General features: G+C 36.1%; 3 protein-coding genes and 1 long non-coding RNA gene across 7 annotated transcripts; all 4 read left to right on the top strand.

Moving 5' to 3' along the window:
- Positions 1–3980: 3980 nt before the first annotated feature.
- LOC110724824 lies at positions 3981–8552 on the top strand. Of its 2 annotated transcripts, none has more exons than XR_002512068.1 (9): positions 3981–4450; positions 4551–4677; positions 5191–5316; positions 5491–5583; positions 5962–6021; positions 6107–6184; positions 6300–6356; positions 6987–7140; positions 7441–8552. It is a non-coding gene; the product is annotated as an uncharacterized LOC110724824 (long non-coding RNA). The 2 variants fall into 2 exon arrangements; XR_002512069.1 differs by having other exon boundaries at positions 6987–7157.
- Positions 8553–12586: 4034 nt separating this feature from the next.
- On the top strand, positions 12587–16736 carry LOC110724823 (uncharacterized protein DDB_G0275933-like). The gene is made up of 3 exons (XM_021904299.1): positions 12587–12799; positions 13635–13782; positions 16233–16736. The coding sequence occupies exons 1-3, from the start codon at positions 12745–12747 to the stop codon at positions 16309–16311; spliced, it is 282 nt and encodes a 93-aa protein (XP_021759991.1). The 5' UTR covers positions 12587–12744; the 3' UTR covers positions 16312–16736.
- Positions 16737–20635: 3899 nt separating this feature from the next.
- On the top strand, positions 20636–22003 carry LOC110724551 (probable carboxylesterase 17). The gene has a single exon (XM_021903966.1). It carries the CDS (start codon positions 20739–20741, stop codon positions 21810–21812), a length of 1074 nt encoding a protein of 357 aa, XP_021759658.1. The 5' UTR covers positions 20636–20738; the 3' UTR covers positions 21813–22003.
- A 1196-nt stretch (positions 22004–23199) lies between these two features.
- LOC110724821 (protein SWEETIE-like) lies at positions 23200–61891 on the top strand. Of its 3 annotated transcripts, XM_021904296.1 has the most exons (48): positions 23200–23530; positions 23799–24006; positions 25237–25343; positions 26471–26707; positions 26781–26870; positions 26959–27046; positions 28057–28121; positions 28896–29000; positions 29810–29899; positions 29993–30073; positions 30704–30772; positions 31770–31895; positions 32051–32154; positions 32673–32805; positions 32882–32988; positions 34042–34152; positions 34259–34426; positions 34564–34650; positions 34816–34909; positions 42565–42633; positions 42741–42863; positions 42951–43019; positions 43114–43218; positions 43375–43463; positions 44787–44943; positions 45962–46111; positions 46686–46735; positions 46935–47034; positions 47158–47214; positions 47673–47740; positions 49006–49099; positions 50318–50541; positions 50886–51027; positions 51117–51185; positions 52256–52312; positions 52726–52812; positions 52899–53027; positions 53156–53359; positions 53466–53921; positions 56246–56311; positions 57221–57318; positions 57398–57494; positions 57589–57724; positions 58893–59197; positions 59291–59425; positions 59509–59673; positions 59783–59908; positions 60588–61891. In XM_021904296.1, the coding sequence occupies exons 1-48, from the start codon at positions 23360–23362 to the stop codon at positions 61671–61673; spliced, it is 6954 nt and encodes a 2317-aa protein (XP_021759988.1). In that variant the 5' UTR covers positions 23200–23359; the 3' UTR covers positions 61674–61891. The 3 variants fall into 3 exon arrangements, with proteins under 3 accessions (XP_021759988.1, XP_021759989.1, XP_021759990.1); XM_021904297.1 differs by lacking the exon at positions 23200–23530 and having other exon boundaries at positions 23924–24006; positions 25185–25343; XM_021904298.1 differs by lacking the exons at positions 23200–23530; positions 23799–24006; positions 25237–25343; ... (1 more) ...; positions 26781–26870; positions 26959–27046 and having other exon boundaries at positions 29833–29899.
- Positions 61892–64482: the final 2591 nt, after the last annotated feature.

Genomic DNA, 64482 nt, shown 5'->3' with positions numbered 1-64482 from the left:
TTTGGTGATTTCTTTCTTCACCACCTCCCCCATTTGAGGATTGAGTTTCCTTTGCCTCTCAATGGAAGGCTTAGCACCCTCCTCAAGTGTTATGTGGTGCATACATAAAGCGGGGCTAATACCTTTGAGGTTATTTATGGTATAGCCTAAAGCACCTTGGTGGTCTCTCAAAACACCACATAACATTTGAGTTTGGCACTCGTTCAAAGAAGAATTCACAATAACCGGAAAAGTTGAATTGGGGCCCAAAAACTCATACCTTAGGTGTGATGGTAGAGGTTTCAACTCTACCATTGGAACACCCTTACCTTCTCTTGAGGTAGCTACTTCTAATGCATCATGTGTTGTGATTCCCATGCACACTTGCTCATCGCTTGATTCCGTACTTCCTTCAAGCATCTCTTCATACAATGCCATCTCTTTGCTTTGGTCACCTATCTTTTCCTTGTTCAAAAGGACATTCTCAAGGGCATCGTTAGTAGTGAGAAAGTGCTCATGCATAGAAGTTACAATAGAATCAATAGTATCAATCATCATGCAATTATCAAGACTAGAGCTTGGATATTTCACGCTCTCATTCAAATCAAATTCTATCACCTCATCTCCTACTTTTAGTGAAATTTTAGCACTTTTAACATCTATTAAAGCACCCGAAGTAGCAAGAAAAGGTCTTCCTAGAATTATTGGAATGTTAACATCTTCATCCATCTCTAACACAACAAAATCCACCGGGATTACAAACTTCCCCACCCTTAGAGGAACATCCTCTACCTTACCCTTTGGGAATTTAATAGAGCGATCGGCCAATTGTAGGGTGATGTTGGTGGGTAGAAGTTCCCCTATCCCAAGTCTTTGGTATTCCGAGTATGGAATTAGGCTAACACTAGCCCCTAGGTCACACAAAGCATTATCAATTTGCATCTTGTATATTGCACATGGGATAGAAAAGTTACCGGGGTCTTTTAATTTGGGTGGCATCTTGTTCATGATAATTGCACTACAATTTTCGGTGAGACTCAGCGTTTCAACCAATTCACACTTTCTCCTTCCACTCAAAATATCTTTCAAAAACCTAGCATAGTTAGGCATTTGTTTGATAGCATCGGTAAAAGGAATTGAAAGGTGAATTTGTTTCAATGTTTCAAGAAATTTTCCAAATTGCACATCTAATTTGTTTCTAACAAATTTGTGAGGATATGGTAGTTTTTGTAATTGTTTTGTTTCTCTCTCTTTTTCTCATCTCTCTTCACTCTCTTTTTCAAAATCTTTCTCTTTCTCAAATTCTTTTTCTTTCTCACATTCTTTCTCCTTTTCATTCTCATGGTTTTGCTCTCTCTCTTGTTCAAAATCACTTTTAAAGGGAGGCTCACTCATGTTCATTTTCTCGTTGCTTTTTTTAGGAACACTTTCTTCCAACACTTTACCACTCCTTGTTGATATAACATTTACGGGCCTCTTAGGATCTAGTCCTTGGGGTGGTAGTTTAGAAGTGCTAGTCCCTTCCTTCAAAGCATTGGCCAATTGTGAAATTTGTGTCTCTAGCATTTTATTATGGGTCATCACTTCACTAAATTTCTTTTCACTAGAGGCCATGAAAGTATTGAACATTTTAGTTTGATTTTCCATCATTTCCTCCAAGCTAGACCTACTATGTGGTGCTTGTGCATAGTAGTTGTCTTGGGAAGCCCTATTACCTCTAACATTCGAATTGGACGCATTTTGATTAGAAGAACCTCTATTATTATTGTTGTTCCAATTGTTCCGATTATTAGAGTTTCCCCCTTGGTGAAATTTCCCTTGATTCCCATAGTTTCCTTGATTATTATGATTATGGTTACCATAACCACCTTGTTGGTTGTAGTTACCTTGGGGATTTTGGTCCCTTTGGTTCCTATTTCCCCATTGATTTTGATTATGGTAATCGTAATCATTTCCTTTTTGGTTATAGGAATTCCCCCCTTGTTCTCTTCTATTTGGTGGTAAGTATCTTTGATTGTCATTCCTATGTCTATTATCATAAGACAAGGCATTGACTTGTTCATTTTCATTTTCATTACCATCTTCGTATTGGGGTTGGGGTTGGAAATCATAATTACAAGAAGAGGTATCATGGTCATATGACCCATAATTTTCACAAAACAAACATCCATGAGGCATGTTATTAGAAGTAGAGGGAGAAGAGTTATAATTCATACCTCTCCCCTTAGATTGGGAGGGATGCTCTTGTGTTGAACTAGAGGTCTCTAGTTTTGCCTTAATGGACGTCATCTCCTTTCCAAGGTTGGCGATTTGGGAAGTCAAATTGTTGATGGCATTAAGGTGATCAACGGAGTAAACCGCATTTCCTCCCTTGTTTAGAGAATCTCTCTCTCCTTCTTGCCAATCCATGTGGTGCCTCACCACATCCTCAATTATCTCTATGACTTGCTCCTCCGTCTTGTTCATAATCGGGCCACCCGCTCCTGCATCCAAGCTAGTCTTTCCTTGTGGGCTCAAGCCCCCATAGAAAATTTGAAGCACTTGATATGACGGAATTCCATGATGAGGGCACTCCCTTTGATATTCCTTGTATCGTTCCCATGCTTCATAAATGGTTTCACTAGCTTTTTGACGGAAACCTTGGATCAAAGCTCTTGCCTCAGTCGTCTTCTTTTGGGAATAGAATCTTCCTAAGAAAGCCGTGGTGACCTCGTCCCAAGTTCTCAAGGAGTTAGGCCTCACCTCCTTCTCAAGCCATTCAAGAGCCCTTCCTATCAAAGAAAAAGGAAATAACTTTAGTCTCACAAACTCTTGAGTTACCCCATTTACCTTGACCGTGTTGCAATATTATTTGAACTTGTTCAAGTGTGCAAGAGGGCTCTCATGTTTTGCTCCACTATATTGCCTCCTTTCAATCAAATTAATCATTGCGGGCCGAATCTCGAAGTCATTGGCTTGAGTAACGGGTGGAGCAATGCCGCTTGAAGCTCTATAAGCTCCCGGAGTTCCCAACTCCTTTAAAGGTCTTTGAGGTGGTGGTTCCGCGTCACCCATTTGATCTCGATCCTCCTCGAAATTGGTCTCTCTAGCTGGGGGAGTAGTAAACGACCTAGAACCGGCTCTTTTTCTCCTTCTATAAGTTTGCTCAATCTCGGGATCGTAAGGTACCAAGATCCTGTTATGAGTTCTGCGCATACACTCTTAACAAACGCAATTAGTACCAAGGCTACAAGTGTAGCCAAAAAGAAACAATCTTTTTGAAATTTTTTTTATGGTGAACTAGACTCAAGTAATCAATTAGCAATCAACAACACCGCTCCCCGGCAACGGCGCCATTTTGATGGGCGTTCGAACGGTCGTACATTCCACACTCAATCAAACACATTTATTAACAAACACCTTACAAACCAAGCATAATGACAAGTAAGAGTTCGGTCCACAAGGAACGGGATATGGTTGCCAAAGATCTTTACACTTAAGCTAATTCGAAGTCAATTGGTGAATTGGGGTTCGTCAAGAAGACAAAAAAACTATGGTTCTAAATCAATAAATTAAAGATACTAGGGAATGAGATCCACTCAACCAAGGCAATTAGGTATACGAGGAGTAAAATAGACAAGATATAGCAAGGACTATATGTAAAATCAACCTCATGCAATTAGAAAACAACTCACACTACTAAACTTAGATTCCTCATTAGTTTAGCAATAGATGATACATAATCAAATTACAATAAGTAATGACATACTCAATTTACACTTCCATGTCAAATTAGCACTAGTGGAAAAATTGTCATTTGTAACACCCTATTTGTAACAGGCATGATAAAATCCGTTACAAAAAGAGTAATTGTAACGGGCAAAATATTTGATCGTTACAAAAAACTTATTCGTAACGGGCAAACAAATGTCCGTTACGAACAATTAATAATTGTAACGGGCAAATAAATGTCCGTTACGGATAGTTATTAGTTGTAACGGACAAATATAAAGCCCGTTACAAGTAAATAACTCTCTAGGGTTAAATGTTCGATCTGTTCCCACTTCCCCCAGCCGCATTTCTTCCTCACTCCTCTTCTCTTTCTCTCTCCTCATGCCACTCTCTCTTTCCGCATCTCTTTTCTTCCTCACTCATCTGCTCTTTCTCTCTCCTCAAATCACTCACTCTCTCTACTCAAACCAAAAATTGTCAATAGCTAAAACTCAAGAGTGATTTGATCAAGAACATTAGGGAGATCGAGGCCGACGAGACATTGTCTGCGCCTGAAAAGGCGAAGAAGCGTCGTCAACTTCTGGTTGGGGTTAGATCCGGAGCAAGCATCGATTGCCCACAACCACCGTCGCCACCGTCGTCAATTTGAACCAAATACAACAACAACAACAAACTTGAATCAATTATTGATTCAAAAATCAGAAATTTGATGATAGGGTTTCTGGGTTCTTTAGCTTTGCGTTTTGGTCCAATTATTCAGGTTAAATGCCTTGATTTTTTTGGGTTTAATTTATGTAATATTGTTCGAAAAATTACTCCATTTTTACTCACGATCCACTCTTCAAATCCTATTATTTTAGGGTTAGGGTTTTCTAAATGGACCCAGTTGCTTCGGTTGTCGATAATCTAAAATCATTTGCAAAATGCGGCCAAGATCTTATCACCGGCATCACTCGCCGCCGGCAGTATTAGTCCCGTTAAAATCCGGTACGTTTTTTTGTTTCTTACTTCTGTTTTAATTTCTGTATATTATCATTTTGTTTGGCCTTGTTAATTTCTCAAATTTGATGCTGCAATGTTGTAAAATGCTGAATTTGATCTTGTTTCCAGCTTATTATATGCTAATTTACATTATTTTTTTTTTGTAATTATTGATTTGATAGTGTCAAATTTGATCTTAATTGCTTGACTTGCTTTAGTTTCTGCCAATTTTACTCAACAATTATCATTTTAGCCAGTACAATTTGATCTTTATTTGAAGTTTTATGGAATATATATTTTTTTTTGTTTTTCTTTTGAAATTTGATTAACTGATCTTAATAAGTATAAAGTTCACTATGATGTACATATGTTCTTTACAGAGTATGTGTTCCCTTGGGGGCTAACTCCCTTTTTATTTGTATTGCCATTTGGAGTTTTTATGTGGTTTGAACTATGTGGTTTGAACTACCTTCTAATGATGTATACTGATGTATGATGTATCCATCTGGGTGTTTTCAGGGTCCAATTCTGGCTGTAAAACATTTGCGCTCATTTGTTCCAGCAGTATATGATGTTACCTTCACTGTAGCAAGAGATAATTCCCCACCTTCATTGCTAACTTTATTAAAGGGCAAATCTTCTGTGGTAAGTAGCAGTCGATCTGTCCTTATAGTAAGAGAAGCATAGTAAAATAAATCTAGCTAATATAGTAAAAATTGCTGATTTTGGTATTCCCCCTTTCTTTTGTTTGCTATGATGTGTTATTAGTGCCTTTTGAGACTTTCTTGATGCTGATGTGCTAGCTACTCTATGTTGCAGGTAAAAGTTCAAGTTAAGCGGCATTTGATGCATGAATTGCCTGAAACAAGCGATGATATTGCACAGTGGTGCACAAACTTGTTTGTGGCCAAGGTGAGAAGACTAAGCGTTATAGTTAGAACTTAGAACCTATAAAATTAGCAGCACCTTAGAATAATAATGTAAACGCTTGATTTAAGTTAATGCAAATATACTTGTGAAAAAGAGCATATACTTGATTTAAGTTGTTGCAAATTGAAACCCATATATGCACTTGGGTGCTGTTCCACATTGGGAAAAAGAGCAAAGTACCATTTTCCACTTCTAGGAAGTCACTTTATCTGTTGCCAATTGGCTTTAAGGCGAAGCCTCACTTAGTCTTATGGATTGGACACTAAAATGAGTGTTTTGCCAGACAAATGATTTTGATGCTGATGTGCATTTTCTTCTCCGGTATTATGAAAATTTCTTTGCTTGTCTACCTTTTTTTAGGTACAAAGACGTATTGCACAAAATTGTGAGGCTGCTCGCAAAAGTCGTATGCGGAAAAAGGTGGGAAGAGAAGTGTTACAAGTTTAATGAGTTATGGTACTTGTTTCTGCTGATCTAATTCTTCTTGGAACTTTGTTATTTATAGGTCTATATTCAGCAATTAGAGTTGAGCCATTCAAAATCGATGCAAATGGAGCAAGAGCTTGAACGAGTGAGATAACAGGTATGATGATAATTGACATAATTCTCATTGCCCTTCTTATCTATTATAGATGTGTTTCCTAAAGACTGCATCTTTAATCAAAATGCTAAACACATCCTTAAATGGTTGATTCTAGGGTACGCTTGTAAGCAATGATATTGACCCGCTTCCTTTCTCTGCCACTATAATTCAGGTTTGCCTTCCAATATGTCTGCTTCTAGCATTCTTCTACTTAAAATTTCTGTCTTTTGATAAACTGCTAATTCAATTAGTTGTTTGTGTAATATATAGCTGCAAATTAAGTCATTATTTTAAGAATGCACGTATTGCTCATTCAATCATTTAAAAAATTAAAAAACTGCTAAGTGGAGTAAGGTTTAATAAATTAAAACAGACCAGTCAAGAGTCTTTTGAATAAAAGCCTTCTTATTTTGAAATGTAGAATTCTACAGTTGCATAGCTTGATATATCAGCAATCTATTTACAAACAAGATCAATTTAAGTCATTTGAAAGTTGTAAGCAGAGTGCTGAGTATAGCCTTTTATTTTTAATTGATATTGAGATAGACTATGAAACTATACTGAAGTAAAGTCAGACTATATTGCTGCCAAAAAAAAAAAAAAGAAAAAAGATTCAGACTATTGGGAACTTGTGACTCCAAATTGTCTCTTGATCTCATTTCCTATCTCCGTTACTAGATCCTATGCATTCATCCGGATTTACCAATATGGAGTTATTTTTAGTGCATACCTATTAAGCTTACTTTAATTTTAAAACATGAGACTTATGCATTCTTTAATTATTGTTTTTTTTTCTTTTTAGGGATTGTTGCTTTTGAGATGGAGTATGGACATTGGGTTGAGGAGCAGAATAAACAGAATTGCGACATTGAATACCCATATAACCGATGTTGAACTTCGGATTCTGGTAGATAGTGGCATGAAGCACTATTATGATCTTTTTCAATTGAAGGCAGGTGCAGCAAAGGCCGACGTATTCTATCTCATTTACTGATGCATTGAATACCCATATAACCGATGTTAATCCTTGCACTGCATAGAAGTATAGTAGTATTATATTGAATTTTTTGGTTTGAGGAATGTTTTTAGCACTAAAGGGGTTTGATTGGCATTATTTCCTATGGGACTCGATGAATTTTAGATGTTCCTGTTCATGTAAATCAAATTTCTTGAATGCATTGATTTGCTTTTTAAAAATCTTTTTTAATTGAATTTTACCTTTTGCTGACAATCAATTGTGTTTGTTTCTATTACAGATAATGCTGGAGTAATTGTCAACCCCAAGGGTGAAATGAAAGTTATGTGATTGCACCAACTTTGAATATTATGGGGGATCTTTGTGACTATATTTGAGCCTTTGTTATTTCGGGAGTAGTTTGACATGGTAGCTTAGAATTTCATGGCATTTTGGTAGACTGTTCAATTTCCATGAAACCTGAATTTACTTGAATTTATATGGAATGTGTAACATGCATATCAGCTTATGTAATGGTTCAAAACAAAAAAAAAAATCTTAAGTAAGGGGACTGGGTAGGTAGGTGAAGTAAACTTCCCTTGTCATCAAAATTTTGTTACAAAGATTTCCCTTGCCATTTATCAATGGAACCTTTTGCACCCTACATCCCATTTCCTGCTTTGTTGATTTATGATCCAAAACACAACACAATCTTGTGAATTAATGTTGTACAAGTTGCTTCTTATAGCTTTCGACTTGTATACAATCAACCCTTTTCTGTTTTTGTTAACTGAAAAAAAGTCTATTGACTAGTGTTGCCGCAGAACATTTCTCACATGTTTTGAGACTAGCATCTGATGAGTTGATGTGTTTAGGTGTGAACTCTCTGTTATTTTGACATGGCTGCATTTCAGTGTATATGTTTATAACATTTGTCTGAGATGTAAAGCATTAGAAACTTCTTCACCTCTGTGGGTGTGTTCTGAACAAACAAAACATAAAAAGCTTATTATGCCAACAATTTTACTGTATATGAAGTTTACTTATCTGCTTATTGCTTATTACAATATAATTGTTTATATATCCCCGTCTTAATCCATATCTCTCTATGTTTCAGGATCTGCTATTACTGGTCCCATTGCAAAGGAGTATGCCGATTTGTGGCCAAGGATTGCTAGTGTTGCCAATGCCATTGTCTAAGAGATGTCGTTCTGAGTTTCCAATTTTGTTTTGCTATAATTCTGAATGTTTATAGTTGGATAAATGAACAATGCCGGTTTGGTAGGATGTGTTAAGTCAATTTGTAAGTTTGCAAGATATTAGTTGATTGTATATTAATTTATACTATATTTGTATAAAATATAAATATCTCTCATTATTAATTGATAAAATAGTGTGCAAAGCAATCCATCATTTGCTGGATTTTTTTTAATTAGATCACACACTATTTGTAACGGACAGATTTTAGGCCCGTTACAAATAAATAAGTATTCGTAACGGGCAAACTATGTTCTGTTACGAATAACGGGGTTATTCGTAACGGACATTTGGATGCCCGTTACAATAACAGGGTTATTCGTAACGGACATTTGGATGCCCGTTACAAATAACGGGGTTATTCGTAACGAGCATTTCAAATGTCCGTTACGAATAACCCCGTGATTTGTAACGGGCACTTGTTTGCCCGTTACGAATAACAACTTATTTGTAACGGATAAGTGCCCGTTACAAATAACATTTGCTATCCGTAACGGCCGCATACGTAACGGTCATTGCCCGTTACGGATGAGATGTTTTTGCCCATTACGGATAGGCTTTTTTCCACTAGTGTAGGCATATCATACTATCAAGCTCCTAAGTCAAGGGTAGCTAAACTTATCATGAGGAACTAACAAGCAATCTCATATAATCAATTTAATTGCAATACAAACATCAATGCTTCTCCCACATTTGCATAGTTAACCCAAAAGGTCGAGCTTCATCCAACCCCTAGCAAGAAGACTACTCACAACTCATGTTTATCAACATGCAATCAGGAATTAGGGTTCTAAATACTTCAATAATTGGGGAAAAGTGGTTAACAATTGAAATAACTATCATCCAATAACAAACTACCAAGAACTAAGAAGATTTAAATAACATGCAAATACCAAATAAAATCTGAAATTAAATGGAAAAAGGTTGGAGAAATTACTAATTGAAGCTTCAAATGTTGAATACAAATTGCCAAACTTTGAGAGTAATTCTTGAATTTCACTAATACAATGATTTGATTTGATGAAAACTAAGCTAAATTAATCCTAAGGAATGTTTCAAACTAAGACAGGTTTCTGAAAACTAGGCTACTGTACTCTCCCTCTAAATGAGCTAAAGGGGAAGTATTTATACTCCCCGAAACACATAGGGAAAACCGTCAAAAGAAAACGGATTCCCAGCGAGGAGCGCCCGCTCCACAATGAGGAGCCCCGCTCTTTTCGGCTGCACGCCCTCTCCGGAATGCTTCAATGAAGGATCAGATTTGAAAGAGTCAAGGAGGAGCGCCCGCTCCTCACATGATGCACGCCCGCTCCTAACATCACTTGAACTTGGGCAGAATGTAGCTAGAGTCAAGGAGCGCCCGCTCCAAGAGATGTGCACGCCCGCTCCCCTGGAGCGCCCTCTCTAATCTTCAATCCTCTTGTCTTAAACACGATTCATGCACCGAAAGCCTGCCCAATTGAGTCCATAGACCTGCAAAACATGGACAAACACAAACCAAGAGGGGGAAAGCCGAGACAAAACATTTTCATTCAAAATTGGGTTAGAAAGAGGGGAAATGAACGCAAAATCGGGTTTAAATTTACACAATAAGTGGTCAAATAAACCACTTATTAATGATCGGTGGTCTTGAGTTGCTGAATTTTTCTCTCTCTAGGTTTCTATCTCCTTGCTTAATCAAATGCTCTGACCCTTTCCTTATGAGATGAAAACAGAGAGAGGGGAGTCGGTCTAGAAGCAAGGGGCCCTCTCTCAATTACAACTATCACAAAAGGCAATTGATTAAGCAAGGGCAATTTGGGCAATTCATTAATTATAAGGGCATCTATGTAATAGCACCAGAAATTACTATTCATAAGCTACAATATTTAGTTTTTCACTTTTATAATGGTTATGAACTCGTATTGCTAAAATAAAAATAGGAAAAATTCTACCGAGTACAATGTAGGAAAAATACACTTTATTAATCTCAACTACCGATTTACTTCTAACAATCCCAACTAAGGTTTATTTTTTAACAATCCTAACTATGCCCTTAGTTTTCCTCCAACAGTCCCAACCGGTCAACAAATAATCAACAACCTCTTATAACAGGTACCATGACACGTGTCAACACGTGATTGGTCCAAATTTAAAAAAAAAAAAATTAAAAATTATAAACAAAAAAAGCCCAAAAATTCCCAACCACCTTCTCCACCGCAAAATCTTAGCTGACTGCCTAACATCGCTGGCGGAAACTCAACGACCACCACCCTTACCCACCGGACATCGCCGACCTAACCTCAACAATCCTAGCTAGCCCAATCCCGACCCCCGAAACCACCTACCCATCCACTATGATGGACTTTCGTTGGACTTGGTGGTTTTGGGAATCGGGGTGGCTGGGAAGATGGTTTTGGGGGTCGAGGATAGGTCACCAAGGGTCGTAAAGCTGAAATCGGCTGGTTTCGGTGGTTAGTGGGGAAGTGTGGCTATTTTCCAGCGAGTTTAGGTGGGTTTAGCGGTGTGGTGTTAGGGTGTTGTGGCTGGGTGGTTTTGGGGGTTGGGAGGACCTGTCGACCATTTTCGGGGTAGAGGGAGGTGGCTGGGTGGTTTTGAGGGTTGGTCGGCCTGTTTCCCGATTGGCTGGGGTTTGGTTGGCGATTTCCGGTGGGCTGGGGGTGGCTGGAATGGGTTTTGTTTATTTTTTTTAAATATTAGGTCAATCATGTGCTAACATGTGGCGTTGTAAAAAAAATAATAAAAAAATTACCCTTTTAGCAGGTAACCGGTTTTTGGGACTGTTGGAGGAAAATTAAGGGCACATATAGTTAGGATTGTTAAAAAATAAACCTTAGTTGGGATTATTAAAAGTAAATCGACAATAGTTGGGATTATTAAAGTGTTTTTTCCTACAATATAAACCCCTCAACTATTAGAAATTCTACGCCGTGCCCTAACTTAAAAAAAAAATAATAAAAAATAATAATAATAATGCTCAGGAGTTTTCGATGGAGATATTTTTGGGATCATGCTGTGTCATGTGTTGGGATGGTGGGTATTAAACATCGACATAATGTTGTTCGTGATACCCTTGTTGATATTTGTTTCCGGTTGGGGAATTATGCTCGAAAGAGGTTAACGTTGGGTTTTTTGGAGGAAACGATGGAACTCTTCGACCAGCGGATATGTTGCTTTATTCCTAGGACAGAGGCCTTAATGTATGTGTTGACTTGACGTGATCTTCTCCTTTGACACAATTAGGATTTTCTGACTTCGTTCCTGATCATGTTGTGTCGATTACGGCTCAGCGGAAGCGGGACAAGTATGGGACGCGTTGCAGGGCTATTGCTATGGGTTTCTTCCTTTCTCATTATCTTTAGTGGGGGAATTAGAGAAGAATGCGGTTGTGTTGCTAAAAAGGGTTCAGGCGTTCGCTAGGTTTCAGGATATTAGTGCTCATGCAGTTGCTCACATCTTCACAAGGATCGGACTCACTATAGCTAGATTGTTAGGGGCCCAAATTGTATCTCGGTTCCCCACTAATTATAATTTCTTGTAAATTGATTGACTTTATAGGTTTTGTTAATAATAATAATAACAATAATAATAAAATAATAATTAAAAAAGAAGATTATAATGATATCTTACCTTATTACTTAAATTTGGGCCCCTAACAATTTTAGGTAAGTGCATGCTATCATAATTTCATAAAGCCACGGGAAGACTAGTCAGGTAGGTTTATCCCCTTTTTTTTTTAATTTTTTTTTATATTTATTGAAAGAGGTAGGTTCATCCTTTATTATTAAAGGAAAAATTGTCATTTAGTTTTATTCGCTTAGGCTCTATTCACTTCAGCTTAAAAAAAATACGAAACAATATTAAGTAAAAATAATTTCAGTTCAGTAAAAATAAATTCAGTTCAATAAAATTAATTTTAGTTCAGTAAAAATAATTTTAGTTCAGTAAAAATAAGTTCAGTTCAGTAAAATTCAGTTTTCTTAAAGAAGAATTATAATAGAAAATCAGTAAAAATAATTTCAGTTCAGTTTAATTAATTTAAGTTCAGCAAATATAATTTTGTTTCAGTAAAAATAATTTCAATTTACCAAAAATAAACTGAAGTGAACGGGCCTAAATGAGGGAACCAGCCGATAGCCAAAGAGCCAGGCCCAACAGGCCAACACTACAGAAAAAATAAACACAGAAAGCAAAACGCTGTGGTTCAACCATTTTTGAGTTTCTGACTTTTACTAATCAAATTTTGGTTGCATCTCTCTTCAACAATCCATCCACAAACCCAACATCAAAACGTCATTGATTCGATCAAAAGGTTGCAATTTTTTTGCTGGAAATTTTGACCAGTCAAATGGGTATTCTCCAAGAAGCCAGAGAAAATCATGTCAAGAAGAAGGTTGAAGAAGGTGAGAGAATTGTATAAACCTTTAATTGCACTTTCTTAAACCCTAATTATCCCCTGTTTTTCCTGTTTATCCCCTTGTTTTTTGGATAATAGGTGAAAATTGTAGTGTTTTAATTGAAGATTACATTTATTATAGTTATCTGGGTGCTAAGGAATTTCATTTTTATATTTTGATTTGCTTAATTTTTGCATGTTTCTCTTAATTTCTTACTGTAAGCTATCAATTTTTATGATTCCGCATTGGGGGTTAATTGTTGGTTTAGGTTTAGGTTTAGGTTTAGGTTTAGAAGGCCGAGTTTAAAGCAGTTGGTAGATTAAGTGGGAGATAAAAAGCTGTGATTTTAGGTTTGGTAAGAAGATTGTATGATTTCAAGTTTAAAGAAATGAAATCAAAAGAAATTTCAGATTAATGTAATGAGAAATGCAGCTTGTATTTTAGAAAAATGTAGTAAAAAAGCCTGAATTAGATGTTTACCATGTGGGTATTGTCCTATAATTTGGTCGCCACAATTGCAACTGAGCAAGTAGTAGATACAGCCCCTGCAATCTGCATAGACTCAGGCAGAAATGAGAGAAACGGTTGCGTAAGCGGGGTGTCTCTCATTTAACTCTAGCCTAGATGCCCCTTGCATTAGTGACCTTGTGATATAATTTTTTGTTTTGATTTTGTTGCGTGCTTTCCTCGCACATTTGTAGTCTTTGTTCCAAGGATTAGGTACAGGTAGACATTGTATCCCTATGTCCGGTTAACTATGTAGGATTCATGGACTTATGTAATTTGTCTTCACTGTCAATTTTTTTTGACTTTGCTAATTTTATGTTAACCTAACTTCCAGCTTTACGCAGCAAAATGAAGGCAAAGGCACTAAAAGAATGTGATCTTTTTACTTCAAAGTATGCTGAATGTGCTTATGGAAGGACTCTATCCGTTGTTTGGAAGTGTAGGCAACAAGCAGAGGAATTGAATAATTGCCTTCATCAATAGTAAGTGCACTCAGTTTATGATGCTTGTCTGTTAAGTAATGGTTGTAAAGTCAAAGTTGAAGTCGGTAGTCTTAAATGTAACAAATTTTGGAGGCTTAAGTTTAGATATTTACATCCATGCCATGTGATTGAGTGTGTTAGAGGTTGACAACCCTATAGGCTAAGCATGACTGATAGCATTCTTGTAAAGAAACCTTTGTGTAAACTAATTGCACGGTTATTGAGTTATGTCATCTCGAAGGCATATGCATCACAGCTAACCTTTCTCAAGTATTCATTGCTCTTATTTTCTATTATTGCACGCTTTACGATATAATTTGAGACGGACTCTTTTTCTTTTTGGAAGCAATGTTTGGCTTGAGTTGCGAAGTTCTTAATTTCGAGACTTTGGCTGATTTATTTGGCTGCGGAGTAGACATTTTTTCATCTTCCTATGTTAGCTTTTAGTTGGGGCTCTGCTCCATCATGTAAACCTGTTTGGTTGATTAACGTTGTTGATTACATATTATGCTGTGTGCTGTTTTATTTTTTTATCCATGTATGGTATTCCGGCAAGTATGTGTTAAAGGCTTAAAGCCAAAGGATGCTAGAGTGATACTCCACTGGCTATCAAAGATTAAAATACTACGTAAATGTCTTTCATTGGGTTAGGTGGGAAGATGTGTGTCACCCCAAGCATTTTGGTCGTCTTGATCTTATGCCTTTCAGTACCATGTATATTGCTCTGAAGGCTAAGTGGCCTTGAAAGTTTGCAAAGGGAAATGGGCTTTACGTACAAATGTCAGTAAAATTTAATATGATGTAGAGAGGCTAAGGTGGAAGATGATTCCAGGGTGGGGGAGCAAGACGGTCTTTCCTTTGCAAGAGTAGGCATTTGGAAATCCATATTAGAAGGGTTTTGTCTTTTCAAGTCTTCAACTGTTTGAAATAATGAGTGGTTTGGGGTTTAATTATGTCATGAAATTTGTTCTGAAGACTCATCGTTAAATGCTCATTTATTGAAGCTGTTCAAGTGATCTTCTTAAGGAAGAAGTTTCCTTTTTCAAGATTTGTTAATGCTTGGTAAGAATATATAGTCTTAAGATCTTGAGGGTAATGATTCGATGTGCTGGTGGCTTGATAAAAGTGTTTTTATTTTATTTTATATTTTTATGATTTTTTTTTTAAAAAAATTTTATGTTCAACTTTATTAAGAAATATTTCTTGTTGGATTTCCTATCTTATCCTCCCTCCGTTTTTAAGTACTTGCTCCACTTTCCATTTGCGGCCGTTTTTAAATACTTGCTCCATTTCCTTATTTGGAAAGCTTTTACAATATTTAATCAATTTCTCTCACCTAGTGGTCCCAACATATATTCTCTCTCCTCCAATTCTCTCCACTACTTTTGCTTTCTATAATTTTTTATTCTTCCACCAACCCCACTACCTCCATATTTTATTACTATCTCTAATATCTCCTAAAACTCCGCGCATGGAGATGTGGAGCAAGTATTTAAAAACAGAGGGAGTAATACTGGAAGGCAAAGCTCCTAAAACATTTCTTGGCATGAAAAACCACAAAAGCTTAACTATTTTTTTTTTAAAAATTATTATTATTTTTTTCCAAGAAGGATTATTGTTGTTGCAAGTCATTGTAGTTTATGTCATGTAGAGTTTGGAATCATCATTTCTCTTCTGTCCTCTAATATTTTCTCATACTCTCATTGGCACTTTGTGATGAGTGGAGTGCAATGTTGTTCCACCAAAGTTATTCTTGTGGCGTTTGAAATGTAGGATTAAGGTTGAAATGTGGGGGTGGTTCCATTGGCAATCAGTTATGAGTGGCACTTGACACTATACTTATTTTTATTACTTATTCCTAAATTGAAAGGAAATAAGCACTATGAGGAATCTAGCATTACTATTTCTAGTGCCAGAAGGTACATTGTATAACAATCTAGTATGGATCATTATTTTGTTTGCAGCAGGTACCTGTATGTCACTGTACATAAGCTTAAGCTGTTTATCTTTCTCTCTTTGTAATGCTATATACTTTCAGAAAATAAGATAAATAAAAAAATAAAACAATGGTGAAGCTCAAGGTTATGATGGGCTTGTGATGTCCTACACAGTAGATTTTCATCGAAACAAATAGATTGTATTCTTAATAAGGATTGGAAAATTGTATTCACTTTTGTAAAAAAAAATAAAATAGTTAAGCTATATTTTCATGTATATTAAAAGCTGTTAATTCTGTTGTTTGAAGGTTCAGCCCCTTGCTTATGCGGAATAATCTCCCGTGCTGCTGTGTTGTATTGTTGTGGTATTGGGAACTTTTTTTTTGTAATGATTTCAAGAAGTAATTCTGGTGTCCTTTAGTTGTGTTAGTAAAAATGATCAGCAAACTATCTTTCTGATATATTATCTTAAATGACAGCTAAATATCTAACTTATTGTTACCAAATTTGCAGTACCAATGACTCTGTTCTGGAAGAAATGAAGAAAGAGTACATGATACAGGAGGAGGCCAAGAGCTCTGCTAGAATTTGAGCTTATATCATGTGTTTAATTTGAACCGAGGAGCCAGGGAAGACCTAAAGTGCAGCGTGTCTTGACATCGTGTGTTGGAATATCAATGGTATGGCAGCTACTTACATCATTTTCAAAGTCCCTTCCATAGTTGTACATCAAAATTGAGCAAGAATGTGGGCAAGTGCAAGCCCTGCTAGTAGGGTTTTACTGTAATGAAGCACTACTGTTTTTTAGGAATTTTGACAATTATGCACTGTAATTCAAATCCATTGGCGTTGAATCGATCTTGGAGTTTGGAATAGATTGATAATTGGCCCAAATTTCTTTCTGTTTAGTTTTCCTCATCATATTTGCGAGCATCTTTCAAATTCTTTATATAATAACAGATAATGGTGTTTGTAGCAACTGTGCACTGAATAAAGCTTATGTTACCTAGACTCGAACGCCCCAACCCTCCAAGTTTCTGTTTTTATTGTCACAGAGACTTGTATACTACAGGTACAATTGTATTTAACAAGTAAAGTCAAGTTTGTCAAGTATGAAAAATACACCCGTTGCATACAAGACATAGTATGTTTTTGGTTTGTGATAGCATTTGTTTGTGTAAAACTTCTGTTGACATGTTCCGACATGGACTGTAGATCTTATCTTGTGGTGATGAATTTATGTTTTGAAGGTTTTTTCTTATGATGAATACAACCAAGACACAGAACAATGGATTTGGGTTGGTTATCTCTGATCTAACACTACAGTTATAAACAGTGTTTTAGACTCTTCCTGTTTTATTGTTTTGAATCTACTGCTGCCAGGTACACACTAGGGCACTACACAGATTCAAGTTCATTTAATTTCTCTTACCCTTCAGTTTACCAAACTGATACTTCTCTGAAAGTGGAGATGTATTGGTCAAATTATATTTTTGTAACTGGCTTGTTTTCTTTTATATTTCTAATGTTGATAATGATGTTACGAAGCACCTTATGGACATATGTATGGATATTCAGCGCGTTCTCATCGTACAATAATTAAGGTTTCCTAATGTGTAATTTAAATTGCAGTCTATTTCTACGGAAAGAGTTGTATGGTTAAGACACAACGCGAACAGATCTTAGAAAATCATCTCAAGGTAATTTTTTGTGATCCTCTCTAAGCGTTTATCATCCTACTTATATTAATACAAATTTTAGTATGAAGTATGATTGTATGAATAATAAGTCCATGGCTACAAAACATGTCCCTTTTCCTCAATTTAACATCATACTCTCATTTGTCAATATTCTACTCGATCCAAAAATATGATCAGATTCCACCCGAAAATTTAGGGTCTTGAATGCAAATTTGTACATCCCGAAAAGAAACCGAATTGTGATTTGATTTACCGACTTGACCAACTGATTTGACAAGCGAGTGAAGAATGTCCAATAAAAAAAGTCGACGTGACCCTGGCATTAACTCAACAATGGTTGGACTGGAGGCACTCTTTGCTCCCACAAAAACCAAAAACCTAAAGAAAGGGCCACTGAGTTACTGAAAAGACTTGTGTTTAATCTGCTAGCATATGGATAACAGGAACATTATACTAAAGCAATCTAACTGAAGAACTAATATGCTTACATGCTGGCCATCAGTCATATAGCAAAGATGCTCAGCAGAAACTTCTTCACAAAATATGCTACAGGGTCAAGATATAGGTAGAGTAAAAAGCTACTGTAAGAGATAATATGTCTTTGTCTTGCTCTCTAATACATAGTCAAAAGGAGAACAATATGCGGGAGCATAAAGCTACAGAGATTTGCATATCCGCGGTAGCAATGAAAGATTTGTTTTTGGTGAGGAAGAAAGGATAGAAAGAATCCAATCATATATCAGACGATATGGGTATGCCAGAGGAGAAGGTATTGCTGTTAGCTCAACCTCAACAGGTCAAATCGCAATCTTATAATCCTAATGGGGGTAAATCCATTTTCTGTACTTGGAAATTCATAGTTCTGCATATCATCCTTAGAGGAATATAATCTATTTGGGACCCCTGAAAATTGTACATGCTTAAAGAGTTATAGTAAAAGACTATAAGCTGGACTTGCCTTGTCACATTCCATGAATGTTGCTTTAGCGTTTGCAAAGCAAATTTTCATGTTGACTCTAACAACTCCGTTCAGAATCTATGCATTTGATCAGAATATAACGTGCAGTCGTGCAAGCTTCCAGTCAGCTTAGCCAGAGCTTGAGGTCAGGATATCATAGATTCTACTAAAAAATTAACTTTTTCAAGCATGCTTAGAGAAATCTATGTAATATTTATTTAAGCCATCTTCTAAGTACTTCGTACCTGCATCACGAGCAAGGGAGAAAAAGTAGTTAAAAGAATTTTGAGTAAAGAATATATCTTCCAGATCTCAGACTGACTGCTAAAATTAAAAGAAGAATATCAAAAGAATATATGGCCTTTTTAACCAAGAGATTACTCTGAATTAAGCAGGATTTCCCCCTTTGCTAGAATATTCATAATCATAATTCAAAATAGATGCATGGAATTATTGTGGCTAAATTTATAAACAAATAAACATCAAGCTCAATCAGTATGAAAATGTCAGAGCCCTAGAAGAAATTGTCATGCATTGAATCATGACCAATCTATGTGCTTAGGCAAAGTATTATCCTTGGACCTCGAATATTATTTTCAAAGGTATAACTAGCACATAGTATTCTTAGGCAAAGTCAGATTTGATTGTATTACAATAATACAAGCGCTTCAGCACACAGATACTAGGATGACAGGTTTTCGTCCTGAGTCTCGTATTTGACCTGCAGCCTAAACCTAACAGTAGGAAAACAAAGTATTTCTAGAAATGTGAAAAATATGGAGTAATTTGCAAGAAAGATCAACCATCACGGAATATCTCCACAATTATTTCCAGGTCAGAAAGTCAAAAGCTAAGCCAGAAGGCGATACTGCAAACAAATGGCTTAGAAAGAATTCCAATAAGATGCTAGCAAACACCTCAAATCCAAAATGAAGGATAAATATAATTCCCTTACATTCAGTAAGCATATCTCAAGAATTTACTAAAAGCATTTCAAGAATAAGAACTTTAAGCCTTGTATGTCTGAATGCATGCACTATTAAGTTGGCTATAAGCCGAATGGGCAATTGCCCCCAGCACCATGTAGCTCCAAAAACTCATCAGATTCTGGTCAATCAGAACAAAAATAACACATCCGACTTTATAAACCATGTTTATCATACTTTCAAATGGCTATTGGTGTAGAAAGATTGATTTTGGTTTCATTCTTAAACCATTATATTCCATGTTAGAATTTGATACAGTTGAGGTTTAGGAATCATTCTTAAACAGTTTTCTAACCCCCTCCCACTATTAATCCCCAAAAATAAAAGCAAAGAACATAAAAAATCATCTTAAATAGGTTTTGTGATCAACTATATTAATTAGTATATTCATGTTGTTAATACTTTTTAGGCCAGTACAGCTTTACCATATCATAGTGAATTAATTCAAACATCTAATATATGTTTTCTTTGAAACAACTTGTTTGCAATGATTAGACATCACTAAAACAGCCTTTTTCAATAAGTAGCAAGGTTACACACATCTGATCCCATCAGTTCATACAAGGCGAGCCACTGTCGTAGTTATTGTACAGTATTATAGGCTAGAATGATTGAGATTCATATTGCCAAAATCTTACTGTACATAGGAATTTGCTAATCGATAAACATCCAATATATACGGTGCTAAAAGACAGAACTATTATCCATCAAGTTACAGCTTCCCACAGAATCTTAAAGGATGATCAACAGATTCCATTTAGTGGGCATTTGATAGACAAGTCCTAACAAGATGTGTTAGAGGTGGAATTACATTCTCTGTTCATCAACTTGTAACAGTCTCTTCCAATAAATTACTGATTAGCTTCTTAAAGTTGAGCTAGAGTTGTTTGGACCCACTGCATGAAATTATTTTCATTACTTATGATGCATATGCACCAGTTACACCAAATAACAAATCACCGGCTAAATCTCGTCTCTGTTGACAAGATTTTGGTGATTCCTTTCTAGCCATCCAAACAAACATATCAGTTAAATTCAAGTTTATCAGCAGCTAAGTATTGTTGGCTGTCAGTGCCCTGCTTGTACCATCAGATACTGTTATCATTATTCCATCATGTTGCCTAGGCTGATTAGATACTACGGAAACATCCAAATAAAGGTTTAACTACATACAAATAGCATCATCAAAAAGCTAGGTGCTGGACACCCTAGCCGAAATATCAAATTAACCTCACATTAAAACGGTGAGCCGTGAGCTCCCAATTTCCCACTTGTCAGATAAAGAGAGCATCAAGTTTCTTTCTAGTTTGAAGTATTCACATTGGTCATCTTTTTTGACCTCTTCCCCTATATAAGGACTCAATGAAATACTGACATGCATAATAACACACATTCTCTTATTTGTAAAGTCAAAAAGAGAATGGCTGCCCTCTCTCTAGATCCAAGACTGAGTCTCAATGCAAGAAAACACCACCATCACGGTGCTTTGGTGGAAGAAATAGAAGGGCTCATCAGGGTATGTAAAGATGGGCATGTTGAAAGGCCACCAATCATCCCAAATGTCCCTTGCAACATTCCTTCTGAGCTAAGGGTGACTTCAAGGGATATTGTCATGGACCGATCAACTAATCTGTGGGCACGTGTCTATGTTCCACAAGGACAAAGGAACCTGCCTCTACTCGTCTACTTCCACGGAGGAGGTTTCTGTGTAGGTTCAGCAGCGTGGATGTGTTACCATGACTTCATATCCAACCTAGCATCTAAAGCAGGTTGTGTAGTCATGTCAGTAAATTATCGTCTAGCCCCTGAAAACCGTCTTCCTGCTGCCTATGAGGATGGTTACAACACCGTCATGTGGGTGAAGGAGCAAGCTACCAATGGCTCAAGAGAGCATTCTTGGTGGCTAAGCTGCTGCAATATCTTAGGTTTCTTCCTAGCAGGTGACAGCGCAGGAGCTAACATAGCTCATAATGTCGCTCTAAGATTTGGGGCCAGCAGATCAGCAAGGTCAACCCTTCTAAGGCCACTCTCTCACCGAGGTACTATCCTAATCCAACCTTTCTTTGGAGGTGAGGCACGAACTGCATCTGAAAAGGCCCCTCAACCATACGGATCAGCACTTACTTTATCAGCAGCTGATACCTATTGGCGGTTATCCCTCCCAATGGGCTCTACCCGGGAGCACCCATGGTGCAACCCTCTAGCCAAAGGCGCAGCTAAACTGAATAGCATAGAACTTCCAGCTACAATGGTGTGTGTGTCAGACATGGATATCTTGATGGATAGGAACAAGGAGTTCTGCTCTACCATGGCTAATGCAGGTAAGAAGGTAAATATGATGGTCTACAAGGGTGTGGGTCACGCATTTCAGATCCTACATAGCTCGTCACTCTCCAAAGCTCGCACACAAGAAATGATTGGTCACTTAAAAGCTTTCATTCACAGCTGAACAGAATAACCCCTGAAAAATCTGTGATCATTACTTTTTCGAAGTTCATTCCTGCTTCAATTTAGGTCTTATAGTAGTATTTGTTATTTACCTAATTCATGAAAATGCAAATTTTGTACAGAATATGTATTGTGGAGTGATATGATTACTGATAAGAAGTATGTTTCTTATTCTAGCATAATTTACTGAATATTCCCATTGTGTTTTATATTTACATTCATTTAGATCCTAACATCAAAGTTTGAATCTTGGTGACATCAACCTAAAAATGCTTAACACAAATAATTTGAGAATCATATCAAATCCATTATTTTCCGCAATAGTTGCTTGTGTTACAACGCCTACCCTAAACAAGAGGGAAATGTATAACAGGTGATTAGCAAAAACAAGGGATCACACATCCCCCTATTACTATCCCATCAATCAATCAATCAAAGCCTTAATCCCATAAGTGGGGTCGGCTATTACTATCCCATCTCTCCCTCCGAAATTGATCAATCTTACACCTATGAACAATAAAAACAGCAAATTGAATCCTCTAATATCAGCTCACAAAACAAAGTGCTAGCTGCTAATATAAAACATCAGCAAATTCATCCAATTAACAATAATCCTGGCAATTAAAAAAATGTAACACACATGCAAACAATAATAATAAATCACAAAATTAACACAAAATAACAGTTAGATTACACACCTTTTGCTGTGTTACCAAAATATGATCAGTAATATAATTAAATTTGGTGATGAATTGCCATGCAGGACACAGTGAAAAATATCAGCAGGGAAAAAGATAAGTACTTAATTCGTACTAAGTATGAACAAATGGGACTTGTGTATGTTTTATGTAAGAAGTTTAGCTCCTTAGTCCTTACCCTGAGGAACGTTAAGAGTACTAGTCTCGATCATGGTTTTCAACTATTCAACTAAGCTATTGGTTGAGTCGGTCCTTTAACATAATATTAGATTGTCAGAGCTAATGTGATATAAAATAAAAATATAAATCAGTCATGTACTTCAACCAAAAGTTTAAATTGACATTTAAAGTCCAAACATGATGAATTATTCCAATTTTTTTTGATACTACATACTTCGTATTCATATAAAGTACTCATACGAATAAAGTTTTTAAAGTTTGACCTTACAAATTGCAATAAAGCAATTTTTTAACCAATTAATCTCAATTACATCCTTTTAACGCCACCAGAGAAAGGAGAAAGAAAACTCATTCTGGAAGGGGATGTAAGGGAAATCCCTTCTTTAATGAGCTCGGTGAGATTAAACCCTTAACCTCAAGCCTGAAAGTCGGTGAACTAGCCAACTACTATAACCTCCTGTCAACCCGTATAATCAAGTTATATCCTCCTAATTGCAGATTTACAAAATAGCAAATCAAACCGAGTGATTATAACAATTACATAATAGCGACTTCCTCAGCTTATGGTAGCTCCTCTGCCATGGGAGCTCTTGTAAACTGAACATTACTCTCATTCTTCATCTTTTTTCTCAGAATTTCAATCAAATCGAAAAACCCTGAAGTTTCAACAATGGCGAAGAAGGTTTCGATGATAGAGAGTAATATTCCGCTCTCACAATTCGGCGTTCTCGTTGCTCAATTACAATCCATTGTCGCTTCTGCTGCTCACAAATCTCCCGATCCTCTTCTCTGTTTTGATCTTCTCTCCGATCTCATTTCCGCCATTAATGACGAACCTAAGGTTTTCTTTCTTTCTTTCCCCTTTTTATCTTTGCTCTGATTAATTAGATCTATGTTGCTGCTAATATGCTTTAAATCACGGAATTTCACCATGCTTATGTTCAACTTGCAATTTTTTTGAATTTAATTGTTTTAAGGCTGTTTAATTTGAATTTTTTTGCTTTGATGTTGCAAATTGTACTGGCATTTGGATTGTTTTAGAGAATTTTTACGTTTTGATTGAGAATTCTTGCTGAAATTATGGATGGGGTTGATATTGATTGAATTAGGAACCTATTATGTTATGGCAAAGAAAATGTGAGGATGCATTGTTTTCGCTGCTGGTTTTGGGTGCCCGGAGGCCGGTGCGGCACTTGGCATCATTAGCTATGGTTAAAATTATCTGGAAAGGAGATCCTATTTCGATATACTCAAGGGTTAGTGCTCTTCAAGGGTTTCTTGCTGACGGGAAGAGAAGCGAACCTCAATGTGTTGCTGGTTTGTCAATGAACTCTGAATCTCTCGTGTTAATCGCCTGTATATATATGGGTGATGTTGTTCACCATTATATCATTGGCAAAACAATGCTCCTATTTCTTAGTGTATGATTTTGGTTTGCACTTGCATTTCACTTTGAACAAATGAATTGTGAACATGGGTACTAACATTGATTTTACTTTTACTAGAGGACGAGAAAAGCAAAGAAATATATAGGGTAGCCTTGTTTTTGTTGGTTCCTTTTTTCCTTCGTCTAAGGTTGATAGAAATCATAGACTGTTGAATGAGGAGGAAGCTGATTAATAAAAATAATGTAGCTTGAAAATATATAAGATTCACAAAGAACTATAAGGTGAAGATTTCCACTTGAATTGATGCTGGTCAGTGGTCACTAGTGTTCACTCCTAATAAATTGTGTTTGGCTCCTTACATAGGATTTAAGATGCTTGCTTAATTATGGTGAGCCTGTGGGCTTTGTCTCTTTAATTCATTTTCCCATCAATGAATAATTTTTGGGTATGTGTTGTTGTGGCCATATTTTGTTTTTTCTTAAGAATAAATCACACAAAGGAGTCAAAGTAACTTATGTGAATAGTGTAAAACGCGTCCACTAAAAAGATACGAATGAAGTATATGGCTAATAGAAAATTAGAAAGTATCACAGTTTCTTTGAAGGGAAAGTATAGAACACTTTATTTTCACCACGTTATTCCCTTTGCTTCTTTTTGATGTTCCCATTTGCAATGTCTTGTTCTTAGATCCAAAACTATGACCATATATATGAGAACAAAAGTTATCACGCGGGATCTTGCTAGTATGTTACAATGTGTAGTTTTGAGGAATTAGCTTTTCAATCTTTTTTACCAATATGATATATATGATTTAAATATGAGATAAGGTATACGGGAACATCAAGATGAAATGGTGGGAATACTATGACAAGAACACCAAGGGAACTCAATATAAAAGATTTATAGAGGACATACTTGCCTGTCAGAGTGTCAGCAATGATGCATTCATAATCTAAACTTCCCGGTGTAACAAATAGAGAACTTTGCCGAAACCTTGTCTTTGCAAAAGGGATGATGTATAGTTGTATCTATTTTATTCATTACAAACCAGGCATTCGTGGCACATTCTCAAGTAATTTATACTGGATATATTTTTTTCTTTTGTAGGTTTGAATTACTGCTTAGTCATGACCTATTTCTCATTTTCTGTTAAATCAAGGTGTTGCCCAGTGTTTGGGAGAACTATATCGACATTTTGGTAGGAAGATCACTTCTGGATTTTCAGAAACAACAAGTATTGCCTCGAAACTTATGAAGTCTCATGAGGTATCTAAGTTTGTTGATGTGTAAATTTTTATTTATTTATGATTTTGACTACGACCACACTGAATTAGTCTTGTATGCCATAAGCACCCTTGGTGTGTATTGTGAAACAAAGATTCTGAATCATATATATTAAGGCTATTGAAGATTCTGAATCATATATATTAAGGTTAACAAAGATTCTGAATCATATATATTGTGAAAAAAAGATTCTGTCATAGGTATACAAGTATTCTCTTTTGATTCTTTTGAAATTTGCCCATGGAAGGGAAAGCAGAGGGAGTTGAATGCTGAGTTGTAATGTTTTTGATCTACTTGGGCCTTTTAATTTTCATGTTATTTTTGTTTTTTAGATAGCTTGAGACTAGAGAATTCATTGACGAGAGAATTTACCTGTTTGGGGTACACACACCCAAAAAAAAAAAAAATCACTACAAATGAAATATGCAGCCATGCTGGTTGCCAAACCTATTCTCGGTGAACATCTTTGTGGGAGTAATTTCATTTTTATTTTGGATTGGTAAAACTAATAGATCAATAGATGTGTAATACTATGATATTGTTAGGATGTGTAAGTGGAATTACTCCTGGTACATATACGAAAAAGAGAAATTGTGAGGTTAGGAAAAGTGGAAAACCTGTTGTTATCCTGAAAGAGCCATTTGAAATGCTTGATATTCTGCAAATTCTGCTGGCATTTTCTTCCACAGTGACTAATTAATGATGTTATGCACTCCTAAAAATATGCTTCCTTCTTTTTTCCCCCTTTCCTTTAGGGGTGTACTCAACTGCTTTTAATGATGAAGTATATCTCCAAGCTCATGTACTCAGGATCATACAAGATGGATTGTTTGTATTGAGTTATTGACACCACCATGGCACATTGTACGCACATCTAGAGACATTGATCTACGAGGTCATTTGTACAACACGGTGTTGTTGCTTTTGCTAACCTACATAGTACATATTCTTGGGGATTTAGGCTATGATATACGGAGCAACTTGTGTTTTTGTAAACTACACAAGTTTAAGAATCAAGAAGTTTGTCTGGTAGTCTTAAGAAAAATATAGTTGTTTGTGATTCAGGCTGGTTTATTCTATTTTACCTTAATTAGCATAAAACTTTACAGGAGTACGTAAGGAAAGAGGCTCTACATATGCTTCGGAATGCTATGGAGGGTTGTGGCGGTGCTTCTGCTGCTACGGCATATACAGAGGCATTTCGACTCATCATGCGATTCGGTGTTGTTGATAAGTCACCTATTGTCAGAATAGCTGCTGCTAGATGTTTAAAGACATTTGCTAATGTTGGAGGACCAGGTTTGGGTACTGCAGAGCTTGATAGTTCAGCCTTTACTTGTGTTAAGGTAGATCCTCCTCCCTTGATCTATATAATTGCCTCTTTATTCATTTATACTAACGAATACTTACCTCTATCAGGCTTTTAATGATCCAAATTCATCTATTCGTGATGCCTTTGCCGAAGCATTGGGTGCAGTGCTTGCTCTTGGAATGAATCCCGAGGCGCAGGTTTACAGTTTTCAAGTCTTTGAGAAAAATGGTTTTTATGTGTAGCTAGTTTTTAAAAAGAGATTCTGGCTGTCTTATACTGTTGCAGGTGCAACTAAAAGGAAAAGGACAACTTACCTCAGCAAAGAAACTAGAAGATGGCTTGCAGAGGCACCTGGTATCTTCATTTGTGAAAGGTATGTTATTCCCTGGGGTTTTAAGCTGTACCTGCCAAAAGTCAACAGGAGGAAGGGGGGTAGAAGTTGAATTGTGTTTCTGTTTAGCTAAACCGAGCTGACGGAATGTTGCAAAAGCATAGTTTATGCAAAAGAGAGGAAACTATCTAGCCTCCAACTAACTGCTACCGTATATACTAGTATTCATCTACTAAACAAACTAGTTGATGTGTGCAGGATGGCTAAATAAGACAATAACATATGTTTGAAATAATTGAACTAGTATATTGAGCAAGGTCGATGCAATAAGAAATCAACCATGACAACTATGTTAACCAAGAATCAACTATTTGAGCATAACTAACCCTTTGTTTGGATTTAAGGAAATGGAGGGAAAGGATGGGAAGGGAAATGTAGGGATGGAGTATCTTTCACTTGGATAACAAATGAGGATGGAAGGGAATTGGAGGGAAGAGAAATAGAGGGATTAATTGGTAAGAATTCAAGCTCTCCAACTATGGAGAGAATTGGAAGGAAAGCTCATCATTCTTCCCTCCCCTTCTCTTCCCTTTCATCCTTCTTTTCCTTCCCCTTCTTTGTCCAAATACACTGTAAAAGATCTAGTTCCCCCCTATGGCCTGTTGTTGCTGGTCACTGGCCTTGTTTGGGTTTCTTGACTATTTGTCAGTGTTTCTCTCTCTCTCTCTCTCTCTCTCTCTATGAGAATGTTGCTATGTAAGTCATGGGTGATCCAGTTCTCCTGGCACCAGTACTGCTCTGTTTGTCTTGTATATGACCAGTGTCCAGTGACAGATGGTACGAGAGTTTACAGGAGGATTATATTTTCCTTTCTAGATTTGGGAAATTTTTTTGGGTATTGGGTCAGTATAGGAGAAAAAGAAGAAAACAATGTGTGAGTGAGAAGTGAACATGTGAGGATCCTATTATGGCTACCCTTATCTGATCCACAGTTAGTTTTCTTTTGTTAGATCATTTGATTATAGTTGTAACATCTCTAGTTCATAATGCAGCAAGTGGTGTCAGGTCACGGGATGTGCGGATCAGCTTAACTTTAGCATGGGTTTCCTTCCTGCAGGTAGTTATTTAAATATTATTTTGCTGAGTGAAGCTTATTTATATGATTGGCCATCTTCAATCTTCTTATGTATGAGTAATTCAGATCAAAGTAAACTTCAAACTATTTCCTGCATCTTTTAAGGTGAAGATCTATAAAATTAAAACTTAAGCATAGTTGCATCAGCTTCCATTTAGATATTTACAAGCTTGACTTGTTCTTGGGTTTTAAATTTTTTTGATTTGGTGTATCTTCAGTTCCCCACTTTTGTTATCTAGCAAAGTAGTATTTTTAATTTTCGTAGTGGCTTGACAGCTGCTTGAGCTGTGTATGGAATTGGAAGCTGCTGTTGTCTCTATCCTATTCTTTGATGTGGGCATGCTTTGTCTTAGAGATAATAATTTAATTGAAGGTGGCTTTTATAAAAAAGAATTGGACTATCTCACTTTTTTGTTTAGAAGTTCTGGTAAGCTCAATATTCTTGCAGCCCATCCTCTCCATTTCATAGACTGAGAGATGGCCAGTTTATATCACAAGTTTCTTAACACACACATGCAGACATGCTAATAGGATTGTTTGGGGGGGGGGTACAGTGATTACTGATTAGATCTCCATTCATTCATAAAACAATTCACAAGGAGATCAGATGATTGACAGTGCAAGCTGCACTATAACTGCTTACCATGTCTTCTCTGTAGCTGTATGTGTTGGAGTTTCTGCTTATGTGTTTACTTTACTTCTTTTTATTTGATGTTGCACTTGTGCTCAATTGGCTTCTTGAACTACAAATTTCAGGCCATTCTTCTCAAGTATCTTCATCCAGATAGTGAACTTCAAGACTTCACTTCCCAAGTGATGGACATGCTTCGAGTGGATACGTCTGTTGATGCACAAGCTCTGGTAGTCCTTATCATACTTGCTAATCCTATCTGTCCTTGCCCTCGCATTTAATCTTTCGTGCAATCTTGCTTATCATTGTCTTTTAGAAGGTTCTGAAAATAAGTTGGCTACAGAAGTTTTAAGTTCAAGCCATGCTCTCGTTGGCAATTGTGATACTTGCTTCACTTACATAGGTTCATTCTGCTTGTTTCAGCTGTCCAGATATTATGCGCTTAATAAGCTAGAGTAATATGAACTCAAAAACTAAAAGAGACACATGTGTAAATTGACAGAATCATAAATCAATGGGAGAATGCATTGGATTTTGTGTCGGAAATTGTAATAAATTTTGTTTATCAAGTTCATGCTAAGAAGAAAATTAGAACCGGGGTTCGGCAAAAACATGTGATATTAAGTATTATTGTCATGATCTTCCTTCTTTTCTTATTCTCCTAATTTTTTTTTGGTACTGAAAAATGTTCCATCATTTTTACTAGTTGAACGAAAAGTTAATAACCGTGAAAGTTAGTTTCAAAACACTTCCTATTGACTAGTTTCCTTAAAGTTTTTGTTGCATGCAGTTTTTTTATTTTTTGTTTTCCTGAGCTCAGAAGTGTTATGGACCTTATGGTTTCAAATTTAGTTAGTATCAACTACCAAGAAGTATTGTATACTCAATACAGTCACGGAAGATGTTGATGTGTGCTCCTGCTTTTTGTTTTTTTTTTTGGTATGCAAGTCCTTGATATGAACAAGAAAGTGATGTCTGATGCCTATACTGCTTTCAACTATCATAAGCTACTTACTGATAGATTAATGGGTTTTTGAAGGCATGTGTGCTATATATTCTTAGGGTTGGTGTGGTCGATCAGATGACAGAACCTACTCAAAGGAGCTTCTTAGTTATTCTGGGAAAGCAGGTCTGTTGGTTTTAACTAAGGTTTTTAGTGGAGGTCACTGATATTTAATATCGTCTTTTTTAACATGCTTATATAAATTCTGACATGTTGCAGCTTGAATCTCCTGACAGTAGCCCGCCAATGAAAGTTGCTGCTTTACGTACTTTGTCATATACTTTAAATACTCTAGGAGAGGTGAGGCTTTGCGACAATTAGTGTAATTTTTCTTTTGTTGATGATCTGATTGTAAATTATGATGGATTAGTCCTCTTGAATGGTATATCTATGAATAAAATTCGAAGGAAATCCAAAGAGTTTATATCTGGACAAGGGTTGCGTGATGAAAGTAGTAGCATGTCTTGTAATTCAGAGATGGAGAAGTAGAGTAAAGAGATCTCTTAAACTCAGGGATTCTTAATACATTTATACTTGAAACCAGTGGAGCATGGAGATGATGGTGGAGCATGGATTCTTAAAAATATAAATTGTTTGTTTGAGTGTTTCAGATCTTCAGAAAGATGATTTCTTGTAGTCAACTTGTCAGTATCGTTATAATATGGAATTTGGATAGTATTTATTTGCAAGGGAGGTAGGGTTAAGTTTGCAAATTCCTTACTTATCACTTTATCAGTATAATTGAAGTACTATATTTTGAATATAAAGTAAAGGAGAGTATAGAGTGTGGAAATCTGCTTGAGTTTCATCTGTTTCTTTTGTGGCTATTCATGGATTTGGGTATTAGGATATGTACATGTGTTATATCTGCTTACTTACGCGGTTGATATTATTCCAGACTTTCAGTGACTGATCTTGTCCACTGTGTAGGTTCCTTTGGAGTTCAGGGAAGTTCTAGATGATACAGTTGTTGCTGCGCTGTCACATCCTTCACAAATGGTAAATTCTTCATTTCTATCTTACAGATTTCTTACATCTATATTTTTGTTGTGGGATATAAATAATGTTTTTGACCACGATGTGGTTAGGATTTCACATGAAAGAAGCACACTTATTGCAATGTCACATTAAGGGTCACTGATTCTGCTGCTTGAATTCTACATCAGTCGCTTCAGATTTATTGGCTAATTTTTGGCCTAAACTGGTTATTTATAGAGCATATTGGCCAATAAGTTATTGCCATTTCAAATTTAAAAGAATTTCGGTTTGGCAAGATGAAAAAAAATGAATATATATATCGGCAAATTTGTATTTGCTGAGAGTTAACGCCTCTAATGTCTGACATTGCACTTCTATCTGTTTGTAAATTAATTTTCAACGCTATTCAGTAGGGATTTTGTCTTTGAGATGTGAGAAACATTGATATTATATTTCCTAGTTTTTGGTTATTTGCCCTTATTTTTTGAGATATTTCTTTCTAATAAGATCCATTTATGCCTCTATAGAGAAGCTAGAGATGTTGAACTTCTGATTCTTTCTGTACTTAATAATTTTGGCTTTTTAAAATGTACGTATTATATGTAATGGGTTTTATTTTTATTTTTATTTTTTTTAATTTTTTTAATTTACTTATACTACGTATATTTGGCTGACAAATTAAACATTAGTCTATTATGGCGATGTATTAGAGATACTAGAAATTACTGTTCATAACTTTGAGGTTGTTTGTGATGTGCTATATTGTATGTTCTATGTTGGTTTGTGAATATCTGCATGTAACCCATTAAAAAAGGACTATGATTTTCCATTGCCTACATGGTTATCAGTGTTGTTTCTTGCCTCTGCTTCTATAGCTTGCTCTTGCTTTGGCAATGTGTTTTGATCTGATTATTGGAAATTTAATTATTATTATTATTGTTGTTGTTGTTATTGTTATTATCATTTTTATTATTATTATTTTTTTTTTTGGCAAAACTGACATGCTTGGTAATTGTAGGTCCGTGTTGAGGCTGCTTTGACTTTGCGGGCATTGGCTGAAGTTGATCCTACCTGTGTCAGTGGTTTGGTCTCTTATGGCGTGACAATGCTCAGTGCCTTAAGAGAAAGTGTATCGTTTGACAAGGTTAGAATTGAGGCAATTGTTTGCTTGTCAAACTTTCTTCTATTGCAATTGTATGAATTTTGCTTCTGTTTAAAAATTATCTGACTGTTCTAATAATAACTCACTTCTCTTAAACTGTTAATCAAGAAACTAAAATTTATCATTTTGCTCTGCAGGGAAACACCTTAAAACAGGATCTTGATTCCTTACATGGGCAAGCCACTTTACTTGCAGCTCTAGTTTCTATTTCGCCAAAGCTAGCTCTTGGTTATCCGGCTAGGTAATGCTCAATCAGTTAAGATTGTATTACATCATGCTGGTGGTTAATGTTTCCAGATGGCTATGGTTGGAGTTTTGATATTATTATGCTTAGTCTAATCTACTGTGTACTTGTGCTATTATTACAATTGTTACCCTTTTGATTAACTATTTTCTTGGCCAATGAAGTAGTGCACCCATATACATGTTTTCCCTTTGGATAAAACAATGATAAACATATTTCAATTTATAAATTATATGCTGTATTTATGACTTGATGGCTAAGTTTATTCACTCCTGAATTATCAATATAATTATGAGCTATATTAATGAATATCTAGATAATTATAGATTTATTATAAAATATATTTGTAGACATATTGTCCTTTGCTTCTTTTCTACTGCACAAATTAATAAGGGCCTTTATTCTGTAGTACTGGTCCCTTCTTCTGCCTTTGTGCTGCATTGATAGGCTTAGCAAGTGCTTTTACAATTTTTAGAAAAGATTTTAATGTCTTTTTGTGTGGTCATGCTTTTCAGGCTGCCACACTCGGTGCTGAAAGTTTCACAGAATATGTTGACCAAGTCCAGTAGGAACCCTGGGGCTGCAACTACTGAGAAAGAAGCTGGATGGTTACTTCTAGCTTCACTTTTAGCATCTATTCCTATAGAGGTAAATTGTCATGCCCTTTTATCTTCCTTACTCCAATTTTCATTTTTAGCAAGATAATATATTTTTGTTCCTGCAGGAGCTTGAGGACCAGACCTTTGATATTCTTGCCTTATGGGCTCCCTTATTTAGTGGAAATCCAGAACTAGAAGTTCGACAAAGTGGAGAATTGACATCTAAAATATGGTGAGCAACTTGGGTACAATTTTTAAAATTTATTTTTAATTTTAATTTTGATAGAAAACAGAAAAAGAGTACAGACAAAGGATAGCCTGCCCTCTTATCAAAAATTAAAATTAAGATTGGCCCAGTTTCTTTTTACCTCCCCAATCAAGAAAAAGTTCTCTTGATTCTTGTCTCTACACTAGAAATATGAAATGATGTACACTGTAACAGTTACTGAGCTATCAAAACTCAAACATTGATATCCAGAATCACTTCTCAGTTTTTCTAGATGCTAATTATTTGAATTTTCTATCGAATACTTAAAAGAAAACTCATAAAGAAATACTGATGATGTGGTGGATTGGTCTTGGGAAGTTGGTGAGATAATCATGGTAGGGACAGCCCAAAAGCTCCTATTTATCTGGTCCAGTAAAAGGGGATATATTGTCTGGGAGTCTTTATTACTATGGGCTTGACCTGTAGTTCATCTTTAACCTGGCTCAGACCATGTTGTCATTTGACCAAGTCATAAACTATTAAAGATTGCTAACTAAGTAATTAAATTTGTGTTAGAATATTTCACCTGTTAAATGATGATCAGAGAAATTGTCAACTTGAAGGCAGAAGTTTGATAGTTCTTGTTCTTTTCTTGTTTTTCAAGGACATGTGTAGTTGAATTGTGTTGCATAATATACAAATAATCAATTACTATGTTATGCTCTTTAGAAGCTTTTTTTTTATAAAATGTTTTTTTCAGGGAGAATAATTTAGGCATTTAGCATTGTTCTGGAAGAGTTATATTCTTTCTTTCTTTTTTTTTTCCCCATTGGAGTGGGGGTGTAGGCAGTACAAGTAGCTAGAAGCTGATTAGAGAGCTCTTTTTCTCTCATGATTTGAGTTCATAAAGAAGGAGATAAACATGTACAAGCTACAGCTGTTAAAGTTGTGTGATAGAATAAATTTCAGGAGTTGGCTCAAAATACCTTTATTTGGTTTTTTTTTTTTTTTTTTTTTGGATAAAAGTAATAGGATGTGAAAATTGTGCTGAAGTTTCCCCGAAAAATGTGTTTTCAGTGTGTGGTCTGCAGCTATTGATGCACTTACAGCATTTGTTAGATGTTTTCTTTCTCCAAAAGCTGTGAATTATGGGATTCTACTTCAGCCAGTGCTAGTGTACCTTAGCAGGTATCTAGTATTCCGATTGTATATTTTTCTTAATCAGCTCAAGATTTCTGTTTGCTATTTCTGTCCAATGTGCTGACTCTTATTTCTAATCATTCATTCTGAACAGTGTATTATCACACATTTCTTTTATAGCTGCGAAAAACCTTCCTGGGACAAAAGCTGCCCTGGATGTTCTCGTCATAAGGACACTAATAACATTCCAGTCACTCTCTGATCCTATGACATATAGAAGTGATCATCCTAAGCTTCTCCAACTATGTACTGGTCCATTTAGGTAATGACGAGTTACATGTTTCTTACGATGTTTCTATCTATATTCTTGGATGTTTAAAATGTTTTTTTATCCTTTCCTTTCGGTTTCTATTTGTGGTGCTATATGCTCATTGTTGTTTTTGTTAAATTCAATCACAGGGATCCTTCATCTTATGAAGAGAGCTCATCCTTGAGACTCCTGTTAGACAAAAGAGATGCTTGGTTGGGGCCATGGATTCCAGGAAGGTGCTCAGACTTTACATACATCTTACACACACACACACACACACCACTCTTGTGTCTACACTGTTCAGACTTCACTTTTAGACCATCCTCTTAACATATTCAATTTAACTTCACATGTCTTGGATTATGCATTTGTACTATAGCTTTCTGATTGTGATTGTGCAGGGACTGGTTTGAAGATGAACTTCGTGCTTTTCAGGGTGGGAAAAATGGTCTGATGCCTTGCATCTGGGATCCTGAACTTCCTAGTTTTCCTGAGGTTACCTTCTTATCTGGAAATATTTATGCATTAGCAATCTATTCAGGTGACGTTTGTGAAATTTGGCTTTTCTGTACCTGATTTTAACGTATGTTGAAATATATGAACTTTCTAAAAATGAGAAGTTGGAAACTAAAGCTCTTTTGCATGACGTGTAGTAAAATCAATCAATCATTGGATCCCCCCCCCCAAAAAAAAAAAGAAAAAGACAAAAAAAAAATTGTAGTACTCAAAAGGGTGCAAGGGTGGTCCTGTGTTTTGTCTTTTGCTTTAATATTACAATATCCAAAGTGAAAATACAAGGAAATGAAAAATCAGCAATAAATGCTTGTCACTAGATTTAAAGAACTCCATCTCCGCATTACAATTGACATGTTTGGGAAAGCTTCATCAGCGTGAGCTGTGAGCTTATAAAGAAGCTAAATACAACACTTTTTCCCATTAATTTTTTAAAAACCATTGACTGTGAAAAATCCCGTCATTCCTCTTCAATCAATTCACCCAAATCTCTAGCTGTTCTCGGTTCTACTTTTGGTGGTTTAGATAATTGTTCTAATAGTGGTGGCCTACCTGTTTCACACATGTTATGGGGTTGTGCCGTTCAATGGGGTCATGCTGGTCATGCTGAAGGCATGACAGTTAGAGCTGTCAATTCGGGTAAACAGGTCGGGTTTGGGTCGGATAAGAGTGGGTCAGGTCAACTCGGGTCGGGTCAATTCGGATTAATTCCATAACCTATGCAGGTCGGGTTTGGGTTGGGTCATGCTTGAGTCGGGTCACATTGGGTCATACTTCTTATCGGGTTTTGGGTCCGGTTAATAACAGGTCGGGTTACATTCGGGTCGGATGAACAATAGGTCGGGTTTAATTTGGGTTTTCACGGGTTAAAACGGGTTAGGGTAATTCTCAGGTTCGAGTCAGGTTCGGTTCAAGTCAATAATTTACGGGTTAGAATCAGGTTGTGTCATTCTCGGATTTGAGTCGGGTTCGGTTCAAGTCAATAATTTGCGGATTATAATTAATTCGGGTCATTTTAAAGTCGGGTCATTATCGAGTTCAAGTCGGGTTCGATTCAAGTCAATAATTTGCGGGTTATAATCAGGTTGGGTTATTTCCAAGTCGGGTCATTCTCGGATTCAAGTCGGGTTATGTTTAAGTCAATAATTTGCAGGTTACAATCAGGTCGGGTCATTTCTAAGTCAGGTCATATTTGGGTTCAACTAACTATAAATAGTTAATTATCATTTTTATCAAACTAATTATTTCCTTTGACTATAATATATATGGCAATATACTAGGGAACTATAGTCTATAAGTTAGGAAGATAATCATCTCCTTTAACCATACTACAAATATATACTATATTTAACTCTTAAATTTGAGGATGGTGCTCCTTTGTTTTTCTGCCTGGACCGACTTGTTATCCCTAGACAAAATGCTTTGATCAACAATAATAAGGTGATCTAAATTGCATTTAAGGTGATTTGAAATCGGGTTAGGAACTATTTGGGTTGAATTTAGGTCGAGTCAATAACAAGTCATGTTAATTTCGAGTCGGGTTAGTAACAGATCAGGTTGAATTTTTGGGTCGGGTAAGTAATAGGTCTGGTAAAATTCGGGTCTAGTCAATAACAAGGCGGGTTGAATTTGGGTCAGGTCAATAACAAGTCAGATTGATTTCGGGTCGGGTTTGTAACATGTTGGGTTAAATTCGGGTCGGGTTAGGAACTGGTCGGGCTGAATTCAGGTCAGGTTATTAACAAGTCGGGTTCAATTCGGGTTTTGACGGGTTAAAATGCGTTAGGGTCAATTTCAGTTCAAGTCGGGTTCAGTGCAAGTTAATTAAATTGGCCATTGTAAACCGGTAAATTGGTCGTTTAACAGCAAATTGGATGGTTCCACACACCCAATTGGACTCCCGTAGGTGTATTAAGGACCATGGTAAACATTTTAGTAATTCTTATTTCCAGCCAAAAAAAAGTCTAAAAAATTCCAAAATTGAAGGCTAATATCCACGCTTTTTGAGAAATTTCAGAGGTTTCGGGGCCCGGTGTCGAAAAGGCTTGAGATTTTAGGGAATACATCTCGGGGTCATATAATGACGTTTGAAACCATATATGATCATTATATGTTGTCATAAATGTTCTTGGTAGGCTTGATTTAATGAAATCGGAGCAAGTTATAAACCGGTAAATAGGCCGTTTAAAGGTAAATTGGATGGTTGCATCCACCCAATAGGACTCCCGGAATGTATTAGGGACCATGGTAAACATTTCGGCAATTTTTATTTCCGTACAAAAAAAATTCAAAAAATTCCAAAATTGAAGGCTAATATCCACGTTTTTTGAAAAATTTTGGAGGCTTCGGGGATCAGTGTAGAAAGTCTTGATATTTTAGGGGATACATCTCGGGGTCATATAATGTCGTTTGGAACCATATATGATCATTATATGTTGTTATAAATGTTCGTAGTATGTTTGAGTTAATGAAACCCGTGCAAGTTGTAAACCGGTAAATTGGTCGTTTAAAGGGAAATTGGATGGTTCCACCAACCCCATTGGACTCCCGGAGGATATTAGGGACCATGATAAACATTTCGGCAGTTTTTTTTTCTGGGCGAAAAAGTAAAAAAATTCTAAAATTGAAGACTAATATCCACGTTTTTGGAGGTTTCGGGGCCCGGTGTCGAAAAGTCTTGAAATTTTAGGGGATATATCTCGGGATCATATAATGTCGTTTGGAACCAAATATGATCATTACTTGTCAGTGGCGTATCCAGGAATTCCGAACTGTGGGTTCAAAATCTTAAAAAAAAAAACGATGATCATATATTGATTAAAAATATTCAAATTTTTATTACAAATGGATGGATCACACAATAAAAAAAATAAAAAAAACTACAAAAACAATCTTTGAGTTTTCATACTTTACAAATGAATTGAAGGAGCCACTGGAACTGCATCATTATTAGGAGACACGACATCCGCATCATCATTAGGAGACTCAATATCCGCATCATCAATAGGAGTTACAACATCTTCTTCTATTGGAGGATTCCTTGAACTAGGTGAAGAAGAAGTAGAGGACTTTTGTGACTTCCTGGCACGTTTCCAAAAAGACTCTAAACTCATGGTAACAAAAGCTCTACAATCTACATTAATACACAAAATACACAATTAATTATCAATTAAAATCACAAGTCCCCAATAAACACAAATTTGACAATATAAACTTTTTCTAATTATCAAATTTCAATTAACAGAACAAGTAAAAATTTATAATTCTAAGTTTCTAACTTCTAAGTATCTACAATTCAATTTCTCAAATCTCAACAATTCAAGAATTCAACAATATATCAAAACCATAAACCAATTTTAAAAATAAAACAAGCAAACCAAGATTAAGAATTAATAGGAGTAGAGGAATAAGAGATTAAGAGGACTCACAATTGTAGAAGAACTCAAAATCTGAACTCAGAAGACAGAACAGTCGTCCTTCGTCCAATCGTCCGTGTCTCTGTCACTCCGTGAGGACGTGAGGTCGCCGGTCGGTGTCTCGGTGTGCGGTGCTGCGGCGGCTAGTGGCTACTGGCTAGGGTTATAGGGTGTCAAGCCGTCAAGGTTAGGGTTTTGGTGTTTGGGAATTTGGGGAAAAATGTCTGATGTTTGATTTCTGAAATATGAAATATTGAAATTTGAATGTAAGGAGCAAAAAAACAAAAAAAAATAAAAAAAGTACAAAAAAAGAGGGTATTAGGAGTCGAACCTAAGACCTAAGATATTAAAGGGGCGCGCTGCTCTATTATTCAGAGAATTACCAATGCACCAAACTTACCCGTGTGATAATTATTCTCACAAAAATTTCTTTTAAACCTTTTTCTTTTTTTTTTTAAAAAAAATAATAATTAAAACTTAAAATTTTTTTCCAAAAAATCTGTGGGTTCAATGAACCCCCCTAGATCCGCCCCTGTTACTTGTTGTCATAAATTTTCGTGGTAGGCTTGAGTTAATGAAATTGGTGCAAGTTGTAAACCGGTAAATTGGTCGTTTAAAGGCAAATTGGAGTGTAACACCCACCCTATGGGACTCCCGGACGATAATAGGGATCATGGTAAACGTTTCGGCAATTTTTATTTCCGGGCAAAAAAAAGTCAAAAATTACGAAATTGAAGGCTTATATCCACGCTTTTTAGAAATTTTGGAGGATTCGGGGCCCGGTGTCGAAGAGTCTTGAAATTCTAAGGGATATATCTCGGGGTCATATAATGCCGTTTGGAGCCATTTATGATCATTATATGTTGTCATAAATGTTCATGGTAGGCTTGACTTAATGAAATTGGTGCAAGTTGTATACTGGTAAATGGGCCGTTTAAAGGCAAATTGGATAGTTCAACCCACCCAATTGGACCCCCGGAGGGTATTAGGGACCATGGTAAAAATTTCGGCAATTTTTATTTTCGGGCGAAAATAAGTCAAAAAATTCCAAAATTGAAGGCTTATATCACGCTTTTTTTTGAGAAATTTTGAATGTTTCGGGGCACGGTGTCGAAAAGCATTGAGATTTTAGGGAATACATCTCAGGGTCATATAATGACGTTTGGAACCGTATATGATCATTATATGTTGTCATAAATGTTTGTGGGTGGCTTGATTTAATGAAATCGGTGCAATTTATAAATCGGCAAATGTGCCGTTTAATGGCAAATTGGATGGTTGCCCCTACCCAATTGGACTCCCGAATAGTATTGGGGACCATGGTAAACATTTCGGCAATTAATGTTTGTTTCTAGGTGAAAAAAGTTAAAAATTCCAAAAATAAAGGCCTATATACACGCTTTTTAAGAAATTCTGGAGGTTTCGGGGTCCAGTATCGAAAAGCCTTGAGATTCTAGGGAATACATTTCAGTGTCATATAATGTCGTTTGGAACCATATATGATCATTATTTGTTTCATAAATGTTCCTCGTAGGTTTGAGTTAATGAAATCGGTGCAATTTATAAACCGGTAAATTTGTTGTTTAAAGGCAAATTGGATAGTTCCACCCACCTAATTGGACTCCTGGAGGGTATTAGGGACCATGGTAAACATTTCGGCAATTATTGTTTTAGGGCGAAAAAAGTCAAAAAAGTTCCAAAATTGATGGCTAAGATCCACGTTTTTGAGAAATTTTGCAGGTTTCGAGGCCTGGTGTCGAAAAGCCTTGAAATTTTGGGGGATACATCTCAGGGTCATTTAATGTCGTTTGGAACTATTTATGATCATTACATGTTGTCATAAATGTTCGTGGTAGGCTTGATTTTAATGAAATCGGGGCAAGTTGTAATCCGGTAAATTGGTCGTTTAAAGGCAAATTGGATTGTTCAACCTGCCCAAACGGACCCCCGGAGGGTATTAGGAACCATAGTAAAAATTTCGGCAATTTTTTTTTGCGGGCGAAAAAAAGTAAAAAAAATTCAAAAATTGAAGGCTACAAGGTTTTTGAGATATTTTGGAGGTTTGGGTCACGGTGTCGAAAAGCCTTGAGATTTTAGGAAATACATCTCGGGGTCATATAATGACGTTTGGAACCATATATGATCATTATATGTCGTCATAAATGTTCATGGTAGGCTTGAGTTAATGAAATCGATGCAAGTTGTAAATCGATAAATTGGCCGTTTAAAGGCAAATTAGATAGTTTTACCCACCCAATTGGACTCCCAGAGGATATTAGTGACCATAGTAAACATTTTGACAATTTTTATTTCGGGGCAAAACAAGTCGAAAAACTCCAAAATTGAAGGCTAATATCCACGCTTTTTGCGAAATTTTGTAGATTTCGAACTGGTGTCGAAAAGACTCGAAAAATTAAGGGATACATCTCGGGGTCTTATAATGCCGTTTGGAATCTTATATAATTATTATATGTTGTCATAAATGTTCGTGGTAGGCTTGAGTTAATGAAATTGGTGCAAGTTGTATACCTGTAAATTGGTTGTTTAAAGGCAAATTGGATGGTTCCATCCACCCAATTGGACTCCCGGAGGTTATTAGGGACCATGGTAAACAATTCTGCAATTTTTATTTCCGAGCAGAAACAATTCCAAAATTGATGGTTAATATTCACACTTTTTTTAGAAATTTTGGAGGTTTCGGGTCCCGGTGTCGAAAAGTCTTGAAATTTTAGGGGATATATCTGTGGGTCATTTAATGCCGTTTGGATCAATATATGATCATTATTTGTTGTCTTAAATGTTCGTTGTTGGCTTGAGTTAATGAAATCGGTGCAAGTTGTAAACCGGTAAATCGGTCATTATTTGCAAGTTATTGATCATTATTTGCAAGTTAATGATTAATATTTTTTGTCATAAATATTCGGGTTCAACTAACTATAAATAGATAATCATCATTTTTATCAAGCTAATTATTTCCTTTGACTATAATATATATGGCAATATATTACGGAACTATAGTCTATAAATTGTCTATAATTTAGGAAGATAATTATCTCCTTTGATCATACAACAAATATATACTATATTTAACTCTTAAATTTGAGGTTGATGCTCCTTTCTTTTGTTGCCTGAACCGACTTGGTCTCCCTTGACAAAATGTTTTGATCAACAATAATAAGATGGTCTAAATTGCAATTAAGGTGATTTGAAATCGGTTCAGGAACAATTTAGGTCGGGTCAATAACAAGTCGTGTTGATTTCGAGTCGGGTTAGTAACAGGATCGGGTTGAATTTTTGGGTTGGGTTAGAATAGGTCTGGCAAAATTCGGTTCGGGTCAATAACAAGTCGAGTCGTTGAATTTGGGTCGGGTTGATTTCGGGTCGGGTTTGTAACAGGTTGGGTTGGGTTAAATTCGGGTCGGGTTAGGAACGGGTGAGGTTAAATTTAGATCAGGTTAATAACAAGTCGGGTTAATTTCGGGTTTTGACGGGTTAAAACGGGTTTGGGTCAATTTCAGTTTAAGTCGGGTTCGGTTCAGGTTAATAATTTAGGGGTTACATTTGGATCGGGTCATCTCCAGGTCAGTTCATGTTCGGGTTCGGGTCTCACATACTCGGATCAACTCGGGTATAGGGTTGGTTTCAGGGCGGGTTTGGGTCACCATTTTTTCAGGTTTAGATGGGTTGGTTAATAATCGGGTTTGAGTCGGTATTTCGGGTCGGGTCAACTTTTGACAGCTCTAATGACAGTGATTGGTTTTGGGTTTTTAAGGGTTGGACTGCGGTGGGGTCAGGGGGGAAACCACATTGAGAGATAAAACATAATGGGCGGAGATAACGTGGGGCCTTAGGCCCTTGCTTTATAGCAGGGGGTAATGCCACTGCCTTTGTGGTTGGCAGGTTTTGTGTGTCCCACCCAAGAAAAGGTTGACTTTCAGGCTTGGTGGGGTGGATAGGGAGAGAGAGAATTGGATTCTGCTAGAGTGGGAAATGATATCTTGGGAGCTTGTTATATCTGTTGTCACTCATCGTATATACAATCTAAATTTGTCAGGATTGAGTTTTTTTATTCTTGCCTTTGTAGTTTTTCCAATTTGGATAACTACGTCTTCTGTGATTCTGTTATTCTCTAGAAGTTTGCTTTCTTTTATATCCACCTTTTGTTTTCCATGTTTTACTTATTTGTCCGTTGGTTACCTTTTTTTTTTCTCTAACTTGAAGCCGGAGAGTGTGAGTAAAATGTTGGTCAACCAGAAGCTCCTGTGTTTTGGGACAATGTTTGCAGTTCAGGTACATATGGTTAGGTTAGCTTCGCTTCTCTTTGTCCTAGATGTTGCTTCTCTTTGTTCATTGACTGTAATGCCTTTTTTTATTTCCTGTCTTGCTTTCTTCTTTAGGATACTGGAGGGATGCAGTCACTACTAGGAGTGATTGAGCAATCCCTAAAAGCTGGGAAAAAACAATCATGGCATGCAACTCTTGTCAACAACATATGTGTGGGGTTGCTTGCTGGTTTGAAGGTTCTCAATATCTCCTTTGTGTAACTATAGCATTTTTTTCATATTTAAGCTGCTGCTGTTTCAATTGAACCATTGTTGTGTCTGCAGGCTCTGCTTTCTTTTCGTCCTCAACCATTGAGCTCTGATATATTAAGTCTGCTGCAGAATATATTTCAGGTAAATTGGTGATTTATCTTTTTCTTGCTTGGCTGTCTGTAAGCATTGTTCAAGAGCTTTACGTTTGTTGTATTTTACTGAATCTTTTATGCAGAATATTCTGTCAGAGGGTGATATATCAGCATCTGTGCGCAGGGCGTCTTCAGAAGGTCTTGGGCTATTAAGTCGTCTTGGAAGTGATACATTTACTGCAAGAATGGTCAGTTTCACATCTGTCTGCTGTTACTTGTTCATGGTTTTAAATTCATCTTGCCTCTTTTATTTTTTTCCTGACCCTTCTGCTGCTTCCTATCCTCTCTTTTCTTTTCTTTGCTCTTTTGTTTTTTCCTTGTTGGTGGTTGGGCGTCACTACCAGACAAAAGCACTGCTTGGTGATCTAGCTGCTGTTACTGATTCAAACTATGCAGGCTCCATTGCTGTGGCACTTGGCTGCATCCACCGCAGGTGAAACAGAAATTTTAATTTTCATTTCTTATCAAAAATTTCTTCTTTCTGCCACCTCAAAGACAAAAGTCCTTTTTATTTCAATAGCATATCAAGCTAGCAATTTTCTTTCAAACCCCTAGAATTATTTAATGGATTATTTAGGTCGTGTGAGCCTTTGAAAAACCACTAAGCGAGCTAGCTGCTCTGTGGTTCCAGCTTTTAAGTCACCAAGGAACCCTGATGCCAGTTCTAAACATCTGGCTACTAAGCCACATCTTATTCTGTTGTCGCCACCTAATTGTCCACAACTAGGTAGGTTTTACATACATCTCTTACTAAGCCTAGTTGACCAACACTTTTCACCCAGATGTGTACTGTTACATGGTTTCTCCAGTTGAGAGCTAGCATGCATCTAATTCTACATAGCATTGTTTTCAACGCATATGTGAGTTAGTTTCTCTAGAAAAGTGTACTCTTTCCTCCGCTAGTTCCTCTACAATTTTCACTCTACAAAGGTGGGGGTTATGCTCTTCTGCTGTTGTATAAAAAATGTTCTTTTCCACAACTCCATTGCAAGTAACTGGATAAAAACATAGGACGTGCATCACTGCACCCGAGACTACGACGTGCATCGTGGTTCCGAATGAACAAATAGTTCTAAGTTATAAACATATATCAAAGATTATGAACATACTTGCAACTGTATGTTCATAATCTCTGAACTATCTTTTCATTATCCATGAACTATCTTTTCATTATCCATGAACTAAGTGTTAAATGTTCATTAATTTGAACTATTTGTTCATTTGGGACCATGATGCTCATCATGGTCCCCGGTGCAGGATATAGTTTTCAGTCTTTTCCCTCTACTAGAGCTTGACAAGAATTCTACTTCCTCCGTTCTTTTTTATTGCACCACGAGGGAATTTCACGCTTACCAATGCATTACTTAAGCTATTAATATCTTTAATTATACTTTTGTAAAAATTATAAAAAGGTGATATTTAAAAAGTAAATTTCGAGACGAATCTAACTAGATCCCACATGATTATATTTTTCCTAATGGATAAATTACAAATGATGGTCAAAGAAGATTAAGTGAATAGTGTAAATGTCCTTATGGTGCAATAAAAGAAAAACGGAGGAAGTATTATTTTGAGTTATTTGGTGTAGAAAAGATATAGTGTTTCTGCTATGCCTTTTCCTCTGTTATTCCTAGCTTTAGAATAGATATTATGTACTTTTAGTCTTACGACCCTGTTAAAAGTTGTAAATATTATGGAAGTGTAAACAATGCCAATGTAACTTTCAATATATTTATGTTTAATTATTTTTCTTCAGTGCTGGCGGTATGGCATTGTCAAGTCTGGTACCTGCAACTGTTAGTTCGATTTCTTCTCTAGCAAAGAGTTCAGTGGCTGGATTACAGATCTGGTCCTTACACGGACTACTTTTGACAATAGAAGCTGCTGGTTTGTCATACATATCTCATGTTCAGGTATCTTACCTCTTGTAAGCTTGCACTGTGTAGGTTGACGCTATTTGCATGATATCCTGTTATATTCCTATAACTGAAAACTTCCTATATATATCTGAACCAGTATGGCTCTAAGTGTTAATCTAAGTAGGAAAAAACATCATCATTGTAATGTAGTTTATCTTAGAGTTCATGATCTCTTTCATTGTACTCTTTTTGTTTGGGAGTAGTTTTTTGGGTCTGCGACACTGGAATGTTCCTGTTGCACAGTCACTCTTCTATTATTAGCTGATTACTAGCAGTCTAGCACAGTAGCTTTGGCTGTGAAATCTTTATAAAGCTATAGTTCTTTATATTCAGTTTATCAGTGTCTAGCAAAAGGTCTACTTGGTGTCCAGAACCATCTCATTCATGCCTTGGTCCACCCTTTATCATTATGTTTTTTAAGATGTCTTACTTTGTCTTGCCTTGGCCTTGCCACCTTGTCTTGGCCTTTCATTGCCTTGGTTTGTGTTGCCTTGCCATGCCTTGCTTTGGCCCTAAGGCAAGCTAAGACGCTAACCTCAATTGCCAAATATTGGTGTTTTAAAGGATAAGGTGTTTTATGTGCACATGCCTTATGCTCACACGCCTTAAAAATTCTCATGCCTGGCTTTGAAGCACCATCCAACGGCCCAACTCTTAGGCGTTTTGTCTAACAAATTTTAGCACCAAAGGTGCATCGCTACCCTCATTTAGCAAAATATAGGTGTTTTTAGGGAATAAGGTTGGGGGGAGGGAATGTATTGCTGTGATTGTCTGTTTTTGAGTTCAAGGATAGAATTATACATGCCCGCATATGAGGGCATTATGATTTTTGTTCATTGCACTACTCTTGAACATGGAAATTTACCGATGGGGTGCCATGTTAGAATAAATATTTCATTATTTTCCATTATTTTATTCTTAAAGAACAGCAGGCCTAATCATCTACATCATGCGTATTACTTGGCTCTATCTCATGAATATGCTAATAATTATCCTTTTATACAAAATTTAGGCTACTCTTAACCTTGGGCTGGAGATTTTATTGTCTGAGGAAAACGGATGGGTGGATCTTCAGCAAGGAATTGGTCGTCTTATAAATGCTATTGTCGCTGTACTTGGTCCCGAACTTGCTCCGGGCAGCATTTTTTTCTCACACTGCAAGGTACTGAAAGTGGTTTTGATGTAATTTGTAAACTTGGGATCTTTGGACTATATTTCTAATTGTAAGCAATATACATCTAACCTAAGATGATTATTATAATTTTCTGCTACTAATCTGTTAGGTTTTCTTTCATGTGGCATGATAAAGCATCTTTACCTTTCCTATCTCTCTGATTGAATGTCTGCAGAACTCGCTTCTCTATATTTCTGATTGATTGTGTGGCTTAGATAACAATAGTTACTACACCTGTAGAAAATGAAAATAGTCTGTGCATTTCAGAGAAAAACCTCTACCTCATTCCTAATATGGATTACTGCTCAGTACTAGAAGTGATCTATGTAAGAAGATTGCTGAGAAACCATTTTAGATAAACTGAAAGTAGTAAAGGGTATCAGAAATTACTATACTTTCTGAAGATAATTCACTAAAAAGAAATGATGTAACTAGTAAGGGACAGGGAAAACAAATTACTATAAAGTATTAATTATTAGGGTCTTTCATCTTGATCCATTTCTCTTATCTTTTCAATGATCAACTTGGTCTTGGATCATGTTAATGACTTATTTGTATTCAGTCTGTGATTGCAGAGATAAGCTCTTGCGAGGAAACTGCGACACTCCTTGAGTATGTGATCTCCCTCACAGTTTCCTGTGGTTTGTGATTTGCTGTGCTATTATTGGTGTTGAATCTGTTGATCCTCAATTGATATGTTTTAAAACTGAAAAGCACATGTTTATGAATATTTTCGGATGATCATTTTAGTCTGTTTCAGTGTTGAATTACTGATACATATATTGATATATTATAAAAACAAATCTGGCAGGAATGTACGATTTTCACAACAGCTTGTTCTTTTCGCACCCCAAGCTCTGTCTGTGCACTCTCATGTGCAAACTCTTCTTCCAACTCTCTCATCAAGACAGGTGCTTGTCTTTGATGTTTGTCTGCTCCCACCCTTCTCCCTCTTATTAGGCCTTATTGCTACTGTTTTTCTGAACTTGTAATTGCTCTATTTCTTCTAAATCTGTAAATGCTGCTTGTGACAGCCAACGCTAAGGCACTTGGCTATATCAACCCTACGCCATCTCATAGAAAAGGACTCGGTAAGCTTCGAAGACTACTTTGACATTGATGCATTATGCCAGTGGATGTCTGAAAAACTGGCAGAGCTCTCTCTGTGGTGTGTGTGTGTGTGTGTTTTGGGAATAAGCATTGCATTCACAACTGTAGTGAGCCCCCTCTTTTACCGCTTCTGATAATCCCCATGTGTAAAAATTTCTTATTCTGTATAAATTATGGGAATATTCCACAGGTTCTATAATTATTTATAACACTTGGGACAAAAAACTCTTAGTCTTCAGATACATGAAATTGAATTCCGGTGGCTAAAACTACTCTAATACAAACCTTAGTTTACAGACCTTTCTTCCATCCATTGCAGTTTGATCCCTGTAATGCTAGTAGTCTGTGCTCTCAACATTCTATATTTCTATTGTTTTTCTACCTTTGCTAATTCTGCTGACTTGTGAAACTTTTATGCTGAATTGCTGATATTTTTCAGGTTTCTGTAATTCAAGAACAAATCGAGGAAAATTTATTTCACATGCTAGATGAAGAAACAGATAGAGAGTAAGTGAGGACTAATTCTTACCAACTATATTTTTTTTCCCCAAGTTTCAGATGACTGCATTCTGCTTCACGTTTAGACTTGAGATCCTTTCTTTTTTGTGTCTGGATCTTCTCTTTGCTTGTAGTTTTTATGATTCCTGATTTCTTACCTTCAATCCTTCATGCATCTTGTTGATGTTACCACCATTATGCATCTGGGTGGTTTTGTCCATAATAATTTTAGAATTTTGATCATGCAAAAGCAGAGAGCAAAATGAAGTTAAATTTTGGGGTTTTTTTTTTGGGGGGGGGGGGGGGGGTTGGGGTTGGGGAGCAAAGAAACAAAAACACTAAAAAAAAGGGGCAACTATCCTGATATTAGTACTAGTTATTTTTATGCATGTAAACTTTCAGCGTCTATTCCTATATGACCAATATTGTTCTTGTAGCTGTCATGATTTAGTTGGCATGTATATCAGTAATTCCATGTCTTGGAATGTATGGAATTATGGATCCTGATTGATTATAAATCTATATTCTATATGAATACTAGCAAGCCATCAACCCATCACTATATAATGGAGAGAAGGCTTAATCCTTAGTTTAGAGTATGGTTACTTTGTACCAGTTTTGAGTCCTATTGTTTCTAATAAGTTTAATTTTTAGTCTTGTCTATTAAGTCTATCACCATCATCATCATCATTATTGTTATCATTAATATGTACATAATTTTATTACTTTTATTGTTTTGTATGTTTTTACTAATTAGTATTAGTTACATAGTATTTAGTATGTTTTGATTTATATTACATGGACTCGACTACCCATGTCTGACACAGGTACGTGTCCAAGCGTCCGACTCGGCTATTTTGTGAAAAAAAATCCATGAATTTGAACTAAAAGTGAAGTGTCCATTGGTCATACCCATGTCCAAGTGTCGGAGATCCGACATGGGTATTTGAGGTGAAATGAAGAGTCCATGTAACACTAGGTTGTGACGAATAAAGAAAAAAAATATAATTTGCTTATCACTACTTTTCATTAATTTATTTGTGCTTAGGATTTTATTTTTTGTGCGTTTTTCAAAAGAGTTTATCTGTTTGTCTACTCTTTTAAAAGTTGAGGTACACTTGGAGTCTTGGAGTTTTGCATTGCTCCAAGTTTTTTTTTCTCCCTTTTTTTGCCTGGAATCAACACTAGTTTGCTGTTGTTGGTTTTAATATGGTATGTTTTGCTTCCCAGTGGCATTACTGCTTTAATATGTATCACATGTATTCATGTTACAGGATTGGGAGCTTAATACGATCCACAATTATGCGATTGCTTTATGCATCCGGTCCCACCTGCCCTTCTCATTGGATATCAGTATGCCGGAAACTGGTAAGTGGTGATTCCCCCACTATCTAAAGATCTTGATATTTTGTTAGAAACTCAAAGTCTATACATAGTCAAATGGCACTGATTTTATGGAATTAATTTACAAGATATATATAGCAAGAAGTAACATTAAATTTCAAGTCTGAGTCAGCAAATTTTGGTCCAAGAAGTCAATCAGGAATTATCTAGAATAGAGGAATCAATAACTAATAAAAACCTTCAAGACCAATTATTAAAATCTATAGTAAACAACCAGAACACTTGGCATATGCTATGATGAAGGCTGAAATCGCAGGAAACACTCAACAAGCTTGGATTGAAGTCTTACAAAACATAGTAAATGATTGTTTAAAAGGTCAATAGGGTGTATTCTACACTTGGGATCTATTTTTTTCACCTTTAATATTTTATAAGGTCTAATAGGTTCTGGTATCTGTAGATAAGGGCTTAAGTATTCAAAGGGATAACAGAAACAAATCGTATCAGGGTTGTAAGTTCAATCCATTTCAGTGGTGTATGATTAACCCATTAAATACCATAAGCACACACCTCCAAAGCACCTGCTATGGCTCTTCAATAATCAATCCATTTCAGTGGCGTATGTATGACCCATCAAGAAGCTGTATGGACCAAAGCTTTTTAACCTAAATTCTCCTCACAATGAAGGAAGAGGTAAGGACCAGGATCTAGTTGGCCCTTGAAACTGATAAAAACATTTGGTGACAAGGCTGGTTTTGACCCTTGCATCAGAAAGCATCATGAGAGTTTCAATCTTTCTGAACTGCTGTCTGCACAATAGCCTTAACTATCATTGGAAAATTTTGTCTTCTAAATGATTTTGGATACCAGAAAACTAGTAAATTCAGACATTTTAGTTAGTGTGTGCACAAAAATTAGAGAAAATGCTGTCTGTATCAGAGGTTTTGCTTAAGTCTACCCAAAGAAAACATAGATTACACTCATTACAGGTACCCTGATAAAGAGAGAGGCATTATCTCAAACATTCAAACTTGATGCTCGAACATCAGGTCATAGATTCATCATCAAAGATTGTTATGATTTTTGTTTAATCTAATAAAATTCCCTTTTTTTAACCAAGAATATGAACATCCAAATGTGTGTATTTTCCTTTTTATCTGACGATGCATGATTTGGCTTTCTTTAATATATAATTTGGGAATCTTTACATTGTCCTTTACTAATTCAGTTAATCTTTTCCAGGTGCTTGCAACATCATCTAGAGATTTTGTAATCAATAGCAGCACTGAGAAAGATCCGACTAATGCTTCAGAAGTTGACACAGGGTTAGATGTTGGAGAAGATGATGACAATATGGTCGCCAGCGGTAAAACCATGCCAAATGAAGACTATTCTGTAGATGCGTTTAGTGTAAATACAAAAAGGGAAAAGAACCTTAGATACAAGACAAGGGTATTTGCTGCTGAGTATGTCCTGTTGCTTTTGGCAAATATCTTGTGCTTTTATCAGTTGTTGCTGCTATAGTTATTTTAAATTACATAGCTGATATAGTTTTTGTGAATGATGTATTAGATTTGCAATAAGAAGGTAAGAATATTTTTGAATATTAGACCATCCATGTAAAGTTGTAAGGCTGCTTTTACCTCTCTTGGCCTCAGATTTCAAGAGGGATTAAAGGTTGTGATTCTACTCAGAAGGAAAGAATTGCTGATGTGTCACACAATCACATGTGTGAATATGTATTCTTACTTCATACAAGCAATATCCGTGCACTTCTCCATGCCTCTTATCTATTGTTGTTGAATTTCAGGTGCTTAAGTCATTTGCCAACAGCTGCTGCAAAGAATCCTGCACATTTTGATCTATCATTGGCTAGGAAACAGAAAAAGGGACCATCCTCAGGTGATTGGCTTGTTCTTCAATTACAGGAGCTCGTATCATTAGCTTATCAGGTACTGTTGTTAATACTGAAGTTGTTGGGCTTTTGCATTTTACCTAGCTCCAACTCTAATAGCTTTATTAAAATCTGCCAAATTTTCAGATCAGTACCATCAAGTTTGAGTCCATGCAGCCGATTGGTGTAGGACTTCTATCTACAATCATGGACAAGGTAGGGCATCCACAAAGCTGATAACTTTCTGTCAAAAACTTAGAATAAGCAGTGGCATTTGGAGAAAAAAGGGGAAATGATAGGCACTTGATCATCAACACCATAATTGAATTTTATTGTGCCAAGGCTGTGAGAAATTTCTATATGATATAGAAGTGTATGCAAACTTGCAAAGCATTTATGGTCACTGTTGTACAAAAGAGCTAAAAGTTCTTATTATTCTGCTGTGCTCTTCATATTTAAGACTTGTTTATCATAATTATGTTTTTTTTTTAATAAAAATCTTTGGGTCATGTCAAAAAGGATTTATACACAAACTAGTCATTCTAACTGCAGTAATTAATTACTCTTCTCATCCTATAATAGTTATCATACATATGGAATGAAAATACAGTTAAGAGAACATCATTTATTGTCTCCGCCATTTAATTAGTTTTGAAAAAGAGGCAATTTTTATGTTTTTGTGATATATTTAATGATTTAACTCAGTATTATTAGAAGCTTGACAAGTACTTAAGGACGTCTATTGACAACTATTGTATGATGGAGGGAATATAAATTTCTCAGTGTATGTCAATTGCAACAAGTTATCAAAGTGGGGAAGCCATTTTGGGACCAAAAAAACAAATCGAAACTAGCTGTTGCTTTACCCACTTCTACTTTCATCCTAGTTTGTTAAACATCTTTTGCCATTACGTCACAATTAAATCACCTTTTTCTAACACACACACTTTTCCCTCTCTTACTTTATCTACCTTTTTCTTACCTCCACCCACTGATTTTCCATTTTCCTTGGTCTGCAAATCTATTGTTAGTGTGTTGAACAAAAATGTATGTACAAAATGAAGAAGGGGTTGGTAACTTGATATCATGATATGCTCATATTGAAGCACCAGGCTCCAAGAATACAACAGTTGTGGAAGAGGCTGGAAAATAATGTCATGTTACTTTTTTTAAATATAAAATGGTGACTAGTAATTAGTGCATTCCTGAAGCTTATATCATCTTGTTTACAGAATGTGCTTATATCATCTTGTTTATTGAATGCACGTTTTCTTTATCACTATCAGTTTGGAGAAGCACCTGATCCTGAACTCCCGGGAGGGCTTCTATTAGAACAATATCAGGTGCGTCACATGGAACAATCCCTACAATTGCACCATGCTATTGCTTCCCTTTTATTTTTACCGGGTTCTTCTGATTAAAAATGAGTGTTTTTCTTTATTAAATGCTGAAAACCACTAGTTAAATCATTGTCTTATAAGAAAATCACCTTTAAATTCTTTTCTTTTTTTTTTTTTTTTTAAATAATCCATCTTTTATCATCAGTTCTCTTCTTCTCATGCCCTTAAGGAAGATAATTATTATGTAGTGCATTCATAAGGGCAAAATGGTCAATTCAGGTGATAACAAGCAAGGATATAACAAAGGGTGATATGGAAAATAATAAAGAAATCTGATTGAATTTAAAAAGTGGTTTTGGACAACAGCTTAATCGACATGATAAATTAATGCTGTGGCTGTGAACTTACTTTGCCAGGCTCAACTTGTATCTGCCCTTCGCTCTGCTTTGAACATGTCTTCAAGCCCTATTCTTCTAGAGGCAGGCTTGCAACTGGCAACTAAGGTTCAGACTAAAACATTTGCCTTACACTGTCTTTACTTCTATCATATTCTTAAATTTTAAGGATATATTTTTTTTTTTTTTTCCAGATATTGACTAGTGGTATAATCCGTGGAGATCAAGCTGCCGTTAAGAGAATATTTTCATTGATCTCCAGACCACTAAATGATTTTGAAGACCTTTATTATCCTTCTTTTGCAGAATGGGTGTCCTGCAAGGTTTGATTTAGTTGCATTACATTAGTTAAAGATTATCTATAAAATTTCATTGTCTTCTTATTTCTGAATTATGTTGTCTGGTTTGATCTAGTTTAGTTTATGACAAATGTTTAATTATGTGGTTATAGATCAAAATAAGATTGCTTGCTGCACATGCTTCTCTAAAATGTTATACATACACATTATTGAGGGGAAACCATGCTGACGTTCCAGATGAGTATATGGCGCTGCTTCCTCTATTTTCCAAAAGCTCCTCTATATTAGGAAAACGCTGGATTGGGGTTCTGAAGGACTACTGTTATCTTCGCTTTAACCTCCACTTAAAGAAAAGTGTAAGTCAGAATTTTGTGATCATAACTCTACTGCTTCATTCTTGAAGTCCTATTGTTAAACATTACTTCCCTAAATTTCAGTTCTGACCATTATCTTATGTTGCAGTGGAAACCATTTCTTGAGGGAATCAAGTCACCACTGGTTGCTTCAAATTTGAAACCTTGTCTAGACGAATCTTGGCCCGTTATTTTGCAAGCAGTTTCTTTAGATGCTGTTCCTGCAGATATCAGTGTGAACAAGTCATTGGACCAAACTGAGGATAAAATGATGAAGAACCTTGTGTCTGGATACAGTATGGTTGAACTGAATTCTGAAGAATTCAAGTTCTTATGGGGATTATCTTTGCTTCTTCTTTTTCAGGGGCAAAATGCTACTGTTGATAAGCAAATATTGCCATTAGCTTTAGATAAATCTATTTCCGTTGAGTCACAGTTTGAAGAAACAAAGCCCCTAACTTTGAAGTTATGTGAGATTTTGCTTCCAGTTTTTCGATCTTTATGTGCTGAAAATTTCTTCAGCATGGGGTTCCTTACAACGGAAATTTGTAGAGAATTACTGCAGGTATGTTGATTCGCTTTCCATCTCTCTTCTCTATTTCCTTTGTGTTCTTTGAAATTCCTTTTGGTGCATAAGGCTTTTTACAGATAGACAGGTTGCCTTGTGGTTTTCATACATTCACAATCTGAGTTTGATTTTGGGTTATTTAATGAGGATGTGGCAAACTGGCAATCGATTGTTAAATAATAGGGTATAATGTGGGATATGTCATAATACTGGGTTAAGTAGGATGTAAAATATGACCTGCATCCACCGCTAGCCATTCTTTTGATATACTACCTCCGTTAACAGTTATTTGCAACATTTACTAAAAAAGGGTGCTAACTATTATTTGCAACAAAATTATTTCTTTCCTAATATAGTAATTTTTTATGATAAAATGTCCAAAATACCCTCATTTAAAAATAATTAACACATACTACTATACATAATTACAACTTATTATAATCCTAATCTAACTTAGTTATCTTAGCTTTTCCCCCACAAAAAATCTGATTCATCTTCATCTCCCCACCAATCCACCACCTCTTCCCTCCATCTTCATCATCTTCTTCTTGGTGGTGATTGATTGGGGCTTTCATGGTTTTGGTTGTTGTTTTCTGTGGATTTAGGTGGTGGTTTTCGATGGGTTTTGGTGGTGGTTTTCTGTGGGTTTTGGAGGTGGTTTTCGATCGATTCGTGGGTTTCAGTGGGTTCGGTGGTGGTGGTTTTCGAGGTAATGGGGATTTTGGGTTCTGGTTTGGTGGTTTAGTGGTTTTTTTTTCTTTTTTTTTTTTTAATTGGATTAATACTTAAGTACTACCCTTATATTTCAATAATCATGTTTAAAAACTTTTGCCTTGGAGTCCGTGCTATCCCCCCCTTTGTTGCAAATAACTGTTACTGGAGGTAGTATAAACAATTTATCCCACTGTGTATTCTAAGTCCTTCTGAAGGTATCTCGTCAACTTCCAGTTGTTAGTTTATCAACTTCCAGTTATATGGATTGGATTATCTGAGCTGATCAACGGACATTGACATGGGCAATGTAAGAAAGTTTCACTCATTTGATAAATGATAAGGATTGGATTATGTGACACTTTGTAGGGAAAGCACTGTATTGGCCAACTGGGACTGAGGAGTGTGTGGTCAACGTGCCAAAGAATAATTTTGTGCATTCTTGGCAGTTTGCTTTCTTGCATTGTTATTTTTTGTTTTCTTAGAAATCTTAACAATTTTTTGGTAGAATTGCGCATATGTCAATAAGGATGGTTTACTTTGTTTCTAAATCTTCTTCTTTTTTTTTTTTCCCAAATTTACTTCGGTGTTGGCACCCTTCTTTGTATGTCTGGAAGGACATTTACCTCTTATTTTGAGAGAAAGAGAGACTTTTTTTTACTAGTGCCTCAAATAATTTGTCCAAGGCTTGCCTAGGTATTAGCTTCCATAAAATGCACATTTGAGGAATTTCAGGTCTAGCATTTGAGAGGAATCCCTAGATCTATGAAATGAAAGTGCAATCTACCATTTATAAAACTTTGGCTTTTGTTCAACGAGGAGAGGCAATTTGGTTGTGGGCTTATGGCTAGGGTTCCTGGAGTCGACTCCTGTGTGGCTGCTTAATTATTTTCCTTTTCTTTCTCTATGCTGTTTATTTGTGTCTTCTTTCATTTTTGTGCTGAAATTTGAGGCTGAGTGATATACGCTCTTGTGTAAAAACGTTGCCAAATGAAACTTCAAGGATAATGTTTCTCTGTTGTTGACTTGCAACGTTAGAGTGAATGGACAATAATTAAAATAAGCAAATAACTTAAAGCCTTGATTAGTCAAACCTTTCCTCTTACCCATGGTTGAATTTTTTCTGTACAATTTATCAGTATACCTTCTTTACCTTCTTTACTTTGAGGCTGAGTGATATACAGTGTGCTCTTGTGTAAAAACGTTGCCAAATGAAACTTCAAGGATAATGTTTCTCTGTTGTTGACTTGCAACATTAGAGTGAATGGACAAATAATTAAAATAAGCAAATAACTTAAAGCCTTGATTAGTCAAACCTTTCCTCTTACCCATGGTTGAACTTTTTCTGTACAATTTATCAGTATACCTTCTTTACTTTCTTCCTTAAACCACGTGACAAAGAGGCACGTTGCAAGTTTAACTGAAAGAATACAATATAATGTCAAGTCCGTACATATGTGCTTGTGCTAAAAACATTAAGCTTTTGACAAATTGGGCACAAGATGTACTAATGCGTGAACTCTACCTAAGATCTGGTAACATAGAACATAAGTAATTTCCTGTATTGTTATATAGCATCCAAACTCTGTTCTAACTTCTGCTCAATTCAGGCCCTCACTTATGCTGGTGTTGAGGAAGATTCATGGGATACACTTGCTGTATCTGCTTTATTTGAGGTAGTCAAAGCTCTATTCATGTTTTGTTTGTATTAATCTAATTAGTTCTTTTTATTTGTTCCTTAACTCTTTTTACTCTGTTTTATCTAGTAACTAATTGGTCATATAGTTGACCTACAACTTCATGACAAATGCTTCTTCCTTCAAAGTAGAATATTGTGAAGTTTGGTTGACAAAACTCCTTTCCCCACAAACACACCATGACCACCCTTTCAAATCCTATTAATTTCTGATAACTTGTCAGGTTTCAATGCCTATGCAATTTATCAGAAATGGAGAGAGTAAGTAATTGATCAATGATCATCATATGACATATATTTCAAAACTGTAAAGGTCCTTGATAGAATGCTATGTCGAGTAACAATGTGGAAAGATATAATAAAAACCGAAAAGATATGCTTTGAATATATAAAGAATTTAATCTTGTTTAGAACTCTAGATATCATATGGGTGCAGTTGAGAGGATATTGAAAGGCATTGGAAGCTATCCAACCAATATAAATCTAGCTTTCATTTTCTAAGAACACATGCCTTTAGATGAAGTTATTCTAGATGATTGTTCTGAATGATTTCACATTCAACAATTACCATCTTGTGTCCATTTTCTCCTTCGTTTGGTGGGCTGGGGACTGTTATATATTTTATATGGTATGGTTCTACATTTGTTAAACTTCCCATCAATCATTTTAGGCAGGGAACTTAACAAGACTGGGGATTTAGTTACTTTTATGTTATTTGGTGCTATTGTTTCTTTTTGCCGTCAAATATATGTATGGTTCTACATTTGTTAACCTTCCCCATCAATCATTTTAGGCAGGGAACTTAACAAGACTGTGGGGATTTAGTTACTTTTATGTTATTTGGTGCCATTGTTTCTTTTTGCCGTCTAATACCTGTTTATTTGAACAGATTGTTCATAACAGTCCAGATGATTTTCTCAAGATTGACAGCTTTGTCAGTCTAGCAATGGAATTATGTTTGGCTTATCTTTACAAATTCTTTGCAGGGTAATGAAATTTAACGTATTTTCGAACTTTTCTATGATTCAATCAAACCTTATAACTAACCTCTTATTTTCCTTTTCAGTACCGGTGATATTTTACATGACAAATTCCGTAGGGAGGGTCTGATATCTGAGCTGTTTACCATTGCGAAGATTCTGTTGAATCGTTTTGTAAATGCAGTATGTTATTTCTGTCTTCCTGAACTAATTAAATTTTGCTTATGCTATTGCTATTGATATTTCAGCTGTTATATAATAATTTTTTTGTGCACAGAACCAATTAAATTTGATCCTGGCATTCATGATAGCTGGTTACAAGTGTGCTCGAAGCGCTGCAACGGAAGCAAGCTTCTCAAAGACAGTTGAGTTTGTTGTAAAAATTTGTGTGTTGTTGAACAGCTTTGTTGAAGGTAATGATTTTCCATTTGAATTTTAGTTATCCTTGATACTTCAGTTCTATTTATATTATACAATAATTCTTGGACTCTCCAATCAACTACATTGTACCACTGTTGAGACTGGTATGGATATGTAAATGGGTCTGACTCATACTAAAAAGGATTGTGGTTCATCCCACAAAAGGAATCCAAATTCCAGGAAAGGCATAAAAATAAAATGTGATTTTACTTTTCAGTAAGATTTCATTTGAGTCATAGCTCAATTTCAAGCTGATTTAGTGATGATTTCCTTTACTGTCAAGTTAGATAATTCTTACTGTGTAAAGATGGTTTTCTGTGCTTCCTTGATCTCTCATTCAATGACCCAGAACCATAATTTAACTGGAAATGAAAGTCAATAAAATATCTGATAGGACTGCATTCAAAAACCTTTGGAAACTGGCATGAATTGACACGAAACCTTAGGGCTTTAAGTCACTGAAGAAAGATGACAGCTTCATTGTGGCCAATCATGCTTGCTGCTATAGCGTTGCATTTGTATTTAATTCATATTATGAAGGGAGAAGGTTTTTTTTTTTTTTTTTTTTGCCAAGGGTAAGCTATGAAGAGAAAAGGTTTACTGCTTGTTTAGGGAGTGTTGACTGGTCAAAGAGGTAACTTAATAAATTTTACTGTGTTCTATTTTTCCCTATTATATCCCTTCATATCATTACCCTTTTTTGGGGGACCTTTCATATCTTTACTTCCTTTCTTTTTCTTAAATAAGCAAACAAGTGATGTAAAAACAAACATCAAAGATACCATAGAAAAAAGAAATAAACTTGCTTGTGTTTCCATTGTCATATAGTACAAATTTAGGCACCTATTAACAGTTATAGTTATAAATTATAATCCTTTTAAAGCTTGGATCCATACCCGGGTTTGACACCTGCATCCTTGACTGAGTAACATTTGTCTACCAATATTATATGAGTGGATAAATTCTAAATTAGCAATAATCATAGTTTTGTTACGTTTATGATTAACAAATTTGTTATGATATTTACTTTTGTATTTACATATAGACATTTGATTCTTGAGCTTGTGGTCTCATAGCCTTTTCTCATTAAGGCCTGCTAATTATACATCACTATATAATTTATTAAATAATTAAAAATATGTGTATACATTCTTAATGCAGAGAAATATGTTCTAAAGCTTGATGATATCCATCATTTACAAAGTATCATTGGCGCTTGTCAAAACTTTACCAGTGATTTTGCTAAAGATTGCATTGAGGCGATACATCTGTTGGAAAATAGAAGGTCCAATGTACGCAGGCTTCTGTATGCAAAGCTTGCTTTTTGCCTGGAGCAAATGTTATCCTTTGCTGACCTAGTATATAAGATGGAACTTTGTCCAGAGAAAAAGAGTGCTAAGAATGTAGCTACTTTCCTTGGTTGCACTAGATCTATCCAGCTTGTTATTATGGATGCTAATTTACAGGTAAGGGAATGTTTTGTATACATGCATAGCAAGCAAGTTTGCAGCCAGTATTAACTGCATGTATATAATTCATGGTGGGGACTTTTCTGTCAGGTACAAGCGATTGGATTGCAAGTGCTCAAAAACATGGTTCAGAAAAGTATTAATTCGAAAGTCAGCTCCTTCCCATTGCTGCTAACTGGAGAACTGTTCAGCGATATCTTCATGGTCATCCAGGAAATTATGAGGGTATTGTGGTTGACATATTTTACTTTTTATTTGGATTTTGGCATGTCATTAGTCTGATGTATTAGTATTGCTTTTGTGGCTAGAAACCTGTAACCAGAGAGTCAGCTGCTCTTGCTGGGGAGTGTTTGAGAACCTTGGTACTTATGCAAACCCTTCCAAAGGAAGTAGAGTGTCAAAAAGGTCTTATGAGTTTAATTCTGGAAGCAGTTGTCATGATACTGTCTAGCACTGAAAATAGCCCTTCTGAGGTATTACCATGGGAGCTTTTGATTAGATTCTTTAGAATTGCATGTTTAATGTTAGTATTGACAAGTAGAACTCACAGTTCTAATCCTTTATTAATTGCATTTATTCTAGGAAACAATTGACTTAAGAAACACTGCCATCAGACTTGTCTCTCATGTTGCTCAAGTTCCCTCTGCCGCAGAACACCTGAAAGAGGTTCTGCTTGGAATGCCTGTGACACTTAGGCAACAGATCCAGGTAGGAATTACTCCTGAAGCTAGCTTGCACATCTTGCACCTTTTTTATCTTTTGGTTTAAAATAAAATATATTCTTAGCTCAAGATTGATTTTCTGCTCTTAAAGCTATCAGTTCTCCGAAGTCTAGTATGTTACTATTGAAATTTAAGTGGAATGAGGAGTTACGTGGATATCTTTTAGTGAGGTGAGGAGAACCAGATGTGGATACAGCTTCCTGTGTACCAAAGTGTAATGGTTGGTGGGAATTTATTTGGTGTGTGGGCTGTGGTATATCCCTCCCTGGCTTAAGTGCATTCTATCCAGCCAATGCGGTATTAGAATAAAGAGAGCCCTCTTCCCTGGCAGATTGACTTGCTGATTAACACTATGTGATAAGACCCTCAGTAGATACCTATCCATATATGTACAAGCCATGAAGTTGGTTACGTGAATATGCAGCTTTCATCTTTACTGTGATTGGTGTTCAAAAGTGTAATAAGTTTTGATTCGTCAAGTTATACACTATGAAGTATATACATAAATCATGCCCTTGTGAATACATTCTCAGAGTCAGCAATGTGATCCCCTCTTGTTATTGAAGAATGTATCATTAATTCATTTTTTTTTTTTTTTTTTTTTTTTGTTGTTGTCATGCTCAATTGGTTTTTGGCATTTAATTTTCAATGTGCTTCTGTCGCAGAATATTATCCGTGCATCTGTTACACAAGAACACCAGACAACACAGGTCAAACCTAATGCGGGAACATTGGAAATCAAATTGCCACATCAATCATACGAAAGTAAAGAGGGAAATTTTCCTGCAAGTTCCCCACATCAAACTGACGATGATTTTGAAGATGACGATGACTGGGATGCTTTTCAGTCATTTGCTGCAGCAACCAATGCAACTACTGTGGATTCTGTATCAAATGTTGAGAGCCCCTCCATGCTTAAAGATGATGCTTTTCAGGAGTTTTCAGGCTCAGCACCTTCTACTAATTTACAAGAGACTGTTTCTGAACCTCTCCAAAATGATAAAGAAGAGGTGCTTCAAGGATCATCCCAGAAAATTGATGTGTTTGACTCTGAAAGTAATGACTTATCTTCTAAAGCATTTGAAAGTGGTGAATCCGATGACTTAACTTATATTTCTGGAGGTGAGTCCATTCTGAATGACAATCTTGCCTCATCAGATTCTCAGCAACCTAGCAACAGTTCAATACAAGTAAATGAAATCAATGTTGTGATGGAGGATTTGATGAACAAGGAAAGCCCAAGTAATTTGATGAGCTATCAGGTGCCTGCAGATCCATCACTAGCTGACAACTTCCTCAATTCAGGTCATCAGCTGCCAGAAAAAGCCGATTGTGAGGCTTCCAATTTAGAAGTAGACCAAATGGATGCTGATCAGTCCATGGAATCTGCTGGTAAATCTATACTTGAGGGTTCTGCTGACAATGAGAGTATTGTGACTCCTGATAATGTCGACAGCTGCTCAGAATTATCTGTTAACCGAGATAGTGTGATGACAAGTAAAGCATCAGATGAAAACTTCCTTGATTCAGCTCTTCAGACCCCAGAAAATTTAGCAGATCTTGAGGCTTCCAATTTAGAAGTAGACAAATTACATAGTGATCAATCCCCAGATTCTGCCAATGATTCTGTACTCAAGGCCTCTGCTGACAATGAAAGTATTGTGGCTCCAGGAAATGTCAACAGCTGCTCGGAGTTTTCTAGAGCTGAAGCGAGTGATATGGCAAGTGAAGCGGAATCCCGACATCCATGAGACAGATCAAAATGTGTTTTTTTTTTTTTTCCTTTTTGTAGAAAAAATATTTTAATTATAGAGTATTTTACCAAAAAGATTCAGCGTGGGATTTTGTTCCATGATAAACAGATCTGCTGATCTACCCACACGGCTACACTCTAGAAGAATACTCGAGAGATTGTATATGATTTTCACCCTTCTGCAATCTGAGAAAAAGGTATCAGAAATTAATCTAAGAGATGACAGTAATATCACTAATTTAATTCCTCAAATAAGAATAAGCACATAGTAACGATCAGCAAACGAGAAAGAGCATACACAGGAGTGCAGGACAATTACTTTTGATCTCTGGACGTACCACCACAATCTCATTCTCACCAGTGCACATAGCTTCTAAAGCAGACCATAGGGACTACTGCTTGCCTTTGAGATGAACTCTTGAAGTGATCCTAATTTGCTTACTGACTACTCAACCTTCTGTTCGTAATTTACTGTCATTTGTAGTCGACACAAGTAGCTGATTTGTGCCTATGGACAAGGCATACAAAATAGTTTTGTCATTTGAGGGGATGTCGTCTTTACCTTAAGACATGATTAAGGATGAATGAGATGGTTTCGGGCACTATACACGACTCCCAAGGCCCTTTGGGAACCCATGGAAGTACCTATATGCATAATCTCACCATGTGAAAAAATGATGTACGGAAGCCAAATTTATAAGCTATTATACACAAAATCGGAGCAATTTAGGAGGTGTCGGGACCCAGTGTCAGAAATTCGCGGAATTTTACGAGATGCATCCCAAGGTCATATAATGTTGTTTTAACCCATATCAACCACTAGTCAGCTACATAAAGACCCCTTGAAAGCTTATAGTCAATATAAGTGGCGTGTACAAAAATGAGTAAATTGAATACTTAAAGGCAAATTTGATGGTTCTTCCTAGGGCTGAGCAAAACTACCCGAAAAACCCAAAAACCCGAAAAACCGATCCGTAACCGTTTCAAAAATTAGGGTACCCGATCCGATAATCATAACGGTTCGGGTACCCGTTTCGATAATTTGTTATCGGGTATGGTTATTGGGTATCATTTTAAAATTAACGGTTACCTGATCCGTTCCAATAAGCATGTTTTTGCCTTTTTCCCCTACTTAAATCTATTTTTTTTTAAATCTAAACTCTTAGTTTACTATATAATTATTTTATAATATCAATGATTTGTAATATTATTAATAAATTGGTCAAAATTATATGTTATTGTTGTTAATTAGTGGTAAATTATATTATAATAACTACATAATTAAGTTTAATTATCATTATTGGATATCCTATTGGGTACCCGATAACGGATCCGAAAATTCGGGTACCCGAACTTATCGGTTCGGGATATGGATATCACTTTTAGGGATTTTGGGTATCGGGTACCCAAACCGTTAAAACTAACGGTACGGGTACCCGTCCCATGCTCACCCCTAGTTCTTCTACTTCTTCCCACCTAATTGGACTCCCTGAGGGTATTATGGTCTATAAGAAGCTTCTCGACAGTTTTTGTTTCTGGACCAAAATAAGGGAAAATTTACAATATACAATCTTATAGTCAAAATAATTTACCGGTTCAAAACTTGCGCCGATTTCATTAACTCAAGCCTACCACAAACATTTATGACAACATATAATGATCATATATGGTTCCAAATAGCATTATATGACCCCGAGATTTATCTCTAAAATCTAATAGCTTTTCGACATCGGGCCCCGAAACCTTCAAAATTTCTCAAAATGCGTTGACATTAGCCTTCAATTTTGGAATTTTTTACTTTTTTCGTCTGGAAATAAAAATTGCCGAAATATGTACCATGTTCCCTAATACCCTCCGGGATTCCAATTGAGTGGGTGGAACCATCCTATTTGCCTTTAAACGACCAGTTTACCGGTTTACAACTTACACCAATTAAATTAACTCAAGCCTACTACGGATATTTATGACAACATATAATGATCACGTACATATGGTTTCAAACGACATTATATGACCCCAAGATGTATCCCCTTAAATCTAAAAACATTTCGAGACCGGGTCTCGAAACATCCCAAATCTCTCAAAAAGCTTGGATTTCAAATTTGGATTTTTTTTACTTTTTTCGCCCGGAAATAAAAATTGCCGAAATGTTTACCATGGTCCCTGATACCCTCCGGGAGTCCAATAGGGTGGGTAGAACCAACCAATTTGCCTTTAAACGACCAATTTACTGGTTTACAACTTGCACCGATTTCATTAACTCAAGCCTACCGGCTACCACGAACATTTATGACAACATATAATAATCATATATGGTTTCAAACGACATTATATAACCCGAGATGTATCTCCTACAATCTCAATTCTTTTCAAAACCTGGCCCCGAAACCTCCAAAATTTCTCAAAAAACGTGGATATTAGCCTTCAATTTTAGAATTTTTGACTTTGTTTTCGCCCGGAAATAAATATTCCCGAAATGTTTACCATGTTCATTACTACCCTCCAAGAGTCCAATTGGGTGGTTGGAACCATCCAATCTATATCTATATTATTGTTAAAACTCCAAGGTAAGGAATGTTATATCGCCATGTGTCATTTTGTTTGTGTTATTGCGCCACATCATATTCCAAGCTTGCTATATAATCTAAGTGTAGTAATGTTTAGTCTTCTTGGAAAACTTTTCATTGGTTTAACCTCCATGTATTAATGTTTATTTAATTGAAAAACTCTTCATATGTATAAACACTACTCTATTTAAATTTTCTTCTTAATAATTGCACAATAATATCATTTGAATGAAAAGCTTT

This window comes from Chenopodium quinoa, unplaced genomic scaffold, assembly GCF_001683475.1.
Source record: "Chenopodium quinoa cultivar QQ74 unplaced genomic scaffold, ASM168347v1, whole genome shotgun sequence".
NCBI lineage: Eukaryota > Viridiplantae > Streptophyta > Magnoliopsida > Caryophyllales > Amaranthaceae > Chenopodium > Chenopodium quinoa.
Note: the sequence above shows the minus strand (reverse complement) of the source record. Positions and strands in the feature narration are given on the sequence as shown.

Coding starts and splice junctions, on each gene's coding strand:
- LOC110724823 (XM_021904299.1), top strand. CDS start 12,745: ATGGGTATTCTCCAAGAAGCCAGAGAAAATCATGTCAAGAAGAAGGTT. Junction 12,800..13,634: donor CAAGAAGAAGGTTGAAGAAG/GTGAGAGAATTG, acceptor CCTAACTTCCAG/CTTTACGCAGCAAAATGAAG. Junction 13,783..16,232: donor AATAATTGCCTTCATCAATA/GTAAGTGCACTC, acceptor CCAAATTTGCAG/TACCAATGACTCTGTTCTGG.
- LOC110724551 (XM_021903966.1), top strand. CDS start 20,739: ATGCATAATAACACACATTCTCTTATTTGTAAAGTCAAAAAGAGAATG.
- LOC110724821 (XM_021904296.1), top strand. CDS start 23,360: ATGGCGAAGAAGGTTTCGATGATAGAGAGTAATATTCCGCTCTCACAA. Junction 34,651..34,815: donor GGGCCATGGATTCCAGGAAG/GTGCTCAGACTT, acceptor GTGATTGTGCAG/GGACTGGTTTGAAGATGAAC. Junction 47,741..49,005: donor GATGAAGAAACAGATAGAGA/GTAAGTGAGGAC, acceptor TTCATGTTACAG/GATTGGGAGCTTAATACGAT.